Genomic DNA, 60,953 nt, shown 5'->3' with positions numbered 1-60,953 from the left:
GTCTTTGTTTTGGATTTTGTTTAATCAGAACAAAGTTCAGGTATTAGCATAGACTGTGATCTTATGGTATGCCAAAAAAGGACAGCGGTGCATCTGAAATGTATGCTTAAGCAGGATCAAGTATCATAACAGGACGTAACGTAGTAATTATGATAATGCTAACAGCTCTCATTGGGATTCTTAAAGGCAAAGTACAGTTTGGATAAACAAAAAACATCAAAAGGGTCCATTGGCAGCACAGCGAACCCTACTCAGAGTGAAAGCAGAACTTAATGTTTTTTACTTGGAATCCAGTACCTTCAAAAGGGAAAGAGCAAAGCACTGGTCATGTAATAGCTAGAACTAATGGACATATCCAGTGTACTTGGAGCCAACGGTCTGTCTAGTTTACAATCCTTAGCTCTGTCTTAGATTTTGTCTCCAGAAAAACCCCTCTCACACACTCAACATATAGTTTTTGCTTCAATTAAAGTGACAACGATAGAAAAGTTTAAATATATAGTAGTGGTAAAAGAAAGACAGGACAAGTCAGACTTATTTAAATTCATAAAAAAAATAACACAAAGTATCATTTGAAAGTGCTCCAGAGCGCAAAATATTTATTTATTATTTTGTTAAGAATCTTACAGTGTCAATTCAAACACTTTTAGGAAAAATAAGAGCTTCTTTAAACAAAAGGAAGCTTTCTGAGTTAAAAGTATTCAGCAGTCTACATGGAGATACAGCTTCATGAACTACACGAAAGCAAAGATCCAGATACATTTAGAATGACAGGAAAAAAAAAATGTTGACAATCCAATCAAAAAAGGGAAGACCAAAAAGGGAAGTCTTATTTTATGCCCCCCTCCTCCTCCCTCCAATAACATTCCATAAATGTTTAAGTTCATTCTGTACTGGTAGATGCTTTGAAAACTTTTGGTACTATGTTGAAAAAAGTACAACCGAGGATTAGAATTTCATACTCTACAGTTTTTCCTAGTCATGTTAAATTAGATTAATTCATTAATTAATAAGCTTTGCACCTCTTTTGACCACACATCATAAATACAATTTGATTCTGATATACACATGTTTGAAAAGATTTACGACAATAAATTCGAATGATGTTGAATTCGGGTACCTTCTGCCAAAGTAACACTGGTTTTTCGTGGTTCTGGTCTTCCTTTTTACTTTAGTATGGTTAAAACTTTAGAGCAGATCAATTAAGACCGTGGTTAATTATGACAAGGTACTATAGGGCAGGTAATTACAAATCACATTCCAACACTCATAATGGGTAAACAACCACTTTCACATTTCTGTCAAGCCGTTTCCCCCCTCTTAATGACACTTTACCAATATCACTTAAGAGAAAGCATATATAATATTGCACTTAAAAAAAAAAAAAAAAAAAAAAAAAAAAAAAAAATCACACAATCCACCCTTCCAGATGTTCAAGCGTTGCCTATTATACAGAGAGGCTATACAATTTGTTTTGACAGCAGCCTTATAGAATCACAAAATGAACTACATACATACATACAGGATAAAAACAGGTGATTCATTTCAATTCAAATTTAAAAAAAAAAGAAAAAAAGATGAGTCTTCATTATAGTCATAGTTGTAAGAAGGATTTAAGCAGGGCACTGATTTGTGTATTGAGGAATGGTATACAAGGGGCATGGTCCTTGTGCTCAATGGTAACAAGTTTGTTTTTCACCAATAGTTCAATAAAAAGCATTCAATAAATTAAAACATGTCATATTTTGCTTTACTAATTGTCTATGATGGTAAAACTACTGGCTCCCGAATCATCTTGTTCAATATTCTGAGCAAGTTAGCTTTTTAGTGTGTGACAAATGCTGATTACATTTTGAACAATATGCAGATCAATACGGCATTGTGACATTCACAATTATTTCACCTATGGATTCTGATGGACCCGATTGGACAGTTATATTGAATAGTTACATACTGATTTAAGACAATAATATTAAACTTTAAAAAACTACTGTGGATGAATATCTTGATATTGTTTTATTATCTTAATTTGCATTCCTATAATAGTTAATGTCACAATGAATTATTGACTGTACGTGGGAATTAATTGTTTTCTTGAAAGGGTAGACGAGTCAGGCTGGCAGATGTTACTTCATGGCTGGGTATTTTCTCTGGCTGAATCTCCCCGCTCTCGTGCCAGCCGATGGTCCTGCTGGCTAAAATGTATAAAGAAAGATAATAAAACACACTACATTAACACATTAAAACAGCATGTCAAATTATTAAAATATATATTGCACAAATGTTTGCATCAGTTACAGAAATGTAAGCCAAATTTTGTACCATATTATTTGAATATTGGTACATTTTTGTATTTATTTATGTGTTTATTTCTGATTCAGACCCACATATATTCAATAGGTGATTTTTTTTCTCTTACAGGTTAAATAAAACTGGACAAAACACACAAAAAACCTGAAATGGATTTTTCAAAGCTTGTGTTTAAATGCAGTTTATTACCAAGTACCCTTTATGGATCACATTAGTTTACTGTAAAGCTACGTCTTAGTTGGTGCTTATCTTGGCGAGAGCCGAGTTCAAATCAGCATGAAGTTTTAACATCTACTCTCGTGTAATGGAAATCATTAGCACTACTATAGGTACATCAACTGTAAACCTCATGCATAACTATAATCTTAATAAAGAATATATATTTATCACTACAGTGATACTGCTGACATATTAGGTCAGAGATCAAAGTCCCTAGGAAATTCCTCCCAGACCTCGCAAAGGTTTTCTGCTTTGAATTCTGAAAGCATCACTTACCTGCATAAACTGAGAGGGGTTATAGAAAGTGACACCTCCTGCAGGTAGACCTCCATGAGCAGGGGGCTGATCAGGAGCCTGAAGAAAGCATCAAAAGAAGTCAACATTTCTTCAACAAGGAACCTATAAAGAATATATTTGTCCCATGGCAAATGGAATCTTGTGTTACACCCAGGGGATGTATGACTTCCACACACAGGTAAGCCAAAGTGTCTTAATAAAAGTGTTTATTTTTTTGTTTACCTGTGTGATCCATGGAATAAACTATAGTAACGCAGGGATGGAAATAAGACTCCCATTGCATAGCAGTTTGATCCATTCCTGGTTTTACTAAGAGTTTAATAAGACGCACCTGAGCTTGTTACCTATACACTGTGGCTAATCAAGCTTGTTGTAAAACCTGCAAAGGATGAAACTGCTATGCAATATGAGTCTTATTTCCACCCTGTAAGGTAGTTAGTGCTAGTAGATAGCATACCTCACTTGTAGGAGATAACAAAACTAGAGCTCTGAAGGGAGATCAACCCTGTCAGCACTTTGCTGAGTTTTAACTTTTTAAAACAGTATTAAAAGAAACCTACTAGAAAGGTGAACAAAATGAGATACTGTTTATGAAAAATGGTTTACTCTCTTCTGAACCAGTTGAAACTCCCAACACATTATTAATGGCACAGCATGCACTGTACAAGAGGTATTACATTGCTGTTAAAAGCATGCACTCGGTGCAATAAATGGTTACGTTTACAACAAAGTGAAAAGGACAGTGACAAACCCTTGCCTTCAGCATACATCATCATGTCAAATCTGAGCATTACATTATGAGGATTTATCCAGCGATCATAAATGCTTCATAAAGTGCTGGGACAATTATTCAAACAAACACTGAGATACATCCGCATCCATGTTCGCTGGAAGAATCAAGCACAGCTTTTTGACAATAGTAAACCAAAGTAAGACTGACAACAGGTTTAATATAAAATGCATTAACAAATCACAAAACAATCTTTTGTACAGAACTGTGTTTTGCTCCTTTGTTTTGCAAGATTTCTCTGCTGTAATAATCTGAATATTAGAACATGAAATACATGTTCGCCCCAGCCCGATGTAAAGACGTCAGAATTCTGCTAAAACAAACACTTGGACTATTTATGAAGCAATTCAAGGCATGTTTTTTCATACACTGGTACTTTAAAAATATAGATCACCAGTAAAATAGTAGCCTCTCTATTGCGGCTTGCCTGACTGCAATACTACATAACTAAATTAAATCTGAAGCACAGTGCATCATGAAATGTTCGGTCTAATCTTAATGAAGCATTACATTAAGAAATTTTGCTTGTGTATTAGTGAAGTATGCAATGCTAAAGGCAGAGACTGTGAGATCTGAGACACGTAAATGTGCAAAGGTTATAATAATAAATAAAAAGAAGTTTGGCGTGCAATAGTGAACTGCCAGCTGCGTGTACCTGTTTGAAATGCTGGCTCACTTCACGTGATAATGAACTCATTGAGCTAGAACGTGAGAGCTACAAAACAGCAAAAATAAATACAAAAAGAACCCAGATGAACCAAAATCAAACATGCGTGTCACGGCTCAAAGCCTCCAATCCAAGGAAAATCTCATGAAAGCATCATTTCAGACTTCACTTTTTAAATGCCAGGAGACTAACATAAAAAAGGGACAACATGGAATAACGTTGCTCCAAGTAGAAGAAACTATTTACAGTTTTTGCATTGATTCTAACATTAGTTTACTATAAATGGGCTAAAAAAAACAAAAAAACAACTAGATTATAAAATCTTCCTTCATTAAACAAAATAAGAGTTTCTTTATCCTGGCACTTAAAACTTCAGGAAATTTCCCATGCTCATATGATTAAGGCATGGCTCATAAACCACAATCGTTACAAACGTATTACAAGTTCACACACTCACACACCAAAGCAAACAGGCAGGTCTCATTATTTACTTTAAGACACAAGCTTCTAACACAGAGTACAAAAGAAGTGCTAGATTAGAAGCAAGAATGATTTTTCTGAACATATGCTTGATAAATTGACATTTTCACTCCTTATAAAAGTTGGAATAGTCAAGTTTAAAAAGTGTTTGTCTCAAAATGTACAAATCCACTTTTTTTTTTTTTTTAAAGGTTAAACGATGTCATTAATTTATATTTAAAAAATGAAATTACACTGAACAAAGCATCATATTCCATGTGCGGCATGTGGAAATTAGAATGGGCAAATGAAAAAAAGTGAGCATGTTTGTAACATCATGCTAGTAAATCTAATTTATGAATCGGCAGATCATTTTGTCTGGTGCAATAAACCACACAGTACGTGTTCGTGTGTATATGCAGTTTTTGCATTAAATAGCTCAGGATAATGTTCATCTGAACTCTGAATTGAAGAACTCTGTATCAGTAATGATTCATACCTCCCCAGACTGTGTCCCGTCTGTATTTACAGGTGCTTCAGAGCCAGGAGGGCAAGCTGCTGGGTTAAACTGAAAAAAAGGTACCATTGTAAACTTAATCTGTACTTATTTATTCTGCTAATGATAATTATAAATGTTAAAGGATCGTTTCACATGTTTATAAGTATTTGTATTTTTTACAGGTGAAGGCTGTAGAAGTATACTTACAAGCATAATAACCCACAAATACTGCAGAATATAACAGCAATTCAAAATAACTAATCCCATGCCCATCTAAAATGTTTTTTTTTATGCTATTTGAGGGACTTGCTTGAATAGCTTATCAGCTCAGCCACAAGTCTCCTTTAATGGAATGTGTCTGCTGGCATCAGTATGGCAGATCAGTTGTACCTGTGTGTCCATGTTACTCTGTTCTGTATGGGGTTCCGCTTCAGCAATGCTGCCTTCCATAGACTGTCCACCATCAGCAGCTGAAATAAACAGGATGCCAAGTTAAAATAGGATGCCATGTTATCAAGTGGCATGCAAAAAAAGAAGTCAGACGGAAACAGATCCTTGATTGTCAAGCGCTTGCTGTTATATCTGCTCTTTAGCGTATGCTGTGCTCAGAACACACACCTGCACTCGGGACGAAGAGGTTTGCAGGGATGGGCATCGGTGCCAGAGGTGCAAACAAATCTGCTGGGGCAGGGGCAGGACCACGAGGCTTGGTACCTACTCCTCCAGGGTTGAGAATGTCAACATATCGACCTCTTGTACCTGCTGGAATGAGAATACCAACTGAGTAAAGAACAGCTAGAACAGGGCAGCACAGCATGCGGTGAGATTAAAAAAGGCAACGGAGACTGAAGTCTTCTAGTTATTTATGTGGAGAAGGTAAAACACCACAGGCACATTTCCTACATTTCCCCAACCATGCCCACATAATGAAAGATTTGTCCAGCTGGAACTGCACACCAACACAAATGTACAAGTTTGTTTACCATATTTTGCACTATTCTAATGCAGATGGCACACCCATATTTAATGGAAGAGCTTTCAGAAACTTACCAGCTTTCCTTGAAAACATGTTAACTTGGGGACCACTGCCGGGTGGCCCTCCAGGCCCCATTTGTGCCATCTGTGGACCCATCTTTGGGAAACCAGGGGGAGGTGGTGGAAGTGGTTTGCTCTGTAAGAAAACAGCAGGTAATGGATTAGCACCCTATACAGGTTTTATGATCACAGAACGGTTTTACCAAAACCAAAATACAGTGAAACGAGGTAAGCAAAAATTAGGTTTCTACATTTGTGTAAATCAAATAAGAATCTGAATCCTACCTCTTCTTCAGGTTCATCTTGATTAACCCAGCGCTGTTTCTTCTCATCCCAGACAATCTGAAATGTGAAAGATAACATGACTATACCCACCACATACTGGTTGTGATCTACCACTTTGACACCTACAACTACAAAAATGATTATGCACTTAAACTAAATTTTTATTATCTCAAACTATTACTTTATTAGTACTGTAAAAGTATCTGATGCCTTCTTAACCGACCAATTGATTCAGGTACCAAGTTATTGATTGACTGATTGACAGATTGATTGACTTATTGTCATAAATGGCACCATATACTGTTACTATTGCTGCCTGCACCGATAATCTAGTTATAGTATAAATAATATGGATAAAAACTAGAATTGAATCTTATCTAAAATGAAAAAGGTGACAATTTGTTCATCTGACATCAGCAAATTATGACTTTCCCCAATTCTTCCAAAAAGAAATGAGTAAAAGCAGTAAGTTAACTGCTGCTGCCTGCTGGCAAGTTGTTTCTTGATAGTATCATACAGTTGTTGAATTGTTTTCATTGCTTTCAGAAAACATGCCTTTGGACGCAATTAAAAATGAAGGGCTCTAAATGCGATATTAAAAGCACACAGTACATTGCATGTGTAAATGCTCTTAAAACATCTTCACTTAAGATGGGTATCTATATCTCTTTACCGATTTGTTTTTATCGTCCGGTAGGTGAGCCTCATTTTTTCCTTTTCGAGTCAGCCAGCTGAGCCATCCTCCTCCCCCGCCCTGATTAAAGAATCAGATAGTGGCTTTAGTACATGAAGCTTGTTTTGCACTGCAGCTTTCACGCTCCAAAAGGCTTTTACCCACTTAACTTTTCTAAATTCACAGTAGACATTCATCTTGTATTGCAGAAAAAATAAAAGCATATGTGGGCAGCAGTGTGGAGTAGTGGTTAGGGCTCTGGACTCCTGACCGGAGGGTTGTGGGTTCAGTCCCCAGTGGGGGACACTGCTGTTGTACCCTTGAGCAAGGTACTTTACCTAGATTGCTCCAGTAAAAACCCAACTGTATAAATGGGTAATTGTATGTAAAAATAATGTGATATCTGTATAATGTGAAATAATGTATAATGTGATATCTTGTAACAATTGTAAGTCGCCCTGGATAAGGGCGTCTGCTAAGAAATAAATAATAATAATAATAATAATAATAATAATAATAATAACAACAACAACAACATATAGAGAGCATTTAGGAAGCAGTTAAAAGTGTTTATTTTAATATATTAAGAAGCTGGGAATTGCCGTAGAAGAAACTGCTTCAATAAATGTAGGTAATTTGATGAAAGTCCTTAGAGAAATGTGATCTGCACTTCAGAACCTGTCCTCTTAATTCACTCACTTTTTAATCATATTTTCATATGCCACACAATAGAAGTACTTATCATAGTTTACCCTACTTTTTACTGTTACTTGCATAGGAACAGAATTGGTGATTTTTCTTTTTTAAAATCACCTAAAAATATATACTTAAAAAAAAAATGATAAAGCATTTCTTAAAAGAAATTGTAGCTTTATTTCAGTGTTTTCACCTTCCCGTTAAACTGTAATGATGCTTACAATTATTCCATTGAAGAAACACTGCAAACATTCAGAACGACTGCAAACATTATAAAATCATTAATGTGAAAAAATATGTACATTTGAACCAAATTGTTCTTTAAGCAAAGGGATTGGGTTGTAAGGACAGGCTGGATCACCTTTTTTGGCGAGTCCTTCTTCGGTTGTTCTGGTTTGCGTGTTGGTTGTTCTGGAATCGACGGAGGAGGTGGGGTGGGCTGCATTCCAGCAGAGTTTCTTCTGTCACGTCCTATTGAGTGACTGGAAGACTCGGATGTTGTGCGAGACCGTCTTCCATGTCCCTACAGTACAGAAATGCATGGTTATGTGACCGGAGGACGGGAATCTATTTCACTTCTTGGTTACACTCATCATTCACCACTAAATCCACAAAATCTGGAAAAACAACAAGATATCTTCTACTGGGAAAGCTGAATGGTTTCATTAAAACATATTTTCATTATATGTAATGATATTTACCACCTCTAAATAGGATCACAGTCCAGTATCAAGAAAAGATGAAGAGTCATGGACATGAAAGAAGTGGATTGTTGCACCCGTTCCCAGAGAAAGACATGGCTAGATGTTCAATTACACAGTCAAGGTTTTAAAAAAATTAGTAATAGGGTTATCCAATTGGATGTTAACTGAGTGATTAGTAGAAGCTCCTATTGAAGCACAACAAATGTATTAAATGAGCTTGACTAGTTCATACCATGTGCATTGAAGACTGAGAAGTAGACCTGGACCTTCTGCCTGGGGCCTAGTCAGACAAAGCCACATTACATGCCAATTAGCAATCAACATCAATGATCAATGTATTAGTGCCAGCAATTAAATCATGCAGTATCATTAACTTTTGTTTAAAAACTACAGTAAGGACTGTTTTCATGCAGGATTTAGTAATGCTTTCAATCACAAAAATGTAATGCAAAATAAAAAAAAGTAAATCAGAATATTAAAACAGCAATAAGTAAACCAAGTTCATTCTAAAGGCTTTACATTTAGTTTGTTTAAGGTTTAGATTCAACTACTAAAACGAAAAGCACTGCCTTAGAACTACTTCAGAAAACCATTTCTTACCATGTGGACCATTTGGTCATAGAAATCCATATGTCCTTGCGGAGGGAAAGCATTTCTGGTCGGTGAGGATGGCAGGGAACTTAAACGCCTTTCCACTTTTAAACAAATAGAAAGAAAAACAGTTTCAAGCGTCATGTCAGTGGAGTTACACTGGGCAAGGCAATGGGTACTGGATATGCTCGGCCCCTTCTGTACCAAGGTTTTAAAAATCTTAGCCAGCACCCCCAAACTAAGTATTATTCATTTAAATTGTAGATTGTATATATAAATGCATTGGTTTAAGAATAGGTTGCTTCAATAAATGTAGTGGCGATAATCTGATTAAAGTCTCTCAATTCACATTTTAAATTTACCACGATAGAAGTACTAATCATAGTTTACCCTGCATTACCTTAATTCATTTGATAATAACAATGCATACTCATAGGGGAAAGAAGCCAAGGTGGTAATATGAAGATACACGGAACAAAGGCTAATATCTTTTCCTACTGACCTGGCTGATGGTTTTGTTGCTGCTCTGGTACAGTCGGCAGTGCCTCATTGAGGGACCCTTGTGGAGGCAAGGGGGTCCCTGTGTATGAAACAGACTGTTCTGGCAGATAAGGTGCACCAAAGCCTGGGTCAGGGTTCATGGCTGGAGGAGCATAGCCCTGCATTGGACCCTGAGAGGGGTGTGCAGAGCCCTGCATTGGAGGTTGCATTTGAGGAGGACCTGGATTAAATGGGACATCTGCAGCATACTGTGGGGAGGGGACCGAAGGCATTGCTCCATCAAGGATAGTCTGAGGAGCTGAAGAAAAAAAAACAGTAACATGATAAAATTATAAGCCAAGAAACTGCTGCTCAATGATGCCACACTAACTAGAGTCACAGTTATACAGAGGGCTCATGCTTAAGCATGCTGCTGTACGCGGATCACACGAACTTCAATTTTACAAACACCACTGATCTCTCAGCGGTCTAGTCTATATAAAAGACATTTACCATCATTATTTCTGGAGGTTTCTTGATTGGGAATTGACAGATGAAATGGTAGCCGTGATTAATTTTTGTTTAGTTAGTCCAATAAAAAGGTATCGCATCTCCTTCTCTTTGATGGGGACTGTAATCTTAACAAACAAAGTAATTATATGATTATCCAAACAAACTGATTCCAATAACACCCCTTGGTCCCAAGGACACAGCCAAGTGCATATATTTGCATACCACTGGCACCGATAGACTGTTCTTAAGGTCTACTATGAAATAAGACTTTATATCAAAAACTGGTCTTTTTTTCCCCACACAGATGTCTTAATTCTATTTACCTGGTGGCATAAGCTGCACTCCAGGCACTGGTGGTCCTGCATTTGGCATCAACGATGTCATTAGAGGGATCTCTGATGTATTGGAGGTCATGTCCTGGGGAAATCCAATGCCATCTGTCTGGCTGGTATGATCAAACTCAGAGCTGGGGGTGCTGCAAGCATACTGCTGGGGTGTGGCTCGGTCTGAATTATAGGAGATTGCACCTTCCTATCAGAGAGAGTACCACAGCTTATTGTAGGTTACACCATACAAAACACATATTTTATCACACACCAGAAACAGATTCACTTAGATTTTATACAAACACAAAGAAATTCACACTATTACAGCACAATCCTTTAGAAGTATTTATTTTTAAATGTATGCAGTTTCATTTCTTACCTTTATCTGGTCATCCAGCTGATGAAGTCGAACTAACCAATCTGGTTCAATAAACAACTCCTGCTCAGGTCTTTCCTTCAACTGAGGGTCAAAGAATCTCAACTTTGCAGACATCTATTGGGGAGAGAACAAAGAAATGATAAACAAAGACATACACACATTGCACAAGACATCTCTGGACACACAAGAAATGCAGATCAAGTTTACCTGAATGAGCTGGTTGATGAATACAGGTGAATAGTAGGATGGCCGCTTGAGGACAGTTCTTGAAATGACCTCACAGTAATGGAAAGCCTGAGCAGAAAGTCCCACCTCAGCTAGTCGGCAGGCATATATAAATTTAAATACCTGGAAAAAAAAGTACAAGAGTTACAACCTTGTAATAATCTAGTTCAGACTGCAATAAAACCGTTCCATTGAAATGCATGAACACTGAGAGGGAACAGTACTAACCTGGAAGTTAGGAAGTAAACAGGTTTGGGAGCCCAAAGACTGTGCATACTCGTATGCTTCTGTTCGCTGAATGGCTTCATTTGAGGCAAACTTAAAGAACGGCAAGCTAGACAGATGAAAACGAAATATTTACTACTTATCAATGAAGTCGGATTATGCAAACAAAAACGTTATTTTAATGCAAATTCAAGACAGCAAATGTAACAGTGAACTTTAAAAAGAAAATGTGTTTCTAATGTCATTTATTTTTCTTCAGTGCAGTTTACCTGTGATTAGACCCCAACAAGACAAGTTTAGTTGACTTCTTAGTATAAACACCAAATCCAACTTGGGCCATCATATAACAGAAATGAGCTGCATCCATCAGTCCCTTTGAGGCTGGAAATGTCACAAACATAGGACTGGTTAATTTCAACATTAAAATGAAAAATACCTTTAAAATGCCACCAATAGTTTTCTAGCCAGGGTATTTATAGAAATAAGACAGACATGCATGTATAATGGATATTTTGAACAAAATGTGCGAGTAACATAAAAGAATACAAGTGATTCACCAAGAGTGTCTCCCATAGTAGAGATGGTTCGAGTATCAAGGTCCAAGGCATTAGTGAGATTCGACAGCACCATAGCCAGATGAGGCCTCCAGTCTCCCCACTTCTCATCTCCACAACACTGGAGGAAAAAAAAATGCTTTGAAAATATGCCCTTAAGTTCTTTAACCCTTAGCGGTCCATTTATTCAGTACGTCTCAGGCGCGTCAGGTCCAATTTATTTTAGGAGGCTGTGTGGTCCAGTGGTTAAAGAAAGGGGCTTATAACCAGGAGGTCCCCGGTTCAAATCCCGCCTCAGCCACTGACTCATTGTGTGACCCTGAGCAAGTCACTTAACCTCCTTGTGCTCCGTCTTTCGGGTGAGACGTAATTGTAAGTGACTCTGCAGCTGATGCATAGTTCACACACCCTAGTCTCTGTAAGTCGCCTTGGATAAAGGCGTCTGCTAAATAAACAAATAATAATAATAATAATAATTTTCACAAGTGCAGTTTATTTTAGACGCGCTGTTTAAAAGTATTTTTTCTCACAGTAAAACAGGTTTAAAAGGCACTGCATATCAACAGGACACTCAGTACTGCATCTCCAGCCCTGCCCCACCCCTCGTTCGCTGTTTTTTTCACATACCTCTCGATAGTAGTGCATACCGATAAATCATCTCCTGATCACTCGTTTTATCACCAAACTCCTCAATAATGTGATCCAAGTCATAATTTTATTTATTATTATTATTATTTATTTCTTAGCAGACGCCCTTATCCAGGGCGACTTACAATTGTTACAAGATATCACATTATTTTTACATACAATTACCCATTTATACAGTTGGGTTTTTACTGGAGCAATCTAGGTAAAGTACCTTGCTCAAGGGTACAGCAGCAGTGTCCCCCACAAGGGATTGAACCCACGACCCTCTGGTCAGAAGTCCAGAGCCCTAACCACTACTCCACACTGCTGCCCTTACTATAACATCTAAAAAAAGCTCTGCAAATGTTAGTGATATTCTTTGAGCACAGGATGCAGAAGCAGCTATCTTGTTTGTTTATGTCCATGTTATCTATGTGATGCCGGGGCTATCTATATTTATGAGACACGCCCCTTTTTTTTTTCGGTTTCTCTCGGCTCCTATCGATCTCACTCAGCCATTGAATGGTTTTCTCAGCTTTTTCCGGAGAAAAAACGACTAGAGACCTTTTTTTGCGTCTTTTTGATGATGTCAGACAGGGTCCGACATCGGACCAGAAAGGGAAAATTGCAATGTCGGACCAGGTCCGACATAGGACCGCAAAGGGTTAACCTTAATTTTTTATACAAATCCTCTAAAATAAAGATCCAGTCTCAATGAAAGTGATATTACACCCCTGGCTGCACTGTTGCATCTAGTACTCACAGTGGCTGCGGCAGGCATTCTACCAGACATCAGCTGATATACTGTCTGTAGAGGATCGTTAATAGGGAGGCTGTTAGCAAACCTTAAAAAGCAAATACAAAGACAGAAAAAAATGATGTCATAAAAACAAACGTCCAAGTTTTCTACAAACAAAAAGTACCATAATCTCAAGCAGGATCTTATCTGTGTAAGTATTGAAAATAAATAAATAAATAAACAAATAAATAAATAAATGGAAAAAAAAAAAACCACATTACCTGGTCATAACTCTTGCATGTGTCCTGCTATCCATTTTACTGGCAAGTAATAGCGCATGCCCCCATAATCCATGCTTCATTGCACATTCAAGAGAATCCTGGAAAACAAGATTATTTAAACTGGCCATTAACACAAACCACAGGAAGACTAAAACATCAATCATCACAGACGACACCCGCAGCGTAATGATTAGATTATAACAATGACTGTGTAAACTTTAATATAATGACTACTAATGCACCATGCCCATTTAAAACTAGCTCTGTTGTTTGCAAGTCTTGTTTTAATGCAGATGTCAATACAAGGTATTAAATGGAGTACATGGAACCCAGTGGTGTGCTTTAGGATTAGAAAGTCCATCTTACCTTCTTGCGGCCGAAGAGGAGAAGCTCCCGGAAGCGCTCCGTCTCTTTGCCTGCGTTTTCAGGAACACTCATGAAAGTGTCCGAGAGCAGGGAGAGCTGCCCAGAGCCAGGGTCCTCCTCAGCTCGGTCCAGGGCCTCGTTGTTAAAATCAATCAGGTTCGTCTCGTTTGGTGACTTTCCAGGCAGCCAGGCTGACTTATGGTCCCGCAGCAGGAGATCAGCAATATCAGTTCCAACGACAGTCTGAAAAAAGAGACTGTTTCAATTGTTTGAAGCAGCAACGTGAAACCGTTTACCATACTAATCTGTAAGTTAAAACCGGTATTCAAAATTAGATAGACCTGTAATATGAGGTTTGTCCTACAAAAGCCCTCATAAAACCTGCATTTACAACTAAAATCAATGTTAAGAGTATTAAAGTTAAGAGGCATTTCTTCATATACAAATGTTTTGGTCAAAAGACACACTTCTGCTTTACTATAATAAAAAATGCTGACATTTCTACAGTTCATCCGTTAATGTTACACATTTATTATATTCAATTATGGGCAATAGTAGAATACAAACCCCATTTTGCCTGCAGAGCAATACAATGAACTCCCAGATTAGACTTGCAGAATCTTTATCAAGCAGATTGTCGTTTCTCAGGCACTCCATAGCTTTGTTCTGAGAAAATTTGATTACATCAACTTTATGGGTTTCCTCCCTAGAAAAAAACACAAACAAGGCTGTTACCACAGATACTCTGTAATGCAGTAAGTCATGCATAATTGAAAACACAATCATAAATTATGAGGTAATACTGTAGCGGTGATGAAGGCATTTGCTGAAATGTTCGTAAACAGGGCTGTCTTTAAGCAAAACATTATGAATATTTGGCAGGTTAGCCAAGTGCAGGCCATTGCTGAACAGACTTACTTTGCAAGAGGTCCTGGGAATGCTCTCAGATCTTCTTGCTCTTGTGTGCTCTGTAACATGGTCTGTGGAAATGAAACGAAACATTAAGCAACTCTAGCAGCCCGATCTTGAAACCATTCTAGGCTTACATGGCTGAATAATTAAATATTGGTTTTAACTAAAATACTTTTGCATTGCTCATTTATATTCAATGATACTGTACATATTACTCTAAATAATGTGCACTAAAGCGATTTGTAAACTTTTCTAAATAAACGCCACTGTTTTTACCTCCATGCTATGTATTTCCACCAAAGCAGGCTGGCCTTCAGAAGGTAGGTTGGGCAGAACTTTAATTAATTGACCTCCTGGACCAAACCTGGCACATATGTGAGGAACTGTAAACTTCTCAGGAGTTACAGGTCTTGGAGGCACTGAAGAAAGAACAGGTTGTAAGCAGAATAAGTAAAACCCATTGAGAAGAAGTTCCAACTGCTCTTTTAAACGTGGACAGCAGTTCTCACTCCGAAGGTGGTTAATTACATACAACCACAGCCACTGCTGTGAATACCAAATGAGAACCATCAGTATCATTGAGAAATATCACCATGGCCTACATCACATTTAAAACTGTAAGTGCAACACAGACAGCTTCTATATACCCTGGGATTCTGAAACTGTGGTCCACTGGTGTAATCCTCTACATGCCTGTCACTTAATCAAAGTGTTAATGTGATGCAACATCAAACATATATGAGTAAACAGATGTTTTGTAGGATGCATCATTATTTATATCTTTAGTAGTACAGTAGTAATTTGCACATTGTCTTTTTAGTCTTACCTTGTTCAACAGATTGCCATCCTGTTTCTGCTGGGTACTGATAGTCTGTGAATCCTTGATGGCCTCCTACATTGTCAGTGTACTGTCCATAGGAGTAATCTGCTGGAGCGGCAGGCTGGCTCGGGGCTTCATATCCAGCAGTGACAAGGTCCTGCTGGCTTCTGTAAACCTGACTCTGAACAGGAAACAATGTGACGTTGTAACACATAACCATGGCAAAAAAAGAACTAGAGCCTTTGCATACATTATCTTTACATTCTCATAAACTTCTTCCCTAAGAATCCATTCTCCAAAATGTGTGGTGCTGCTGTAACAAGACAGCCACTTCATGCAGCTCACATTTTCCCATATGAAAGAGGCACACATTATATTAAACATGAATTTGATGTTTAATGGTATTGTTCCTTCAGTTTGATTTCTTTCAGTGGTACAGATCTGCTTTGTAAGAAATAAATCACCATTGATTACATGAGCCTAAACAGCCAATTTATTTTTAGGCAAGCTTTGACATTGATGAGGGCACAAGCCATAGAGAAATAGCACCACCTGGGAATCCTTCCTGAAGGAACAACTCTGTAAACAATTTCCTTGCATTTTATTAGTGTGATCTTTACACTGTCTTCTTATAATTGAAGCCAAGATAAAACCTTCTCACATTTGAAACCGGAATTAACAGGTCCTTGATAGGTACCATAAATACTGCTCAGAGGATACTGTTGACACTACAAATCTGACCGGACGTACAGCACTGAAGTCTCTGCAAGGACTGTTCGAAAAATATTCTTCTCCAACAGCTTCAAATAAAAAAATCGAGTTCACCTTTACCATAATGTGTGCGCTTTGTCATACAAGAGAATCTGATATGAACAAAATGATATCAATATATACAGAATTAGGTTTACTGGAATGATGTCAGCACCATGTTAACACCTTGTGCTTTAATGAATATTGGTGCTGGTGAGGGTTTATCATCCTTACCTGCTGTGAGCGGGAGCTGAAGCTGCTTCGGCGGCTCTGCTGACTATGTGAGCTGTGCACACTGTGGGCTGACTGTTCACTGTGGACACTGCGTCGGTCATACTCATCCCCATAGGGGTCTCTCGGGTGAGCATTCTCATCATCAAAGCTGGAGTCGTAGCGAGGATCATACTGCCAGCGATCATCATATCCTTCCCGTCTGTAAAATTAGGGGGGGACATTTAAAAAATATATATAAAAATACAAAAGAAATGTGTGATTTTTCTCCCCAATTTGGAATATCCAATCATTTTTTCTCCTCACCACAGCAATTCCCCACACAGCTCAGAAGACCCGAAGGTTTAGTGGGTATCCTCCAATCCCACAACCAAGGCAGCTTCCTCTTTTACACCCAGGAACTCGAGAGCGGATGTCAGCCTCTGGAGGACAAAGGCCAGCCCTGCAGGTGTCCGCTCTGAGCTCACTGGGTGCCTGGCCAGCAGGGTCCGCTGTAGCGCGATGAAGAGATGCAGTCCCTGCTGGTTTTGCCTTCCTAACCCATGGGAGCGCCAGAGCCAATGCAACTCTCCCTTTGAAATCCCCAGCGAAGACCGGCGACTCGCCCAGCCAGAAACCTGCGCTGTATGACTCACCCTGCACACCATGTGGCTGTGCTTTTACCAGGTGAGCCACTCGTAGTAGGCGTGATATGGTTTCAACTCCACAGTGTAATAAAGTTAATGACAAGCATTTTTTTTTTATTAAGTTTGTTATATATTTTTAATAAAATGGCATCTATAAACAAAGGAACGAAGCAAAGCCACGTTTGGAAGTATTTTGAGGAACCGGACGAGAAAACCGTGGTATGTAAATAATTATGCCAAAGAAAATTGCCGTATCATGCTTCACATTTGAAATGAAAGCATTCAGAAATTGCTGTGGACAGAGTTAAAAAAAGCAAACATCCATAATATACAGAACGCTTTGGCTGACATTTATTTAGCCCTTACATCCCTGTGAATACGTATAACACGACTTTAAAATGTTATTAAAAAATGTGTACGGATGAATCTACCGGTTAATCAACTAATGCACATAAATTAACTGAGCAAAAATTTGAATCAAGTGACGGCCCTAATTTCAATATATACTTTGGTGTGTACGTTTTTTTTTTGTTTGTTTGTTTGTTTGTTTTGTTTTTACTTTGCAGTCTTTATGATGTTCAAACGTTATTTGCTTATTTAGGGTTTCTTTGCTTAGAAAAAACTAACCAGAGCTGTCAACATACATCATAATGTAATATAAAGAGTGTGCGTGTGTGTGTAGATATGGTTTCAACGTTTAAACGTTGACAGCATTTAAATGTTCATAAAAATGTACCAAAAGCACATCCCTACTAATTACTTTACAGGGATCACTCTCTTATTAAATTCATAAACATGAAGTATGCCTATCAATTATATCAAGACACGGCTTGCTCATGTAAACACTATTACACTGACTGCAGTGAATAAAGTTTAGGTGCTGTTTTGCTTTGTTAATTGCTGTATTTCCCCACCTAAGAAGAAAGTGCTGGTGAGGCAATGATGTCACTAGAATTACATGTGTTAATGATTGGTTATTACATATGCTGCCTAATTATATTTTCTTGGTAGCAAGTAACCTCCTGCAAAAACTAAATATATGAGACTAGTGTTTATTCCCATCCAGAAGAAGAATCAGTAACAATAACAATTTATAAAGAACCCAAAATATTTTAGTTGCCAGAAGATTTAAGAAAAAAAAAAAACCAAAAAACAGTATTTTAGGAAAATCCACTTCTTCCCAATCAAATAAAACACTTTGAATTGTGATGAGGAAGTTAAACTGTTCATCCAAAGCACAAAACTCTCCACTCTTACTCATAGGTCCAGTTTTATTTGTATGTATTTTAATTTTGATCTACATTACGTACCAACGTTTTAAAAAGTGATCTCTGTTATACCTGGGATACTGTTGGCTGTAGTACTGCTCTCTTCGTCGGTAAGCCTCAGGGTCATAGTTGTACCAGTACTGCTGCTCATAGTATTCTCTATATCGAGGGTCATAGGAAGCTGGATCATAACGGTCCCATTGGCTGCGATCTATTATGAAAGAACATTATATATTAAAGATTTTGAAGAACCCTTTTTAACTATGTTCTTATTTGGAAAAGCAAAAACTTCAAGATATTTGTCATTTGTGCATGCATAATATGAAGACAAACACAGGTCTGTATTCATTAATTTTTTTTTTCTGGTTCAAAAATGCTCAAAACAACAAGTCTGTGGCTTAAACAGTATTTTATTTGCAGCCTTACCTCCATAGTCATATTGTTTTTTATAGTAGTCTGCATAATAATCATCATAGGCACTTCGGCCACCCTTCAGATAGTTGTCTTCAGAATAGCCTTGTCTGTTGGGAATAAAAAAAAAAAGAAAATAAAAAAACTACAGAAATTAATGAGGTCCCATTTTGGTTTTACTGTTTAACAAAATTAAATTAGGAATAAACCTCTGGAGTGCTTTATGAAATAAAAAAAAGATGAAAGTAATAACCATTATACAAGAGAACCCTTAAAACTGGATACATGAAGTATCTGTCCTAGCCAGCAATTAAACTCTGATGCTTTGAGAGGAATCATCTTTTTAGAGCACTATTAGGGAGCAGTCTGCAATTCATTTTAAGTACTATACTACACATGTAGCTTGAAAACATTCAAATTAGAAGTAGCACTGAGACGCTGGTAGGATTAAACACAGAGTCTTTGTAGTAATTCCAACCACGAATAACACACACAACAGAGCACAGCACAAATGAACCGAAGAGACCGTGCTGTCTCGCAGATTTCTGCTATACCCTGAAATGCACACGGGGGCCCACATTTTGGAAATGTGCAATTCAAAGTGACAAGCCTATTGCATCTTTCTTTAAAGCAGGTCACCCGTGTTCCGCTGGGCTTCAAAACAGAGAAAGTGATGTTTTTTTTTTTTTTTTTTTTTTTTTATATATAGACAATGCAAAATCATTTAGGCATTAAAAATATATATTACAATTTAAAGACCATAATAATCATAAGGCATGACTTCATTGCAAAAAAGGCTTACAAAATAATGTAAAAAAAAAAAAAAAAAAAGATTATGACCTGGAGGAAGGTCTGTCCGAGTATTGGCTGGCTCTAGAACTGGGGCGCTCCTGCTGTTCAGGGTACTGAGACCTGTTCCCTTCCCGATATCCTGGATTGTACCCTTCATAGCGAACGTAACGAGGGTCATACCTTCTGTATGGATCCTCCTAGACAAAATAACATTCGTGGTCATGGAGTAACTCACTCACACGAGGCGAGTCACAAAAACAAATCTGGTTATTGTAAAGGATTGTTTTTAAACGGGCTATAAAAGGAACATGTATTACGGAAGACATACATCTTTCATTAGGTTTTGAAATTAGGCAGGCAGCCCGCCCTTGTTAAAAGTTGTTCAAATAAAGAATGCTGCCAATAAGCCAGCTGTTTACAGTAAAAAAAAAAAAAAAAAGTTAGCAAAAGCAGACATTTTGAAAACTTGATTTAAACTATGTAATATACTCCTTGGCTTTTATCAAGATGTACAGTGTTTGGTTGTAATGAATCCTCTTGCATTCCACAATGCTCAATAAAGACTTTATACTGCTGTAAAGTACCATCTATAATATTTGCAAACATTAAATAATATTTAACTGTAACTTCCAAACAATGCAATTTGATATTTATTTTTATATAAACAAGGCTGATGAATATTACATTTGATAAGAAAATCAATACCAACTTAAGACAAATGAGCAACAAAGTGTACAGTAGAAATATGAATTAAGACAACAATATTTTTGTTGGCTTTGATTTCTTATAGAAAAACAAATCACAATGACAATACTGTTAAAACCACCTTGGATTGTGAATTTGACTCTCTTCAGTTGGTCATATTTGATTTACTCACAATTGTTAACTGCAGCTCACAAGTAGGACACAGTCCTATATTTGCATTGACAGAAAAGATACCTGATAGTATGGCTGAGCAGTCCGTGGATCACCAGGAGGATAGGGCTGCTGATAAGGATGCCTGCCATCTGGATACTCAGGATAGGCCCCACCACCATAATACCCATACCCTGCTGCTGGATGCTGAGGTGGCGGCCCGTACATCTGCTGAGGTGTGTGTGAAGGGGTTGGCCGCTGCAGATCTTGAGGAGGCTGCTGTGAAGAACTGACTAATGAAGGCGGCTGTGAACTGGAGAGCTGTGGAGGGTACATGGGGTGCTGTGTGCCACCCGGCCCTGTCGTGCCATATCCCATTGGTGGATTAGGAGCTCCCACTCCTTGAGGCCCAGGTACCAAAGGAAAAGACTGTGGGTACTGGTTGTTTTGAGGTCCTGGACCCTGCACGCTTTGGGTTGGCGTTGTGCCTTCATTTACATGGAACCCTGGTTGAGTAGCTGACTGCTGGGGGTTTAAAGCAGTCTGCTGTGAAGCTGGAGCCGTTTGCTTTTGAGGTGCCTGTCCAGTCCCAGCTGACTGCTGAGCATCTTTGGTAACCTGCAGATAAAAACCTGTTGGATTATTGGCCTGTGCACCTTGCCTCAAGCCCTGCGATGAGGGCGGAGGCGGTTGTGAACCAGCAGAAGACAGAAGATTGGTTTGATTAGGATCTTGGTTTTGGTTGGCCTGTGTACGGGGCATGGTAAAATCAAGGAGTACATGATTGGTGGCGTTTTGGTGATGACCAGCAGGCTGGCTTTGAGAATTATTAGCCAACACAGAAAGATTCGCCTTTTGACCAAGCGCTGAATTGGAAGGATCAGTAGCTGCTGCCTGATTTGATGGCCAGGCTGCTGACTCATAAGTGTTTTCTGCTGCTGGTTTCATGCCATGTCTACTATCTAGTGTTAAATTAAGGGGATTTTGATTAGGTGGCGGCTGAATTAACAAGTTTATTGGCTGATTGCTGACAATTCCAGATAAACTTGGTGTGACAGAAATTAACTGTGGTTGACAATTAGGCATGGAAGTGCTCAATAGAAACCCCGGTTGAACTGCATTGGCTCCAGAAGTCAAATTAATTCCAGGAGCCTGGCTGACTGGCACAGTCATGTCCTCGACTCCTTGGTTTTTTAAGGGTTCACTTAGGCTAACTTGATCAGTTTGATTAGGTAAAGAAACAGGAGGATTATTTGGAGGAACCACACTGTAGTTCTGAGTAGGATGGGCAATCAAAATTGGTTGATTCTGGAATGATTCGGTGGGAGGTGAAGAGACCAGCAGGGTTGCATAACCAAAACTTGCCTGCTGCTTCAGATGGTCACCCTCACCACCTTGAGGAGGGTTCTCAAGATTCTCTGAAGACACATCAGCCTTTTGTGAGATAAATGTTTTGTGGGCAGCCTGCTGCTCCAATGGTTGATCCAAAGGGCTATCTTCTGGGGGCTGAATAATCTCCATGCTTGGCTGCTTAAAGACATGAACAGGAGGGGCAGCTGGAGCTAAGAGAATGTTCAGTGGCATGATCTCATTCTGAGCCCACAGGGTAGTGGCAGGACTCTCGCATTTCAAGCGTGGAGCATGTGCTCTAGAAGATGGTCTTCTATCAGGCAGTGGCTGAACTGTTTCTACTGTAGGCTTGCTGATGGGCTGTAACACATTACTTGGGCTACCAACAGGTGGCTGTCCTGTGGGCATAAATATGTTTTCCAGGTTGTCAGGTGGCTGTTCAAGATTCCCAGGTGATGCGTCTGTAACCACTGCCCCACGTGGGACATTGCTTTGCGCTCCACTGTTTTTCTCCATCACCATCCTGGCTTGATCAACTTCAACGGGTTTAACTCCAACTGAGTAGGATCTGACTGGTTCAAAGGAACTGTTAGCACTAGCTTGAAATATTCCTGTTGGTTTGGGAGGGCTAGGTGTTGGAGGCTGGGAAAGCTGTCTGTGATACACATTGTTAGCAGCGTTTTGTACGACTGCATCTCCTGCAGGAGAACTATCAACTTGCTCAAAATAACCGGCAGAGACTTCTTGAGGGGGTTTTGCAATTTCCTGTTGTATAAATGTTCCCACCACTCCTTGCGGTCTTCTGGAACTAGATGCGCTACCATGACTTACATTACTGTAGCTGGAAGAGACGCTTTCAGATCGCACAGGACGATCAAGAACAGAATCTGGAGTCTCCAAGTTGGGCCCCCCTTCAAAATTATCAGCTACGTGGGGAATTAGATTTTCCTGGCCTGGGACTGGTCCAAGCCCTGCACCTTCAGGAACAGTTTGAGGCATTGGTGGGATATTGAGTGGGTTGCTAGGTAAAACCTCCAGATTAGGTGCACATTCCAGGTTTTCCACATTGTCAAAGTGCACCGCAGCGTTCTTTTGGGGTTCACTTACAAAAGCACTGTCATTCAGATAGGGGCCCGTTTCACAGCTGGACAGTGCATTAATAGGGCCGGTCACATAATGATCAAAACTTTGATGGACTCCTGCCGCATTCTGTGCCACATCAACACCCATTAGTGGCTGACCCTGGCTTTGCAGAAACAATTCTCCACCGGGAACACTGTTCATGGCTTTCTTCTCACTTGCCAGAGTTTCTTCATTTTCCACTTCATTACCTTTGAAAAACATTGAAACGGTTCCAGTATCTGATTCATAAGGAATGTGGTTGCCTTCTGGTGGAAGCCCTGCTTGTCCGGTATTAGTAGGAGGGAAGTTGGTTTCTGCCGCACCAGGCTGCTGGTAGAAATGCTCTTGGTGTGGCTGGTTAAACCAGGTATTAGACGACCCATAGTTTTGACTGAAGTGATTTTGAGATTGAAATGGAGGGTTATGGTGTTGGGAAACAGGTGGATTACTTCCTTCTGTTTTGTCTGGTGGCGGATGACTGTTAACAAAACCTAGGAAAGGTGTCATATTTTGCTGCCCAACCTGGGGTTGTTGTTCTGAATGCATCTGGTTTTGGGGAGGTGTCTGAGATGGTATATTAGCTGGGGATGAGGTTGGCACAGGAACACCAAACTGCTGGGCTGGATGCTCACCAGGCTGAAAGTAGTTTTGGGCCGAAGGTTGACAACTGCCGTAATCCGGCATCCATGAAGTGGCTGCTGGCTGCATGTTCTGAGCAGGGAACGGCATTGCATTAGGTACTGTGGGGTTGTAAGAGATGGGATCTCCTCTGATATCCTGTCCGTAAGGAGGTCTGTTCTGGAGAGGGGCTGCAGCATGAGGAGGACCGACAAAGTTATTTTGTTGTGATCCTTGCACGTTAAAGGGTGAATGTTCTCTGGATTTAAGCTGTTCCTGTTCTCCAACATGAGGGGTTGGCGAGGCAAATCTGTTTGAGTTATTAAAATGTCCTGGCAGGGGTGATGGAGCCACGCAGCTGTTTGAGGTAAAGAGGTTAACTCCAGCCGATGATGATGGTACAGAGTGGAGGCCCTGGGTACTACCTAATGTCTGTGTGGGTGCAAACTGATTCTGGATTGGGCCTGGCTGTGTGAAACTTGAAGGAGGCGGTCCTTGCACAGGGACAGGGCTGCTCTTAGGGGGAGGATTTCCCAGAGGTGTGTTTTGAGGGGTTTGCCTGCCGAACGCAAAGGGGTCTGTCATTGGTGGCACAGGTGCAGCTGCCGCTGACATTGGTACATTCGCCCTTCTGCTGTAAGGACTGCTTCTCCGAAACACATTGGGGACCCCTACAGGTGGGAGGGCGGCAGCCCCGGGGGGTTCAGCTCGAGGAGGTGGCTGCATGGCCGTTTTGATTCCAGTCGACAGAAACTTTATTCCAGCACAAAGCTGTGTTAAATCTCAGCTGTGATAAGACAAAAGTAAAATAAAAAAATAATGATTTGAATTAAGAAACGCTACAGTGCACAACTAGTATGTAGTACATAAAATAAATAAAAATCAAACCCATGCATGCTACACAGAGTTCCAGGGCTGGTCCTCTGTTTATCTACAACACCCTATCAAACACAGTCAAGCAATCTCAAGCTATTTGTAGTTTCTACATTGAACCTATAGCCATAATAACCTACAGGAATTTACATCATTGCAAAATGACAAATCGTATCTTACTATAGAATTAGATTCTCAAATAAAAAATAATACGCATCACTTACATGTATCAGAACCATGAAAACGATGACCTAAATCAACATGCAGAATAAAATCATACCAAAGGCTTATGCATAATAGAAACACCAGAAAAGAAAAAGAGGAACGTTGTATTAATCTTTAATTCAATGTAATGTAAGAGTCACAGCAACTGACTCGATTTATAAGGCCAGGAGTAAAACATTTTCTAACTCTGTCAAATCTAGTAATATTTAGGAGGTATTTATATTAAAGAAAAGTTACCATCACTGTTTTGGAAAGTTGACAGACATACAGATCATCATTTGTTAATCAAATGTGTCTCTTTAAAGTTGATTGTTCTCTTAATACAGAGGGTGGAATAATTATTTAAAAATAAACAAACAATCAATAACTAACCCAAGATAAGACGCTTAAAATCGTGTTAAGTCTAGCATCATCATCACTAAGTGACACCTGCCTCAGTGATCAGTATGAGTCACCAAAAGTTAAGGGCAAATCTACCTTTCGCCTGTCAGACAGTTTCTAAAACAACTGCTGTAGGTGTTTCAGACAACAATAAAATACTTACTCGATCTGTTAAGTAATCTGTCTAAGTAATCATTTAAAATATATTTTAAAAGGCAACAATAATACACACTCAATCTACGCACTAAATAATCTGTCATATTATTTAAACTCAAATTGTATGCAACATCATGTTTTGCCCGATGCTACCCTTAGGCAACTGGCTCGCTTGTAATGCTACTCGTGAATAACTGCACCCTTTATAATACAAAAAGAACCAAATCAAAGATAAAATCAAAAAGTAATAATAATCGTTACGAAAGGCAACAGCAGATGAATGTAACAATGATCATTTGAGTCTTCTGCTTGATGTTGTAAATAACAAGCAGGATATTATTGCAACTTGGGGAATACTTGCTGGGATAAACTCTGAACGACAAGCACAAGGTTCTTTGTAAAAATACACTAAAGAAAGCGTGCAATGATTTATTCCAGGCACCCAGAATAGATGCAGAATGAACGTACAGGCAGCACATAGCCTGTCAAAAAACAATATAAACGCGAAGTGCATAGGCGAGTATGTATAAACTAGGAGTAAACGTATTTACGGTTTAGCAAGAAACCGTGAACAAAACATTGGTGCCGCGGTGTAAACAAACTAACGGACATACTCTTCATGATAAAGGATCAATTTGTAACACGGCAACAGACAACCTCAACTTCTGAGCTTCTTTAAAATGATTAAATACTTTTATTGGGAGTTAAAACCCCGGTTATAAGGGTGATAACATGATACATATGTCTACGTGCTGTCAAATCCCACTGTGCTCCAAACTCGTAATAATCCGACCCGGTACATTTACAGAATACAGCTTTATTTTCACAGGATAATTGATTTCTACGCTCCTTACCTTGAATAATCTGAATCCGGGTCTCCCAACGAATACAAAATATAGTACTTGATATAAAAGCGAATTAAATATGAATTCCTACAAGATAGTAGGTCTGAAAGTCTCACACACAATCGCCATCTTCGACGAGCACATCCTGCTAGGCGACGTGTACAAGCGACGTCACAATCCCAAACACGGTGGCGTCACAATCGAAGTGCAATGGAACATGTATCGTATTTTCTATATTTTATTTTTAATTTACAACCCTATTGCAAAGTGTTTAATGATATTTGGAGTACCTAGTGCGGTGCTTTGTTGAAAATGTAATGCTCATTTATTTTGCTTTTTCAAGAGGTAAAAGGGGGGGGGGGGCTTACACGAGCAGTTCCAACGGAAACTGCCGAGTTGAGTCGATGTTGATGAAAATGTTCTGTGGTCTGAAAGGCGCCTGCGCCTGCACTTTGAGGCGAACGCTTGATTGAATGACGTTCACAGGTACCTCTGAAAACATAAAACACCGAGCGTCTGGGGTATTGCAACTGAAAAATAAATACAGTATATAGAAAATATATTTGATTATATTTCAGATACCGCAGTTAAAATATGTTATTTAAACCCATATGGAATATTGAGCCAGTTTGTAAACTTTCTTATGTTCTTATTGTTTACATATCAAAACCGGCCTTCATTATGTCAGCGATGTAAAGTCAAATTTGTATCTATGTACAGTATTTAAGATATATTTGTTGTCCATATAATTAAATAAAAAGGGGATAAATACGTCTGAACTTTGACGAATGTGTGCATTTTTAACTTTATTTAAAGTACCTCTGCAGCCAGGAAGATAATCTTCCTGGCTGCGGAGGTACTTTAAATAAAGTTATATAAAGTAAAGGTTTCATTGAGTGGACATGGCATGTAAAGAAACACACCTTTAATACAGTAAGCTCGGCTGTTTTAAATCCTGCTCATAGATGTAATTATGATTGTACATGGCAATAACAAAAGGGCTAGTACAGCACATTTTCTCTGTATCTCAACTGACCTTGGTAATGCTGATAATAGTTGTACTTGGAGCCCTTTAGTTGCATGTTTTGAATAGATATACCCGCCGTCATTTTTAATTGGAAAACACTTGTACTGTAAATGACTACCAAATATCTGATGTCCATTTTTATCTAACTTAGACCTCTTAATAAACACCTGGGTATCCCTGAAGAGATAACCGATGATTTCCATGAGCAAACCATCTCACAAGACCAAAGGTACCCCAAAATGGTCTCCATGTTCTATGATGATGGACGATGCAGGGTGGGGTGTTTATTGCCCTTTAACCGCAATCAGCCCCTTGTTTACTAATCTTCTTGGTGTTTCGGAATAGATTACTGCCCCCTCTACAACAACAGGCAAAATATTTTAGCAGTACCGTAAAGTAATTGGGGTTAATTGAAGAACCACAAACAGCTAATCTACTGGAATGTATATGAACTTGCAACCATTATGCTAAAGTGTAACCCAAATATTATTACATTTAGAATTTACTGAGACAAATGTATAACTACTGCCATATTACATGAAAGAAGTCTCTCAATAACCCTGGTACCCATCAAATGAGCATATAAAGAAAGGAGAGAAACACTCTCCTGTGCAGTGGAATGTGCTTTATTTATTTCACTTTGCATTATTATTATTATTATTATTATTTATTTCTTAGCAGACGCCCTTATCCAGGGCGACTTACAATCCAACGGCATTATGCGTTGGTTTCCTTTGTGTAAGAGGGGTCAGGTTACTTGACTGTACCATTTGCATGTATTTTTGATAAAAGTAATTTATAAATTAGGATACTGGCATAGTAACAATTAAGAACATGGTCATTTTTACCTCAAAATGTTTCTCTGTATATCCAATATTTGCACAGCACTACTTTATATGTTTTTTACTCTAGAGTAGGCCTACTGTATCTAGGCCTGCTGGAGACATTGTGAAATCAAGGCCGTGTTCTTGTTTCTGCACTCCCTCCAGTGGGTACAAGTATATTGAGCAACAAATCAACAGGTCATGTTACTACAGTCAAATTGCACGAATGTGCCCCCACTGTGCATTTTAAATGATTCTTTAGGGTGAACTATTTATTATGCTTTCTCAACAATGCACATACAAAGTTGCCTTGTGGGATATATATATATATTTTTGTAAAAATATATGTTTTAGTTTCCCTAAATAATGTGTAAATTTTATTTAATTATATATGTGTATTTATATTTTTCAATATTAGACAGTTTGGCACTGTTTATTTACACAATTGAACCTAACTACAATATATAGTAATATGGATATTAAATGTAAGTGTATTGGCAAATAAGTCATCTGAATAATTTTGGTGCACTCTCTATACATGGGTATTCGTGAGTGGTCACTATATCCTTTAGTAAAGGAGGACTATAAAAGAGCAGCGGTTATTATTGGATAAACTATTTTGTTTTTTAAAACACAGTCTGAGGAAATACTGGACATTGTCAACCTGAGTCAGACCTGGAGAACAGCCTTAAAATACTAGATACTGTTCTTTTGTGTGACAGTTGAAACAAGTTATACGTGCTTCCCTATAACACCAGAAGGGGGACCTCTTTGACAGAAAATACAATACATCTGCTGTGTCAATATTCGTGTGGAGGGAAGTCCAAAATAAATGTTAATCTTGGCCACAAGTTTCATTTGAGGTTAGTGCTATATTTTTTCCCCTTTTTAAAATTGCAGCTCAACAAATATTTTAATTGTTAGAGGAAGTGTAAGCAGGTTCTGGAAAGTAAGGCCAGCAAACTGAGAACTTTCTTTCACCTTTTTTATTTATCTTGTTTTAAAATGATTATATGTTTGTGATAGCAGATGTTTTTTTTCCAAACTGCACATTTGAGACCTTGATAGTGAACGGAAGTGCACGGCAGGTGAGAGAAAGTATGAAAATATTTTGTGAGCTGCAGCCACTACAGAACCACTTGCTGTCACGTAGACCCTTCCTTCTGCCTGCGTACATGCTGGGCTGGGAGGTAAAAACAATATTTGCCCGGGGAAGGGTTAGGAAGTTTCTGAACATGCAGAAGAAAACCATCAGAAAGATAAACAGACTGTTTCACAGGTCAGCGAGCCAGCAGAAAATTCACTGTGGAAATTAAAGATGAATGAACTTTTATTTAAATAAAACTACATACTGTTGAAATGAGTATGTTAATGTGTAATAATGTCACCACTTTGTTGATTATAACTGAAAAGCTTTGAAAACAATAACAACATGAATTAAAAGAAGAGCATTTTATCAAAAGCAAGTCATTTATAAGGGAGTAATAAGCAAGACGTCCAACAAATGTTATCTGTTTACTACCAATAGAGAACAACTGGGTGGGATATTTGTCCTCAATACCAGCCGGTCTGTATCTGTGGTAAAAAGGATATTTCAGGTACTACTGGACCTGTGAGAAAAAAACTTTCTTATGGAAACCATTTGCATATATTCAAAGAGTGGACGATTATCTATTTTAGGATACCAATCTAGTAAGCAAGAGGCCTGAGTGGGTAAAACAGACAAATGCCTCCCCTAGCCCCACAAACCAAATTAGTTTTTACATTTGTGCGCAGACTTTAAAGACACTTAGATTAAAAATGTTTAGTTGTTCTGTCAGGCTTATAGTTTTTAAGAGCTCTTTAATGCACCTTGTTTCTTTCCCAGTAAATGACAGACATTTCGTACAGAGGTAAATGAGCTGTGAATATGGCCCTCAGTGTTATACCCAAGCCCAGGCCTGGTGAACTAATCTGCTGTCTGCTAGCCTTCACTAGCAGTCTAATGTTGAGAGAGGAATTATTTATCCTAAACCTGCTTTAACATTATTTAACCAGCAGGGGCACTCACAGACCATCAAAACACAGCACTAAAGAATAGTAGAGTTGGAGTTATCCTACCCCCAGTTCCCAGGATGGTTCAGGGATTGTTTGACACAGTAAATATAGTCTAGCAACAACATTCTAACACCACAAAACAAGGTTTGTCAGGGGCTGAGTTGAATACCTTTTTTGCAACATATCAATTAATGTAGAAAAAAAACTTGAATGTACAAGTGATTTGTTTAGCCTGGTTGTGGTTTTCCATGTCTAGTTTGACAGCAATTCTAAAGATAACAGAAATCATGGAAGGACATCACAATCTATATGATGCAGTGTGTGTGTGTGTGTGTATGCACGTGTAGCTGACCATTTCCTCCGTGGTCTAACAGAGAATTAGATTCATGTCCGAAGTAATACAGCATACTGGATCACACAATCTTTAGAATAATCAAGATTTTTTATTTTTTTATTACATAAAATTATAAGAAACAGCAAGATATTTAATGTTTACAACTGTTATCTTATACATTGCATTTAGACTGAATACAGCCCATGCTACATTTAGGTACAAAACTAAACCAAATGAAATGAAACTAAGGAAGCAAAACTAAAGTAAATATAGAATTGAACTTTGCAAAGTTTTAAATGGAAGCAAGCTTTTTATACTGAAAACGGCTTCTGGTTGCAAATTATCACAAGGAAGCTAATTTTGAGGTACAGTAACACCAGAGTAAAAAAAGGTTTCAGGTTTTTGCAGCATTGCTAAAATGCTTACACACGATGTTGCACAATGCATCTCTTAGGTTATTGATTCTGTGTGTTTGGTCTGTGAAATGAATTTCAAGCAACTAGATGTCGCCCTGGTTGTGCCACAAAGGGACCTATAGATTCTTATCCTGATAAAAGCCAAAAGCCTGATTCAGCTTATAATATAATTCCATACATTTTCCACACCTTGCACATCAATTCACTATATATATATACAGTAGGTCTCAAATGTGTAGTTTTAGAAAACATGTATCACTATTTAATTTAAAAAGATATCTGAAGCTACACTATTTTAAATCATTCTCTGTTTGAAGGCCTTGCTTTCAGATGCACTTTCATGGTAATTTCTTGAGGAGTGAATTTGTCTCCACCCCTTCAGAGCTTTCTTTCCTGTCAGTAACCAACCAGCTGCCTCCCCTATTGACTGACATGCTTTGCAGCTAGTAAGACGCTTGACCCCAAAGACACAGCTGTCTATGACCTAAGAAGTGTAACAGATTTCCTGGAAGGGAAGACAAGCCTAAGAGAACTTTATCTTACCAATAGTGGTGCCATAGTGTAAGATAGTAGCACCAGATTTCATATTTTAAAATGCATGTTTGCAATATAATATGTTTCTTTCAAAACTGCACTTCGTGAATGAAAGTGCCCCCCAGTAAGTAAATTACTGTTATTACTTGTCAAGAATTAAGTCAATTATACCCTACAGTTGTGTGTGTAATTAATAAATCACTCATGCCCATTTTATTTACTGTGTACACTCTGTGGTTTAAATATTACTACCATTCATTATGAAAAAATAAATATCCCTGTATGTATATGCATAATATACTATATTTCTTCTGGAACTTTTGGAACTGAGTACATGAGAAATAGAACCTCTTTCAGTATTTTATTGGCAGCAGTGTGGAGTAGTGGTCAGGGCTCTGGACTCTTGACCGGAGGGTCTTGGGTTCAATCCCAGGTGGGGGGACACTGCTGCTGTACCCTTGAGCAAGGTACTTTACCTAGATTGCTCCAGTAAAAACCCAACTGTATAAATGGGTAATTGTATGTAAAAGTAATGTGATATCTTGTAACAATTGTAAGTCGCCTTGGATAAGGGCGTCTGCTAAGAAATACATAATAATAATAATATTTTAAAACTGATATTGGGGTTTCTTTCCCCATGCATATCCAATTCCAATATTTTCAGAGATGTAATTATTGTTAAAATCAGAAATTATTATTATTATTATTATTATTATTATTATTATTATTATTATTATTATTATTATTATTATTATTATTATTATTATTGCATAGCACCAGCTACAGTGAGGCAAACTGTATGACTCAAGTTTTTAAAATAGTTTTTGCATTTTTACAAAGATTGTATTTCCTGTAAAATGATTAGTTACATAAACTGCAAAAACAAAACAAAAAGTAGCAGGCGGATATATTTTGGCTATAAAGCATGGTTGGTGGTATAGTGTGTTAGTTATTCAGATTTCTCCCACACTTCACATTATTAATAAGTAAATATTGACAGAGCAGGGTCCTGAAAAGAGAGCTGCATGTGTTGCTTTTCAGCTGCAGACTGCTTAGTGAAGGTGTGTCTCAGCATATGGTCAGTAGCATTGTTTACCAAGATCAAAGTTTAAACATCTTTACCAGTTTGAGTGTCATAAAGCTCTCCTTTGAAAAGCAGAGCAGTAACATGGTTCTAAAACCTATATTGCCAATTATGGAATCTGTATTTGATAATATACAAACAGAAATGTTACCTAACCACGCTGATTAGCAGATGTTGTTCCAATGGCACATCAAGGGGTTGCAAACTGTGGGGATTAAAAAAGACAGAACTATTATTGCAGCAATCACGGTTCTTGTTTGCTGTGTCGTGCTTTATTGCAGACTTGTAAGGCATGTGCTGTTAGGGGTGACAAGGTCAGAGGCGATGGTGAAAACAAGAAACACGCGATCAACCACAAGCTTGTTTGTGAAACATGAAGTCCTCTGCACCTAGACGCTCCATCAGATGGATGTGGTTTCTATTATCGATTCATCTGGCTGTTTATCGAACTGAAATATAAAATGTAATTTGCAAAATGAATATTTAGAGTAAAAAAGCTAGAATCTGTCCCCTAAAGCCCTGTATCCTCCACCTGTCCACCCATCAATCAATGCAACCTCCAGGATAGTTGAGCAGTTTGACTGAGTGCCCGCAGTCCCTTTGTTTCCCTGCTAATAACTATCTCAGCAAAGTATCCTACAGGGAGTCAGAAATCCCCATTCGTTTGTTAGGCAGCATCTCTTCTTGATTGCCTTGCCCATTTCCAAGGCCTCTATTGATCGGAAAGTTCAGGAAAACATCTGCCCCCTCTGTCTTTATCAATGACTTTCCCACATTAATCCTGCACCCTTCCACTAGCCAGATCCACTAATCAGTGTGTGCTCACCACACTGTCTAAAACCCAGCTCAGAGATTAGCCAGTGCCTTGCAGGGTTAACCATTTACTTGCCTTAGTTGTCCTTCTAGTTCTCTTTTAAAAGTGGAATGGTCAGCTTTATTTATTTCTTAGCAGACACCCTTATCCAGGGAGACTTATAATTGTTACAAGATATTATTTTTACATACAATTACCCACTTATACAGGTTTTACAGGTTATACAGGAGCAATCTAGGTAAAGTACCTTGCTCAAGGGTACAGCAGCAGTGTCCCCCACCTGGGATTGAACCCACGACCCTCCGGTCAAGAGTCCAGAGCCCTAACCACTACTCCACACTGCTGCCCTTATTTGGTTACTGACAGGCACTGTTGTTTGTACCAAGTGAATACCAAGTGAAGTGTTTACACAGATTGTACAAAGGAAAATGTATGATTCAGTGAAAAGGTTATACTACAGTCATTTCTGTAATTACACTATTAGTGTATTTGCACAGTAGAAAAGTGTTTATAATATATATATATTTTTATCAGCATATATATGTAACAGCATAATTACAATGTATTTTTACTAAAAGCTTTGCCTTCAATTTTTTGGATTCCAAGATTTAATTTGGATCCAGAGGACATCTATTAAAATATTATAAAAGCAGACCTTTGCCCTGTAATTTTGCCATTTTTATTGCTTTCCTCAAACCTAGATTAAACACTTTTTTTTTTTTTTTTTGCAATGCTTTACCATCTTGCTCTGATATTACTATGCCTTACTGCAAAGCATTATGTTGGTATATCACTGTGAACTTTTAGCAAGGTGAGTTTTGCTCAAGTCCCAGTTGACATGCGAGTGTGGGTGTTTCAAATCAAGACACGCAAATGCTTTTGATTTCCAGTCAACGCAGCACGAGTGGTTTTTTAAAAGAGTTCAACAGTACAAGCAGAGGTTAACAACACTGCGAATCGAATTCCGGTCGCCCTGCAGTTCTCTGAACGGCTGCCTGTCTTAAACCCGATGGTTCATACCCAGCCTCCATCCGGTTCCTGTTACATTAGCCTGGAAGGGCCCAGTGCATGATTTGCGTCGAATCCATTGTGCTGCTATTGCTGGTAGTGCTGTGGTCTGCTAAAGGTAGAGTTTATTCAGGGTTAAACACTGGTAATGTAATGTTAAATACAAAGATTTTTTTTTTTTCCAGTTAGACTTGAGGAACAGAGACTTGAATTGACCAAACTAGGGGTCAGGCTTAATATAAGACCTGAGATATGAAACCAGGATCGCCTCACTTCCACACTCAGCCCTCACCACTAGACTGCCTACCTTGTGATCAGAACAAGACTTTACTGCAAGTATACTTCCTGCTGCAGTAGGCCACCAATGCATACTGGGCAATGGGGAAACTTGCAGCTGGATTTCTTGAATTTGTGTGGTTGCTCCATTATATCAAATGCAGCTGTGCTCAGCAGGGATGCCAAGAAAATGGTTTCTGCAGAAAAATAAAGAAATACTGAGGTAAACCAAATGTTCCTTAAACCAATGTAGCTGCACCCCATCTCTAAAGAAAACTGTAAGCATTAGTTATATGTGGTTACAGTCAACCCGAGAGTGCTTGCTTAGTCAATCTTTATGTGGTTGTTGGAGAGGGATTTTTACATATGGTAGCGGGGACCTGGGGGGTAGCCCCTACAGAACTACATGACTGATTTTAGGGGTGATTCCGTTTCACACTGGCCCCTGTATTTAGGCACTAGTTTCCGGCTGGTCTGCCGTGGAATCAGCAGCCACCTGGGGGAGTTTGTTGAATAATTAGGCAGTGGCCCTTGCTAAATTAACCCCTGTGTTTTATTTTGTTTTTGTGGGTTGCTTTGAGCTCAACACAAACATAGGGAGGGTTTAGGAATGACCGTGAAGTCAATCATTAATGGGCAGAGATAGGACAGGATGAATTGCAGAACCAAGTAGAGAGATTGGAATTGAGCAGGCTGCGTAGAGGATCAATAGTAGACTGATTTAGCTTGGGTTTGGAGCTGTGTAATGTGCTGAAGTGTAAAGCACTGGGCTTGTGCTCCAGTCTCTGTCTGATTTAGCTTGGGTTTGGAGCTGTGTAATGCTGAAGTGTAACGTGCTGGGCTTGTGCTCCAGTCTCTGTCTGATTTAGCTTGGGTTTGGAGCTGTGTAATGCTGAAGTGTAAAGCGCTGGGCTTGTGCTCCAGTCACTGTTCCTTTTTCTTGCACCCAAGGCTGTGCGCTTCACTAAACATCAAGCCTTGGCCTCTGCTTCTTGGTTTCCTGGTATTTATTACACTGCGTGTGCAAGAGAGCACCCTGTCCCATTTTGTGTCAGTATATTTTGCTATTCAATAAGCGACTTTAATTGTTTTTATTAGAGAAGTTGGATATATTTACCACAGATAACTATTATTGTTGGTGATCATGGGCGAGCTGAGCAAATATGGAAAATGTGTAGGCGGCAATACTAGAACAAGTACTTTTTTTGCTGAAATCCTTGTTAAGACTACTGTGTTACAAACCACACCTTGGGCCTCATTTCTGAAAGGCCCGCTAAACTTCATGGTGTGTGATAATTGCAATTACCATGCACGTTAATGATTTTCGTATTTACTATTGCAATTGTATTCATTATGCTAATTTTATTGTGCCATACTATGGTAATCAGAATGAGTATGTGATTTGTATGGTAATGCATGATAATGTATTTAAATGAGCATCCAGCTCAGAATAATGAGAGGAGCTGTATTCACATGGTATTTCAATAAGTATGCAGGCACGGTTTCAATCAATTAATCAACATATTACTTAATACAGTACATTTTATACAGATATTATCTGTACAATACTTTACTCTATGGCACAAAAAAGGAAAAAACAAAACACCCTTTTTTTAAATAGCAGTTCATGTGTATGATTTTCATTTTTGTGATTAAAAAGTGAACACATTATGTTGTGTTGGGTATCCTTTATCATAAGTCACATACACACAGCTTAGTTTTGCAGTTCTCTTTCCCAAATTGAACGAGTTCTACCATTTTTGGCCCTGCATGGTTCAAATAAGGTTCGGTTTTAAATAACATGCTTCAAATTTGGAGCCTCTAAATATGACTAATAGTTCTATAAAGAACACCTCTTTTCTAAGAGTATGGAGTTGTTTTAATAACCTTTACTATGACCTCTAAAGATTAAATCTCTTTTGGTGTAATAGATACATGCTACCTATTTATAAACTAATAAAAAAGGTCAAATAAAAGAAAACTTTTCCTTTGCTATATATTACTACATTAATATAGCAATATCTTAAAATGTAACCCCATATCATTGACTAACAAAAAATGAACAACATAATATGTTAGTAAGATAGCTGTTGACAGTTAACACATTTAAAAAGTGTCTCTTAATATAAAGCTTAACCTTAGCTTTTTGCCCTAGACAGGTCTCATAGTGTACAGGCAACAAGATTTCAAAATATAAGACTAGGAAGTATGTAGCATTTAACACTTAAACAGCAGCATACAAAGAAATCTCATTTTAAAGGTTTAGTATGAGATACATGGACAGGAAAGCAACCACTGAGGAAGTTACTCGATATTTCTGTGAGCACTTTGTTGTCTTTAGTCCTCAGATACATGAATGGAAGCTGTGCTGTTCAACAAACAGGACCTCTTATCACCAGTCAGTGTGGATTTTTAAAAACAAGCTTTACACTTCCCTTCGGAAACGAGGCACCAAGCCTCAATCTGAGTGACACTGAAGATGTTTCTTTATATCTGTTATGAGAAGTCTGCTTATCTTCAGCAGGGCCCAGATTTGAAGGTCAGTATTGCCAAACATCCAAAGATTCAGCAGCTGCTGTTGCCGGCGGCTCCTGTTGCTGTGCTTGTGGTCTGGCAGGGACACTGATAATGTTAAGTCATCACCGTGGGTTTCCCACACATCTCGGTACTGTTTGCTCGTGGTGGTAAACAGGTGAGCTCACTTCTTTATGCAAACTTCCTCTGTGCATTTTCTTATTCAGTCATACGCAACACGCAATGGGTCATGCACTGGGCACTGGTCTGACCGTATCAAAATTAACAGAGTCTCCTTTTATGTCCTCACCAAATGATCTTCAGGGGGAATGCAAGTCACCAGAGAGGTACCGTGTAAAGGGTTAATGGTGTCACAATGGCAGCTTCGATGGTATGAGGCTGCTACTGGTACAATGGTACCGCAGTGCTACAAATTACCATAGCGGTAGCACCAGAGTGGTAAACCACTATGCTCTGGTATCCCATTGCAATATCATTGTGTATTGTTCAAACATTTGCCTTTAAGCAGTAGAATGCACCAGGCAGTAATAGATGAGGTACAGCTGGCCAAAAGTTTTGCAACACCTAGAATTTTAGGATTGAGACATAATTAAAAAAATAAAACTATATGAACATAATTTGGAACATGTCTAGACTCTCTGTACTGCTGTCTGGCCAACATCAAACCAGCCTGCCCATTGCTGCAATGTGCAAAGATTGTATTCTCCTTTCACCAATCAAAAGTTATTTTTTAAAATTAAAACTCAATTGATCATTTGGAACTGAATGAGGTAATAATATGGTAACAACTGGTGGAAAAAAAATGTATCACATGCAAATGGTCTGTAATTACACCCGGTAACAAAATGTTGTTCACAAGGCCCTTTCCATGTAATTGCACAGTAGTTATCAAGTAATCGTTGGTAATTCCCCACGTTACAATATAATTACATGGCTATTGATATAAAGTGCTACCAAAACTACCTGTAAATGTCATTGAAATATTTTCCTCTTAGATGTGTATAATTAGAAAATGAAACAAAGATTTAATTTTAAATAGATTGCAAAGAAAACTGAGAAAGTAAAAAAACAAATGTAGGGGGAAAGGAAGAAAAATATCTCAGTGCAAATTACCAATTGTTAGATACTGCTGACCTTTTTTAAAAATCTCATTTTTATCACAGGTAGCAATTTCATCACCTAGAATTTTAGGATTGAGAAACAAAACTATATGAACATAATTTAGATATTTTATTTAACATCACATAATCAAAAACTACAAAATTATTTTGCAAAAGTCATAATAGTAGTACAATATTTCATGTCAGATTTTGAAATGGAGGAGGCTGTGTGGTCCAGTGGTTAAAGAAAAGGGCTTATAACCAGGAGGTCCCCGGTTCAAATCCCACCTCAGCCACTGACTCATTGTGTGACCCTGAGCAAGTCACTTAACCTCTTTGTGCTCCGTCTTTCGGGTGAGACGGAATTGTAAGTGACTCTGCAGCTGATGCATAGTTCACACACCCTAGTCTCTGTAAGTCGCCTTGGATAAAGGTGTCTGCTAAAAATGAACAAATAATAATAAATAAATGTCACATTTTTCAGTTTTTTGTTAAGTATATGCAAAACTACAAAGTACAAAGTAGTATGTCATTCAATATGTTACCGTAACATTATTCAGCAGCTTTCATTTGACTTTATAAAGAGAAGTTAGTTAATTCTTTAGGGTGATGCAAATCTTTTGGCCATAGCTGTCTAGGAAATGGGAGGGTAGAAAGAAAATGTATTTGATGAGAGAGATAAGGGTCAAAAGCTCAGACATGTACGCCACCTTTGCATTCTTTTGCATAACAGAGAAGACAGAATATTACACATGGTACCACGACAAAGCCTGCAGTAAAGACCCTTGTACTATAGTGACCAGCAGGTTGTCATTTTGTTTAGCCAGAATGCTCTGTTAACATCTGCAGCTCTAGCAGCATCTAATTAAACAACCTGCTCCAGGAGCTTCTACAGATCAAACTACTGTGGCAGAGTAGAGGGAGGAAAATGTAGGATAATGTACAAGACTACATCCCCCAGAATGCCTCGGGTTGGAATTAGAGCTGGGATGATAGTCACCTGGCTAAGGTAATGAGTGACACCTGCCTGTAGGTATTTAAGCAGGTCACAAAAATTCAACAATATCTCCAGCTCTGCAGATGTAGGGAACCCGGTGTGACTCAAGCCCTGTTCTACACACAGCAAGCCCAGGATGACACACAACAAAACAACAACCTAAAGTGTGAGCCCGAGGTGAGGTCTATGAGTAGACACACCTGGACTGGGAGATGTTCCAGGACCCTTTTTTACTTGGAAATTTGACAACCTGCTGGTTAGCCATCACTGATATTCAAATGTTCCATCCTTTATTTGCATAAATGTCTTCAGGTGCTTTTTGGTTGGCACGAAGGTGGTGCCAGTAATTATGAGCAGCACTTATGGATTTATTAACAATTTAAAATCAAAACCTAGACAGTATTTTAGGCAAAAATCATTGAGGGATTTTCTGTTCCCCAGGGTATCCATTATGCAAATCCATATTGAATGTCCTCGATAATGAACCAATAGTATGAAGACTTTGGTAGATAAACCCGTTTACTCTCAAGGCGAGGTGGATGCCCTGCAGTGCTGTTCCTTCCATCACAAATCCCACCTGTCAGCACTTTGCAGAGACATCAATTATTACCTTGCATGTAATTTATAAAATGCCCTTGTCAAGTTTCCATTTCTCTTTCAGAGTACTTGAAGAAGCACAGACTCCAGCACTCCCCATCTCTAAAAGTGTCAACAGGAAGCATTCAACAACAAACCCAGGGCGTGGGAATATTTGCCTGTTCCAAATAATAGTATGCTTTGGAACGAGAGCTCAAAGAAAACAAACCGCTCGTTAGGTTAAGGCTGATACTGTGATGGTATTCGGGTCCTCGTGTTTATAAGAGCAGTTGTATGTAGTCTTTGGCATGGAATCTTTTCTAAAGGGATTTTGCAAGCACGTTCAAGGTTGGGAAAGGTGGGGGTAGATAAAAAGGTTATGTATTTGCATTAAGCCATTTGCCAACCATTGAAATAGTTTGTTTGCACAAGGAACTAGTGTGTTGAACTAGTCTTGTTTGGCAACTGTGATTGTTTGAATGTGTCTCACCTGTCCTCAACATCTGTGTTTCATGAATGGTGGATAAAAATCACTGCACATGTATTATACTGGAAACAAACTGTGAGTGCATTCCTATTGCAATGTGTTCAATTGACCCTGTTCCACCCCCTTGTTCGTGTTTGAATTTCACTTTCTGAAAAATAAAAAAATAAAGGAGGTTCTAGCTATGACTGGGTATCATCAATAACGCTCAAAGGAGTTTGATATCTTGAAACGTGAAACCACTGTGGACACTTACAAATAAGGTAATTGTAGGTTTTGGCTTTGTCAGTTAAGTTTCCTTCAACCAACTTAATCATTTGAAGGCACTGCACTTGTACTGAATCTCAGTGCCTGTATGAGAACCAGATTTCCATTCCACGAGAGTAGATGTTAAAACTTCATGCTGATTTGAACTCGGCTCTTACCAAGAAAAGCACTAACTAAGACGTAGCTTTACAGTAAACTGAGTTGTGAATATTCAGTCTATGAGTTAGAACTACAGCACATAGACCTGGAATGCAGTCAGCTACCTGGTAGTACTCTGGAGGGAAAGGGCTGTGTTTGGCGGTAAAGTTCAGGGAGTGACGCCTAGTACACTGCGCTCTATTAGCCAGGAAACAAAGGTTAGCTAATAATTAGCTGCGAGCCTTTATAATGATTTACAGAGTCCAAGAGGGGGCATTTCAATCAGGAAAGAGGGCTTCCTTTATTAGCATCCAGAACAGGTGAGAAACGGGACGTGTTAGTTCAATCATCTGTTTACTTTTACCAAATGGTCTTCGATTGCAATGAAGCAGTAGCAATGGTAGTACAATAGTTGCATATAAGCATCTACAGCTATGGCCAAAAGTTTTGCATCACCCTATAGAATTAATTAATTTAGCTTCATAAAGTCAAATGAAACCTGCTAAATAACTGACAATTGAAAAATGTGACATTTTGAAATCTAACATGAAATATTGTACTACTATTATGGCTTCCTGCAGACTTTTGCGATTTCATTTTGTAGTTTCATTGATTACATGATGTTAAAGAAAATAACTAAATTATTATTTGTTTATTTAGCAGACGCCTTTATCCAAGGCGACTTACAGAGACTAGGGTGTGTGAACTATGCATCAGCTGCAGAGTCACTTACAACTACGTCTCACCCGAAAGACGGAGCACAAGGAGGTGAAGTGACTTGCTCAGGGTCACACAATGAGTCAGTGGCTGAGGTGGGATTTGAACCGGGGACGTCCTGATTACAAGCCCTTTTCTTTAACCACTGGACCACACAGCCTCCATAAATTATGTTCATATAGTTTTGTTTCTCAATCCTAAAATGGTAGGTGATGCAATACTTTTGGCCATAGCTGTAGGTTGCTATTGAGAATGAGTTTTGACATTGCAATATTAGGTGTTTCATGAGGCAAAGCTTGTGAAATATTTATTTAAATTGAAATTGCTACCTGTGATCAAAATGGCATTTTTTAAAAAGGTCATCAATATCTAATAATTGGTAAAGGGGGAAAGGGTGAGTTGATATACATGTAGCTTGGTAATTACAATCATAAAACAATAGCTGCACACCAGTTAATAAAAACTAACTAAACAGTTATCCTGAATAAATAAAAACTGCAGTTGACAAAATCTCCCACAGCTATTTTGTTTTTGACTTCAGCCTGGCACAGGTGCACTGGTATTGTAAGCAGGCGCTCTGCTTGTTTGCTGTTTTAACAAACCAGTTTGGTAGGAAAAACACCTGACCCAAGGCAGTAAATCCCATTTGGCTTCCTGGTACTTGACTTTTATTGTCCTGAATCCAGACAGTGCAGAGACTGAGAGAAACTGATAAGGCAAGTCAACAGACATAACTGTGACACAGCCACACATCAGCACAACTTGACTGTTCAATTAATATCAGGATAATAAAGTTCAATTCATAAATTCAATTAGTATCTTAACAGAAGCGGAGTGCATGGTCCCCAGTGTAAAAAGATTACAGGGATTGGATAATGAATTAGAAACATCTGCCATAACACTGTCAATGGTGTAGGGCCACCACGGGCAGCCAGGGGAACTCTGACTCAACAGGATACATCTGCATGTGTTTAAATGTTCCTGTTATCTTTTTGTCAGTGATTCCCACTTTATATTCAGTTTTATATTCATGAAACTGTTCTAGACTGTTAAAGAAGCCAAAATCACTTCAAGAGAGTTTCATTAATGTCAAACTGTATTTTATTCATAAAAGCAGACTTTGAAAAAGTACTCTTTATGTCTGGAAATAAGTGTTTTGAATCTGTTCTCTGTGAAACATACTGTCTTGCTCATAACCAGAGCAATCAGGAGATGCACTTTACATACTATAGAGAGTCTAGATACCATTTACACAACGAATGACTAAGTCATGCGAGAGACAGCTACTTATCACATGGTGCTGAGTTGTGAAGTACAGCAATTTGATGCCCCAGAGTTAAAGCGATGAAATAAGTCAGTGTTATTTGAATATATTTTTTAGTATTTTATATGAGGTGTATTTTGTCACTTCGACAAAGTTTTAATATTAAATGTTTTGTATGTTGCAGCAACCAATTTGGTTAACGAGTTTTAAAATCTTAATTGATCTCTTCCTTGAAACCGTCTTTTGAACTCTGTAGCATAACCTTTTTTATTACACGTCACAGGCTGGCAAAAGACCACGTTGCTGAAACTTCTCATGAGACAACACACTGTGTCAAATACACAACTTTGGTATGGTGTGTAATATAACAGAAGGCTCTGTACAGAAACAATCTTCTAAATGCTATGCTGGATTATTTTAGCATGAACAGGCTTTTAAAAACAAACAGCCCATCTTTGTGGGGCTTGTGATTTCACCTATTTGGAACCGGTACCAAAATACTTGCCTGTAAATGATATCATTGTAAAGTTTATTAAACAATAAAACAAAATTTAAATTTCATTTTACACTTCATTCAGTTTTAGCACACCTTGTGGAAACTCCTTTATTTATAGTAATCCCATAATGCTCTCCTCATCAGCTGATACTGATTCTGCACCACTCCTTCACAAGACGGGGCAGGCTAAATTTGTTTAAGAAATGGCTCAGAGCTATCCTACAGATGCCAGGGCAGGCAGACACACTGTCCAGGTTCTCTAAAACACAGCACTGTTTTAACATGTTATTTCCCCTCCTCCAGGGCTCACTGCTCTCTTCAAATTGAAGGTAATATAGGTTTTGGTAACATGTCGGAGCAGATTTCTATAGATTTACAAAAGGGGCAGAGGCGTGAGAAAAAGTGCTTGTGAAAATAAGGGCCCTCTGGGCTTTACTGCAGTCTGAGACCCTGGGATGATCTTTCATTTTGATCACTCCCACACAAATTCCAATATGGTACAGCAATATATTTGCAATTATTTGAAAATACATATATAAACTTTAACCAAAAAGCAACTTGTTTTGGGTATGACATATCCCTGTTACCTTTACTGATGTATTTGTGTTGTGATTTAAAATCACTTTGTGTATGATTTTCTGTTTTACAGTCTGTGGTATTTCTTACTGATGTATTTCTGACATCCACTGGGGCAGTATTGCAGGTGGGGAGGTGCTGGTTACATCCACTGGGGCAGTATTGCAGGTGGGGAGGTGCTGGTTACATCCACTGGGGCAGTATTGCAGGTGGGGAGGTTCTGGTTGCACTCTGATGTACTAGCTGTACTTAGAGAGACATGTTTGAGGTGTGTATTGAGGTCACAGGGGTGCTTTAAACTTCACAGGATGTGATGACTGAAACAGAAAATGATATACAAAGCAATACAAAGAAGAGTACATTAGTTACAATGTCATATTTTCTCTTTAATATGTCTGTCTTTTACCCAATATACTTATTACATCCAAAAATAATGTTGTTTTTTTTTTGTTTTTTTTTAAACAGTACATTGTTTATAATATTACAATAATGCAATAATATTTGTTTTATTTAAAGTGCATTATTTCATACATATTTATCACACATGGTATAATTTGGATGAACAGAGGCAGCTGCCATCATGTGCATGAATATGAAACCCCAACACATTTGGCCAGAACTAGCACGTGTTTTACAGCATTAGTATATTACTAAACAGACATCACTAATGTATTTATTTCTAGTACTATAGGCATGATTTAGGTTGAGGGAATAACAGCTTTAACACTAGAACTGTCGCGGTTATACTCATACCTAGAACCACCGCCGGCAGTCATTATGACTGTTACATTTTAAAACTACATCAATATTAAAATGAAAGACAAACTATCTGATACAACTCAAAAGTTTTATTCAAGCACATCATATCAAACATCTGCGCAGCTGAAACGCTGTATTTAAATGAACAATTAAACATAAAAGGGTTTATTTTCTAACTTACCACATATAAAGCACTACTTCAAAAAACGAAAAACTATAATAAAATAAACATTTCAAAACAAACTAGTGTGTATACAGGTGTCAAGGTATATGTACATACAAAACTGTAAAAACGAAAGTAGTTTTTAATTTAAAACAAAAGTAACATATGTTTTCTCTTGCCTGTGTCACTCGGTGCAGCACAGAATCCAGGTTGAGCTGCTGCAGCCTGCTGCTTTGCGGTTTTCTGATCAAAATCTTTCTGCTGATGCGCTGTGGCTAGCTTCAAGATAAAATCTCTCCTACTGATATTTTCCCCGGTGCATTCCTTGTACAAATCAAAATAATTGATGGTTGCCAGGTCCAGTAGAGATAGCACCAGGCTTGTATATAAAAATAAAACAGAATATTGTAGGTTATAGTCAAAATAAAAACGTGTATTGTAAAAGGCAGTCAAAATGACTGCTCTGGTGGTTCTAGGTAGAGGGGATTATAACATTTTTATTTTTGCGATCCTGCCTTTCAAATGCCATCAGGGTATTTAATACATGTATTTAGGAAAAGTCAAGAACAGACAACCGCGTATCTTTCACACAAGCAGAGTAATTTAAATTTGAAAAGTGAAAAACGTCAAAATGACTGCAGTGGTGGTTTTTAGTGTTAAAAGTGGAGAGGGTTGCTGTTATGTATTTAGTTATATATGTTCATACAGCAGAACAAAGACACAATACATTAGAATGCCCTAATAGTTACCCGTCCACTTTCATTTACTCAGGAATATTGAGTTGTCATCACTTGATAACTCTGGCGACTGAGTGCAGACGACACATCATACAGGGAGTGGTTCCTCGTTCTAATTACAGCGTTGAACAACTCAAGCAATGAATGAAGGCGTTTCGACAATTAAGTCGAGACAAACACCCTAAAAAAAAGTCTTACAACCGAGTGTGCTGCGAACAACATCCAATAGAGCTTCTCATTGCAACCTGATTCTGCAGTTCTATCCCATTGCACAGAGAGGAGGAGAGTTCACAAGCACAGCTCACAGGGGTGTTGCCAGTTTTCAGCTTTAAAGCAAGGGAAGCTTACCTTAAACAATGATTTGAGATGGACTTGCATCAAGCAACTTCAACTAAAGGTAAAAAAACCCCTGAAAACCTGAAGGTTAAGTAGCACAGTGGTTCACACCCTAACCTTTTACTTTGTCTTGATTCACATCTGCTTAGGTCACAAGCGATTTCAGTACAGAACCTGCATCAACAAAATGAAGTACAGTTACCCCAGTTTGCAAGCTATAGCACAGGTTTAGGACTGAAAAAGTCTGGATAGAATGAATAGATGAACTGCAATATACTGAACATTACAATACAATACATAGACATGCAAACACATTTCTGTTGTTGTTGTGGTGTGTATTCATATTATATCATAAGTATTTAACCTACATGTTATCATTTTGCTGAGAAGAGGCAGCTGTCACTGTATATATGTGCATGGCTATAAAACCTGAACATCAAACCACACCGAATTTTGGAAATACAACCAACCAACATGCCTTCAGGTATGATTACTGCATGTGACATTGACAGGCACCTGTCTGACTACATTATCCAGTACTGGAAAAAAGGTATTTGTAGCCAGACTGAAATTATTGCAACTGTGTTTTAAAAGTAAGAAAGTAAGTTAGTAGAAGTGTAAAATGCACCAGAGAAGGCCCTTCTCTGAAATTAATGTACTCACGGCTCTATAATATTTGTACCAGCCATACTTAACAAGTCATCAAAAGCAACTGAATGAGTGTGATAAAACAAATACACATAATTACAGAATGGTACTGTGTTTCCAAAGAGTAAATGAATCCTTTATGTAACATGAAAATAGGTCATATTTCAGTTGCAAGTAAAAGGCACCACAATTATTTCTAAATGCAGTTTGACAACAACATAAAATACCCACTTCAAAGAATAATAGCAATAGATGTTTTCACTTATGCTCATAAATCATTGCTATAAATATATGACTGCCCCGCCCAATTACAAGCCACTCCATTGTTTTCAGGCTCTTTGTTTTGATTTAAGCGTCTATTTTGACTTAAGGTCTTATCTGTCAAACTATCAATCTAAATGGCTCATAAAAAACCTCACTGTTCAAGATTAAAATGGAACAAACAGCACTGCTTTTAATTCTAGTCTTTTTGGTCTTGTTTTGTTAAGTTGCCTGAGTCGCCTCCATGTTCTTGATGTGTTTGTATATCATCTAAACATTAACCAATTTCCTGTGTTTTATATGCCTGCTTTGGCCTAAACACTTTGTTCATTTTGTAAATTGTATCTTGTTAAATATTAAGTAGCTTCAAATATTTTCTTTTTATTGTACACTTCCTTTGCTGTTTTATGATTATTGTAATTATCCTGAGTGGTTCTGGGTTCTGTTGAGTTATCAGTTTTCTCTAAATCTGTCTTTACCTGCTTTTGAGCTTGTATTGGGCTTGTCTGGAGAATCCTAAGTGCAGGACTGAAAAGACTTCTCAATATTGGAGACCTGAATCACTCATAAGGATTGCAATCACCATAAAATGGTGGCTGTGTGGTCCAGTGGTTAAAGAAAAGGGCTTGTAACCAGGAGGTCCCCAGTTCAAATCCCACCTCAGCCACTGACTCATTGTGTGACCCTCAGCAAGTCACTTAACCTCCTTGTTCTCCGTCTTTCGGGTGAGACGTAATTGTAAGTGACTCTGCAGCTGATGCATAGTTCACACACCCTAGTCTCTGTAAATCGCCTTGGATAAAGGCGTCTCCTAAATAAACAAATAATAATAACAATAATAAAATCATCAGGGGAAAACTATTATAATGACATTTGAAGAGACTTGCTCTTTAAAAACGGATTTCCTATTGCACAAGCTACTGTTTAGTGTTTGTAGAGCAATTGAAGAAGGATCAATACATTGAGATACTGTAAGCTTTAATGAAGATCTAGCACATCTTAATAAAGAATATTTAATCCAGCTGTAATCCTTCATTATTCTCTATTTCAGGAAGCGTCTTCAAATACACAAGTCTGGGTAGAAGCTTCACAGTGCAGCCCTTGAACGGCAAGTATAAAAGACCATCGGAAATTTCGTTTAATTTAAGACCGAATTCTATGGCCACGACTGACCTTTTTGTATCCTGTCTGCTGTTGTTGTTTGCTGTGATGTCAGCGCCTGTATGATTGGCTGTAAGTGGTACACACGATGCTGCCAATCAGCTATAGTCACCTTGTATTGTGATTGGGTGTGACTCTACCGCATTCTGGTTTTGCCTTTCTTTCTCCTTCTAAATCTCATTTGTTTTTGCACTTATGTATTTTGAGGACAATACCCCCAGAGATAAGGTCAGGATAGGGTTGTATACGTATGTAAGCCAATTTTGCTGAGAGAGTGCCACGGTATATTTCAGTCAGTGCTAAAAGACACAAAACACAAATCTTTGAATTGCTGTAAGAAAACAGGAAGCTCAGTTGAAATAAGATTAAAAAAAACTCATTTTCTAGCATGTTTTTTGCCTCTGTAATACCCACAAAAGCAGACAAAAACAAGGGGGGGCATTCCTCTCCAGATTTAACAGGTAACATCAAAAAAGTAACTACTTTAGGGTTTGGGTGGAGGTTTAATTCATTCAATTTAACAAGTTAGAACAAGGACCAGGACTGGAATGGCCAGCTTTGGACACCCCTGCTGTAGAGTCTCTTCTTTTCCCACTTGATGTTTTAAACCAGATGCTCTCAAAGAAACATCCTGTTTCACAACCCCCTTTCAAGGAAAGAGTTGCCATGACTTCCTCAGGAATATTGAGTTGCCACCAGTTGATAGCTGTGAGAGCTGGCTGGCTGAGTTCTAATTACACTTGATTTAAGAAGTGCCTCCTGGTTCTAATAACAGGGCTGGGTTTGATAGGATGGTGTTAAAATGACCCTGGAGAAGAAGGGAAAAGGAGCTGCTAAGAAAGTTGTATGCAGTGCTGCTGTGAGAATTACAAATGAATGCGAATTCCAATTGGCTTTAATGAGGGAGGTTAACACAAGAATCGGTGTGAAAAAGCAGTAGTTGGCAGCTGTTATTCAATCATTGTGTAAAGCAGCTAATTAACTCCGTGTACACAGGCTCAATTTAGACCATTCATACACAGCACAAGCAGGTAAGAAGAAAGCATCCACTGTATTTTTTTTTGTTAAGTAAATGAAATCCAACAAAAGAAGATGCAAAATACAAGGGGATTCCATGCAGTCTGGAGTGTAAATCCTGGTGAGGCTGATATTAGATTTCAAGGATTATTAAACTCAACCAGTCTCGGTCATTACAATAAAGGCATTATCACACGCGATTAAAATAGGAAAATACAGTCCAGGGTAAGAGAGGTAGGGAGAGTTGGTGCGAGCCCCCTGTGGTGTAAATGAGGTAGTGCACAAGCTCTGTTGTACAGAGGTTGTTGGGTTTCCCTACTGGAACGCTACAGTGCAGAGTGGCAAAGTTGAGCTGACGAATAGAACAGCTATGAAATGTGAAAAAATATGGATCTGACAAACAGAACAATCATGTAAAGTCAAATAATAGTAATAATCCTCAATAAAGTAAATTCTCATTGTGTCCTGATGTTTTCTCATGTTTGAAGTTTGTATAACATTTGACAAAGAATTTTGCACTGGAAAATAAATGCAATTTTGTCTTTGAGATTTATGCAATTGCTTACATTTTGTGGTTGCAGCATTGAAGTGGGTTTAATAAAAGTAACTGTATGCAACAGCGCTGTGAAAATGACACAGGAACGCTAACTCCAATTTACTTTATTGAGACAGTTTAACATTTGTGTAAAAAAGCACTCTAAGGTGGTATTTTGTATAATGCTCTGAGTGTATTTTGAAGGTCATGTTGGGTATGATTCCAGTTTGCCAGCATTTTTTTTGTTTGTTTTTAATCTTAAGGTTTGCCCTTGTTTCAACTTTATACTTTATAGCACAATCTTTTCATACACCATATGCTAGCAAAATACCATTCTCTACGTTCTCATGAGACGGCCTCAGGACATTACACTATGCAACCTTGGCAAGTCACACCGAACGCTAGATTATCATCTTTTCATGAATAAACTTTGCATTTGATAAGGGTTGAAGTATTTTTATTTTTCTATTGTGAATTCAGATGTTTGGAAGCTATACACAATTCTTTCACATAATTAGATCATTTGTATCCCAAAATTAACTTTTCAGAAAACTTGACCCAGTGATGTTGCTGATATTCACTCTACAGAGAGCGTCAGATTGACTCTGTCATTCCTACTGATTAGGAAAGCAAACTCAGTCAGGGCCAGTTGTCGACATCCACTGTAGAGCTTCTAGGTTTGAAGAAGCAATTAGCTTGGTCGTGGGATCAGAGGCTGCCCACTGACCTTCTCCTGATCTTTTGTGGGGATAGCTGCGTTGAGGGATCAAAATGTATTAAAAAAGAAAAATAAAACTTTAGATTTCTCCAAAAAGGTCCCCATTGACAACATCACCAGGTGTTCCTCTTTGAGCGCACTAGCAAGCTCGTAGACTGGCCGGGCACCTGCGGGCCTGCTTGTAAGTTGCCCAGAGCAGCGTGGCCCTCTGATGCTGTAGCTCAGAGGTGGCTGCATGGCGGGCTCGCAGAGTGAAAAGAAGCAGATGGCCTCTTGTTTTTTGGCAATGCTACTGCAAGTTAAACCCTCAAATCTGAAGATAATTCCTGCCATAGCTAACATGCTTTTCCACTTTCCACTTGTCTCAAATGGTAGCTTTCATTACTCAGAGACCATCCAAGGTAAGGGAATGCTACTGTTATATCTTTATCAGGTCATTACAGAGCATAGGTCATTACAGGTCGATAACTCAGGTAAATTGTCCCACTCACTTCCCTCCTGGGGATCATATTCGCATTTAGCAGGGACCAGACAGAAAAGAAACACTGATACATATTACATAATCAACTCTCTTCATAGCATATGAGAAAGTACATCAGGTATCCCAGAGTGTAACCTGCAGTACTGTGGATGCAAGAAATACCACATGTACTCTAAAAGTAAGAAACGCAACAAAAAGCATATTTGCTGCTGACACCCACTAGGAGCAGAGTGTTGCAGGTTAATGGTTCAACTTTGATGTACCTGCTTCTGAGAGATCTATTTAGGCCACAACGGTGCTTTGAACTTCTAAGGTTTAAAAGGTCACCAGGATGTGGAAACAGAAAAAGGATACAAAGTAAAGAAGAAGCAGAATACAGTAGTTAAGATAACTCTTATATTATCTACTGGTTCACAGTTCCTCTTTACAGCACGACAGGATGTTAAATAATTTTATACTGGTATTAAATCACACTGCCAGAAGACATTGTCTTACTACAGTACCACTGATTGGTACTCAGTGCTGTGTGTTTCTTGTATTGCAATTAAAAATAGGATTCTTTCTGCTTTAATTAATATCTGTTGGCTTAAAATGTGTTACAGGGAAACATTAAGAAATCTGACTACTGCAAAACACTAGTCTGTACACTGAGGTGCAAGACCTTGAACTGCATTGAAAAGCTAGACAATCCAGGTTCATACATATACTGTACAGCTTTAGAAATTTTGCAGCCCAAGGATGTGTCTTGAGATAGACTCCTCTGTCAGATGACACTGTGTTGACCACACCCTCCTCTAGAAGATTCTGCTTACCTGCGTTAGAGATTTAAAGACTTCAGTCAAGTCCCTGAAACACTACAGGCCTTTCAGAGCTGACAAGCCCCTTTGTGCTGGTAACACCCAGACCCTCAGGAGTGGATTTGTGTTCAGTGGCACAACGAGTATAGAAACTGCTCCCTAATGTGACAGCAAAAGGTGCAATTGCTAAAATACTGTTTATGTTTCACCATTGTGATTTAACAGAGCACAAACCAAATGAAGTGTAGTCTACATCTTGTCATATTGGTTTAATACTAATTTTACAATCCATGACATGCAGCACTTTTGTGAACTATAGATAGGCTATGGCAGTGCTCCCTATGGCTCGAGGTGGCAACCAAACCATTGTCTTGTTGTCTTGTCCTGCTTCATTAATCTATGGTGCATACTTCACCCCCGATGTAACCATGAATTGGTCACTTATAAACCACCCAGTAAATAAAACCTGAAAAAAAGATCCGGCAGCAGTGTGGAGTAGTGGTTAGGGCTCTGGATTCTTGACCAGAGGGTTGTGGGTTCAATCCCCAGTGGGGGACACTGCTGTTGTACCCTTGAGCAAGGTACTTTACCTAGATTGCTCCAGTAAAAACCCAACTGTATAAATGGGTAATTGTATGTAAAATAATGTGATATCTGTATAATGTGAAATAATGTATATGTGATATCTTGTAACAATTGTAAGTCGCCCTGGATAAGGGCGTCTGCTAAGAAATAAAAATAATAATAATAATAATACTGGCCAGAGCTGGGTCTATACTTCTGAAGAATATTTTGAAACCTCTACTGATACCCTGTGATTTGGAATTCTTTTGGAGTTCAGTTTGGTCCTCGTGAGCCACAGCCAATCACAATAAGAGGTAAGCACTTTGAGAACCAGAGAACCAGAGTTTTTTTGTTTTTTTTTTACCGGATTTTGCATTCATATAAATCCAATTAAATAATAAAGCCATGTTGCTACGCTTCATCTAAGGAAAGTAGTTAGGTGAATTCAGCTGTTTAATTGTGACTTATTCATCCATTATTATAGTGGAATAACTACAGTATTCCATGAACGTTCATGGTCTATCCTCTATATGTCTTTATTCTATAGATTCTGGTAGCAGGGTATGAACTTGGTAGCCTAAAGGTGAAAGCTTACACGTTCCATTGCTTAATCAAAGAAAACAATAAGATCTGTCCTTCCCACTCAATAAATCTAACTGAAACATAACCAAGCAGTTTTTGAAAGTCAATATAACTTGATCCCTGTGTCACAAAGAGGGTGGGTGCATCTGATTTCACTGTAGTACAGTATTTCAGGTAATACTGACAAAAGAATTGAGAAAACAAAACAGACAGAAAAGTTGGTTTCCCAAGGCCTAATTTACAAATGCCGCTCCCTTCCCACTGTCTTGTCAGCGTTGAACTTGGCAGGGCTGCCTCTGTTTACTCCAGGCAAAAGTAAAACAGGTGCACATTAACCCCGCATGGGAATAAGCACTGAAGCATGAATCAAGCAGGCATGTTTTAACACTGTGTTTACTGTAATCAGAGATGATACCTTCTACAGCAGCGGAACATCATGCATGTTCGGACCTGAGGCAAAAGCCTCAACCTTTTCAAGAGCTGGAGAAGCCATCAGGAATAATTGAGATGACTTTCAGATCACTTTTGCTGATTTTACGAAACTGACGGATACAGATACACACGCACACACTCACACAAATGGTTACGCAAGGTGACAGTTAATCAAGCGAAAAACCACAGAGATTGTCTGTAGAAAGATTTGACTTGCATCCCTTCTGTTTTCTAATCGTGATTCTCAGAATTGTGGTACCAACAGTACAGTTTTGAGAACAACGCCTAACCTATTTACTCAAACAAATACAGTATTACCCTAAAGAAACCCTTTGGAAAACCAGTCTGCAGAATTTCCAGCAACGGATCACATTTTGCGCTACAATTGTTCTTAGTACAGAATCATTGCTGTTGAAAATCTTACAATCTGTATAAACGTACAATCTGACTTTTAACTGTCTGTGTCATGTGTGTTTGTAGTTTTCCTCTTGATTGACTGGGGGTCGACCATAAAAAAAAAACAACACAAGACTTTTGCAAAAGCTTTTAATCTCATCTCACTGACAAGGGTCAGAATCCATAACAACAGCGCATCACAGAACGCTGCCCATTACAATCTTCACCCTTTAGCTCCCACAATCAGCTGCAGCCCATATAAGAGATCTGGGTCATGCACAGAGTGGCTTAACCACTATGCAAAAGAGCCAGGCTATACAACTTTAACCTAATCACTACATTTGAAATGTGATCTAGACTGTTTGAAATGTGAAGATCCGGACATCATTTCTATCATACATAACACCTTTTTTTAAATATATATTTTTTCCAGTCCTTAATGAACCATCTTACACTGGCACAGTGCTGATCAGTAACACATTTCAACAAGGTCGTTCTAAAGACCAGCACTGGGTGCCTTACAAGTAGAACCCTTTCACCTACTTTGGATGTATTTCTCAGAAAAGGCCACATATACTACACCTTTTTGAATACGCATTTAAAAAATGGAAATCAAAACGATTCTCATAAGCTCTATAAACACACACTATGCAATGCAACATACCCTCAATGAAGCAAACTGAAAGATTGATAGGCTTATCTTTCTTGGCATGCCTAGGGATTTATCATGTGTACTGTCCAATCCAGAAGGAACTTGCCTGAGCGGGACGAACACACGTTGTGACGATGGGGTCTAATCAGCAGTGCATTTTGTTTTTGTTGCAGATAAGAGGACAATGATAGCCCCTTTATAAAGGGATGAGGGCAGCACAGTGAAACAAGGTCAAAGAAAGATTCCCCTTTTTTTCAGTTTAGACTTTGTTTGTTACAGCCTCAGACCTTGAGAACGTAAGACCATTTTGAGTTACATGCAGATGGGGCCAAATTCCCAGGAAACATAAAAAATGGAAAGGGTACCCAGGGCACTGAGATTAAGCCTGCAGTATTCTCTTCTGATGTATATTTAGAACGCAGCTGGTTAACTCTTTAGTCTCTGCCTCATTGTTTCTGGATCCCTGGTTAGGTTGCGTGGAAGTGTTGCTGTACAGTGCATAGTGATAATGCTTTCTGAGCCGTACCTCCACCCTCTTAGCAAATAGAGACGTGGGTGTTCAAAAGCAAAAATATTCTCAATTAATCAGTGGACATCTTTTGAGGAAAGAAACAAATCCAGTCTGGGCCAGAGGTGCACAATTCGTATTCATGGTTATGTCTTTGTCACTCATTTTACATCATTTGGACACATTTTACATCATCATGAATGTAAAAGATTACCGCTTGAGATTGTTTTGAACTGATTATAACTGAGATATGACTACATAACTTTTTGACACATTTGGGGAGTTCTAAAAGGTCATTCCTTGTGTTCTGCTGAACTGTGGGACACAGACGGGCCTGAATAGGGAAAGGACAGTACATCTGAATTCCAGACAGCTAAAGATTGAACAAGCACATTCGCTATTCCATTCTTACTATTGGATTATAGAGCTTGCTTAGGTTGGTAGAATCAAATTTCATGTTCTTTTTATTTTTTACTGTCCCTTGTTATGATGTTTGCAATCACTGTGTGTTGCTCTTTGACTATGGGTTCAGAAACTGCTCTTCAGTTCTAGTTGCCTGCTATAGACATATGTAACATAGGCTGTATATATGCCTGTGTCTTTGAACTGTGGATGATCTTGTGAAGGTATACTCAATCAAGCCCAGCTATCCTCAGTCAAGGAAAGTGATCTCTTTCGAACGTACAGACGGCCAGCTGTGTTTAATTTCTAGATACTGGACAGTCTAGGACATGCTCATTCCAGTTTTATGTCCTGACAGTTTCTTGAGTTTCAGATATTTGTGATATTACACTAACAGCTCCAGGTTAGGAGAAGGTCATTTCCCACAATCCCTCAGAAGAGAAGCTACTTCCCCTGGCCTCTGCCTGCTGCCCGGCAGTGTTTTCACAGCTGCAGCTGAAAGGTCCTGCTTTTGTGTTTAATTGGACTTTCCACAAGGAAAAACAAGGTTGAAATGGATTTGATACAAAACGCAGAAGAGAAAATAAACAGCATAGGAAAGGTAGATTATGTGGCCTTATTTATTTTAATAAAGGTAATAAAACGATTCAGATTTTCTTTCAAATCGTCTTGGCTGGTGGCTTATCTAGTTTGAGAGCCATGGGAACCTTTACCACATACTTTGATAAAATGAAATGTTAATCTAAACTTCCCTTCAGATATTAGTGCTGTGTGTTAGGCAAACATCTGATATGGTTTACCCTGACAGTACCTTTTAAATTGGTAATTTCCTATTTAGAAAACATTAGAGCCCATTTAACCTAACAGTTTTTTAGGATTGTCATCTTATATTTTAACTACACTGTAATAACGCAGACGTTTCATATATAAACATTATTTATGCATGTGGTTGTGCATTGACAATGTAATTACTATTTAAACACACAATCACAGTGTAGCTTGAGACAAAAGCATAAATTACAAAAAATGATAACAAAAAAATTGTTCTGACAGTTTCAATGGTCGACCCAATGTATTAAGGCAAGTTTCAGGCATGCAGACATTAACAATGACCAAGAAAAGGGGCATGCAGCAGCAAGAAGGGAGAATAATGTCATAAAACCCAACATGCACGAGGAAACATGTTTCCAGAGACATGTTTCAAGAAACAAGAAAACATGTTTTCTGCAATAGACCTCAAACAATTACCTGCGGCCAATCGGAAGAGAATCTTTCAGCCTGATTTGGGGAGTTTCCCCCGGGGGGTGTGTGGGGGTGTAGTTTGGAGTCCTAGTTGTTGAATGGAAACAGTGATTTCAAAGTAAGTTTCTAGGTGTGTATAATGCTTATCCTTTCAATTTCTAAACACATTTTCAAAAATTGAAACATTGACATAATGGTGAAAATTTCAGTTTCGTTTTTTTTCCCCTCACAAAATTGAAGAAAAAAAGTCAGTGTTTTTAGTTACCATTGATACAACTTCTGCTGCTTCCATGGAAAAAAAGTGATAAATACAACTTGAAATGATTTTCTTTTCTTCAATTAAATACTCACAATGGGAACATACCATTCAGGGTATTAAAAACAGGCTTAGAAATTGAAATGAAAAGCATTACATGGACCATTGACGAATATGCATGCAAGTCGTTTGCTTAGTTTTTGGGGGTATTTTGTGGATTTTACAGTAAAAAATGAATGTAGGTCTAACATTATCAGATTTATATGGTTATTTAACAGGGGTGGAGGCTGAGCATCAACCAACAAGACCACTAACCACCATGAGAAAGAGCCAGACTCGTCTGCTTCTGGTCTTCGAGCTTTTAACCTCATCCAAACACAACACATGTTACACTCCATAACATTTTGGAAGAGATGTTTCCAGGCTTAACATATGCCAGAAAGACACAGATTGAGAGAGGAAACTTGTTTTATGTACACATACATAATATGTACAACAACTCTAAACTATTGGGCAAGTTGAAAGGTAATTCCAGTGGAAGACAACTGTGAATACAAAGCAACCAGGCTTTGATTCAGAAGGACCTGAGGCATAATGTGTGGGGCTGCCAGAATAGGGAGTTGCTGTCTTATTTGGTGGCTCAGTTTTGCTTGCTTGTTTTCTTTGCCCCCTCACCAAAGCACTGCTGGACTGTCTGGCAGGCTTGCCAAGCAAGGAACCAGTTAGTGAAATAAAAAAGGATGCTCATAAACCTTATATATGAATTCCCATGCGTAGTGAAAATAACTTCCTAGGCCTCCAGACACAGCAGAAAATCTGCAGCTGTGATTGCAATCATAACAAGGGACAGCAGAAGAAAGTATGTTGACTCCACCACGGACGATCAAAAGAAAACACAGATACATTAAATAAGCAAGTCTATCTGTTTCAAAGTCTGGATTCCAATGGATTTCAGGGTTAAGTCTAGTCATGGAACTCATCATTACAACATTAAAGAAACTCACAATTCTCCCTCCCTTTTGTGTTTTTAACATGGGGTGACTTTATTTAAAGTTATGTGCATGTTTTCAACTAGGAGGTTGCTTGTCAGTAACAGTCCATAGTGGCAGGATAAGAGTTAAGGGGTCCTTAGTCTCTTTAATCAGCTGGTGCCTATAATTTAAAAGGTACTGAACTCTGGAAGCGAAAGATCAGCCTGACTGGTCTTTTCCTGGCCAGTAAAGGGTTGCTTTGCCATGCTGAAGCAAACCAACCTCAGATGATTTTGCTCCCGAATGCTTGACTCACGCCTCACTTCCTGTGACAATGCCTTTACTAGGTGAACCCTAAAGGGACCCCTTAGTGCCTATGCATTACATTTGTCTGCTTATCAAGGGAAATGGAGCTGTCCTTAAGGATTTCTAATCAAGGGTGGGGATGGTGCTGCTAATTCTCAGAGGCCCAGTGCCATTGCAGTGGTTTATTTTTTGACAGCAAAAAACTAAAATAAAACAATGAAAGCCAGGTTTGACAGAAATCCTGTTTGTTTTGCGATTACTGAAGGATGTTTTTGTTTGTCTTGTTAAAAACATGACACAGTGGTCCAGATATGGTTGCACAGTGATACTGATACCTTGGTTCAGTAATGGATTATCACCAGATGTGTCAAGACTAGAAAATGTTACCACTGTGTTACCATTCCACCAATGACCAGTCTCATTGTCCTTCAGTACCTTTTATAAGTTAAAGTTGCACTGTTTTCTAAACATAGCGTATATTATTTAACCATGACTTCAGTCGGCTTGTGCCTTAAAAAGTATTTTTTTATAAGGTTTACCTAAGGTTTACTATTAAAATAAAAAGATACTGTAGGTTTGTAGCGACAGTTCATTGAATGTAACCTTTAGTATGTCAGTGGGAGACTACTTTCAAGATAATAGTGAGACTGCTTTAAGCAATAAAGCACGCTGTAATTATTGAGTTATTAAGACCATATACATGGGAAGTCTAGTCATGGGCTTAAGCATACATATTAAACCATGGAATCTGGCAGATTATTTGATTTACATTCCTGGTCGGGGTCCCTGTGGGAAATACTATATCAGTGTCATTTAGGAATGGAACCCCCCTGTACAAGTTGCTGTAGATTGACCTGGCTGTATATGATGGAATACCACAGGTGAATTCCATCTCACTCATTCCTGTAGCTAGTTTGAATCAGTCATATTGCACACATAAACAAACTTGATATGCTTAGGTTGGCTTTATTTTATTGATGCTATATTTTGTAACAGAACAAAGGAGTGTACAGCCATAGGTCCTCCACGGGCAGTTTCTCTTCCAATTCTGTCAGGGAAGTTGTGGGTGGAAATATGCAAGACAGTCTGTTGTCCAGAATGAGTCATCCATTTAGATAACGTTCCTCATGAAACACCAGTAAGTTGTGCAGTGTTGGGAACAAAAGCAACAGCCAACAAAAATGTGCACTGACTATCAGACCGCTATGAGAGTTGTGTCAGACGTGCTGTGCTGATACAGTCTTGCAACAGGGAGATGCAGCTCTTATGCTTTACAGAAGATGTATTTGCTGTTTGCGTAACAAAAGTATGTGCTTTATATGTATTTATTGACCTCTGAGGTTGGACCAGTTTCATCAGTTTTTGCGCCTGTTAGCCTTTTCCCTGACATTATATGAACCATAATATGACCCAACATTTTTCTGCATACAGCATTTTCAATATGTAGTCAGCTGGGTCTGTTGGCTATTAATCCTCAGGAGTATTCACAGGAGTTCTCATTCTCAATTTATTTTCTTGAGGATATTTCCACAGCACTGCTGAGCATTGAGCATGTTTGTTCATTTTTTGAAGGGGAATGTTGTTGCAATTGTGCCAAATCAGAGCTGACAGCTCAATTCCTCTTCTACAATTGGACGTTCTGGAATATTTATATTTTTTTAAATCACTTTTTTCTGTAACATTTCCTCATGAAAATGATCTGAGTTTGAATTCCGCTTAGGTCAAAAGCGTATGAATTTGATGGTCTCTTCTTAACCTACACTGTATTCCATCACACAGTTCAGCCTCTGCTTGAGAGGCCCAGGAATGAATGGCAGGGGGTACTGAAGACTGTCTGCAGAACTGAACACAAATCTCATGCAAAGGTAAAATAAAGCTGTCCTTACAAAGGTAACACGAAATCCTCCTGTCAGGTCACTGCACTCTGATTGGCTATCATATTATTGTTAATAAAACAATTAATAATCCTCTCCCTACACCGAAACCCTAACAAGGTCAGTATCCTATACTACAGTCATTACACATCTAAAGTAGTTCACATTTGACAGTGAATAAGCGTTTTTGTTAAAAAAAAAAAGTGACCGGAGGTGCGGACTTCCTCAGTTGTCCTGACAGGAACTTTTCGTGGTACCTTTGTAAGCACTGCTAAAAGCAAATTAAAAATGTGATTAGTCTCTTCCAGCAGGGGTCACTATAGGCATTGCCTGTGCATGTGTGTCCTGTTTAAATACTGGGACTGGGAGAAAGCAACAGGAGTGAAAGCACATTACTGAAGTACTGGGATTTCTCTCCTGCTGACGTAAAAGACAGGCATGTTAAACGTACAGGGCAGCTCAACCACTAACTATACTGTGCATTTTACACCAGCATGTACAAAGTGAATGTGCCTTCTCATCTCTTCTGAGGAGTCTCTGTGCTGCCTCCTCGTTTTGGCACAGGAGCTACACTTGCGTTTGTCATTACATCTTTGCTAACCCATTCCAGATTTTAGGAAGCTACATGCAGGGATTGAAATGGCTGTTCTAACTTTATTTTAGAATATGTTGAATATTTTAGTATGCAGATTAAATCTGAGAGACCATCGGAGATCAAGAAAAAAAAAACTTAATAAAGGAAGCCTTTGATACAATCCTACTGTAAATGTACCTACAAGAAGTAGGAAAGACTTATTAATTTAGCCAACTTTGTATACTGTATAAAAAGTTGTGGAATTCATATATTAATTATTTTAGGTAATTGCATCTCAGGTTTCTGGTGAATTCATCATAAACTAGTCCAAAACAACACTGTTTTATATTATGCTATTTATACAGCACAAAATGTATGTTTAACTTATGTTTTACTTTATGTTATCCAGCTTGAAAAATATTATCCAGACAAAAAACCTAGGGGCAAATGAATTGGTGTTTGGTCTGTTAAGTCTAATGAACCTCTTAGGAAAGACCTTGAGATATTGTGTATTGGTTTAGCCGGCACACAACGCTGAAGCTGTACTGACAGATAGCAGCTGGGGGCTGGTGCTGCACCTGCAGCTGGCTCAGTGTGAGAGGCCACTGAACACACTGCTGGGAATCCCAGAGACCACTGTGCTGCTGGGAAGGGGCACAGATTCTAACACACAGTCACTGGTGCCTTGCAAGCAAATGCTGTGAACTACAGGGAGACAAATTTACATTTCACAGCAGTCAGTGGAACACAGAATCCTCACTGACCCACAGTACATGGAAACAGGGAGCCAGCAGATTGAGCCAGCATTACCAGCGCTTCAACCAGCATTCTCTTCAGCGGCTTTTCATACAATAGGGCCACAAAACCACTACTCCACACTGCCACCTCCACATAGCATCAGA

The 60,953-nt window shown here is 38.6% G+C and overlaps 1 protein-coding gene across 5 annotated transcripts; it reads right to left on the bottom strand.

Moving 5' to 3' along the window:
• Positions 1–568: 568 nt before the first annotated feature.
• LOC117396914 (protein transport protein Sec16A-like) lies at positions 569–26,382 on the bottom strand. 5 transcript variants are annotated; one of them, XM_059005172.1, is made up of 32 exons: positions 26,185–26,381; positions 20,690–24,482; positions 19,799–19,947; positions 18,974–19,068; positions 18,620–18,758; positions 16,657–16,855; positions 15,679–15,853; positions 15,129–15,271; positions 14,859–14,920; positions 14,508–14,646; positions 13,941–14,183; positions 13,575–13,672; positions 13,318–13,399; positions 11,931–12,048; positions 11,643–11,754; positions 11,377–11,482; positions 11,131–11,271; positions 10,924–11,037; positions 10,542–10,749; positions 9,728–10,024; positions 9,235–9,329; positions 8,867–8,914; positions 8,292–8,453; positions 7,235–7,315; positions 6,562–6,618; positions 6,292–6,412; positions 5,860–6,003; positions 5,632–5,711; positions 5,242–5,310; positions 4,272–4,331; positions 2,806–2,883; positions 569–2,195 (listed from the first exon to the last, which is right to left on the bottom strand). In XM_059005172.1, the coding sequence occupies exons 2-32, from the start codon at positions 24,419–24,421 to the stop codon at positions 2,127–2,129; spliced, it is 7,416 nt and encodes a 2,471-aa protein (XP_058861155.1). In that variant the 5' UTR covers positions 24,422–24,482; positions 26,185–26,381; the 3' UTR covers positions 569–2,126. The 5 variants fall into 5 exon arrangements, with proteins under 5 accessions (XP_058861155.1, XP_058861157.1, XP_058861156.1 ...); XM_059005174.1 differs by lacking the exon at positions 4,272–4,331; XM_059005173.1 differs by lacking the exon at positions 8,867–8,914.
• Between the last annotated feature and the right edge of the window lie 34,571 nt (positions 26,383–60,953).

Source organism: Acipenser ruthenus, chromosome 31 (genome assembly GCF_902713425.1).
Source record: "Acipenser ruthenus chromosome 31, fAciRut3.2 maternal haplotype, whole genome shotgun sequence".
Classification (NCBI taxonomy): domain Eukaryota; kingdom Metazoa; phylum Chordata; class Actinopteri; order Acipenseriformes; family Acipenseridae; genus Acipenser; species Acipenser ruthenus.
Note: the sequence above shows the minus strand (reverse complement) of the source record. Positions and strands in the feature narration are given on the sequence as shown.

What these genes read in the sequence shown, in the direction of transcription:
- LOC117396914 (XM_059005172.1), bottom strand. Translation starts at nt 24,421, where the DNA reads ATGCAGCCACCTCCTCGAGCTGAACCCCCCGGGGCTGCCGCCCTCCCA. An exon ending in CTGCTCAGCCATACTATCAG is followed by an intron (nt 19,948 to 20,689) that starts GTATCTTTTCTG and finishes TATTTTGTCTAG; the next exon opens with GAGGATCCATACAGAAGGTA. An exon ending in AAAACAATATGACTATGGAG is followed by an intron (nt 18,759 to 18,973) that starts GTAAGGCTGCAA and finishes CTTTCATAATAG; the next exon opens with ATCGCAGCCAATGGGACCGT.